General features: G+C 41.3%; 1 protein-coding gene across 3 annotated transcripts; it reads left to right on the top strand.

Moving 5' to 3' along the window:
• Positions 1-14,028: 14,028 nt before the first annotated feature.
• Positions 14,029-64,329, top strand: fsd1 (fibronectin type III and SPRY domain containing 1). Of its 3 annotated transcripts, none has more exons than XM_059991607.1 (13): positions 14,029-14,208; positions 17,914-18,009; positions 28,066-28,197; positions 30,544-30,645; positions 31,802-31,824; positions 37,709-37,830; positions 40,361-40,570; positions 52,070-52,168; positions 52,672-52,831; positions 53,532-53,614; positions 56,133-56,384; positions 60,246-60,334; positions 62,074-64,327. In XM_059991607.1, exons 1-13 carry the CDS (start codon positions 14,191-14,193, stop codon positions 62,182-62,184), a joined length of 1,497 nt encoding a protein of 498 aa, XP_059847590.1. In that variant the 5' UTR covers positions 14,029-14,190; the 3' UTR covers positions 62,185-64,327. The 3 variants fall into 3 exon arrangements, with proteins under 3 accessions (XP_059847590.1, XP_059847592.1, XP_059847591.1); XM_059991608.1 differs by lacking the exon at positions 14,029-14,208 and adding an exon at positions 14,313-14,397 and having other exon boundaries at positions 62,074-64,326; XM_059991609.1 differs by lacking the exon at positions 56,133-56,384 and having other exon boundaries at positions 62,074-64,329.
• The last annotated feature ends 7,760 nt before the right edge of the window (positions 64,330-72,089 follow it).

Genomic DNA, 72,089 nt, shown 5'->3' with positions numbered 1-72,089 from the left:
GTGTTGTGCAATGAACCAGATTTGATCAGGGACCTCAAGGTAAAGGAGCCATTAGGAGGTAGTGACCATAATATGATATGTTTTAACCTACAATTTGAGAAGGAGAAGGGAAAATCGGATGTGTCAGTATTACAGCTGAACAAAGAAAACTATGAAGCTATGAGGGAGGAGCTGGCCAAAGTTCAATGGAACAATACCCTAGCAGGGAAGACAGTGGAACAACAATGGTAGGTATTTCTGGGAATAATGTAGAAGGTGCAGGATCGGTTCATTCCAAAGCGGAAGAAAAATCCTAAGAGAAGGAAGGAGTGGCTGTGGGTGACGAGGGAAGTAAAGGACAGTTTAAAAATAAAAGAGAAGAAGTATAACATAGCAAAGATGAGCAGGAAGCCGGAGGACTGGGAAGCTTTTAAAGAGCAACAGAAGATAACAAAAAAGGCAATACACGGAGAAAAAATGAGGTACAAAGGTAAATTAGCCAAGAATATAAAGGAGGATAGTAAAAGCTTCTTTAGGTATGTGAAAAGCAAAATAATAGTTAAGACCAAAATTGGGCCATTGAAACGGGTGAATTTATTATGGGGAACAAGGAAATGGCAAATGATTTGAACAGGTACTTTGGGTCTGTCTTCACTAGCGAAGACACAAACAATTTCCCAGGTGTAATATTGGCCAAAGGAACTAGGGTAATGGATGAACTGAAGAAAATTTATATTAGGCAAGAAACTGTTTTGGATAGACTGTTGAGTCTGAAGTCCGATAAGTCCCCGGGACCTGATGGTCTGCATCCCAGGGTACTTAAGGAGGTGGCTCTAGAAATCATGGACACATTGGTAATCATTTTCCAATATTCTATAGATTCAGGATCAGTTCCTGGTGATTGGAGGGTGGCTAATGTTGTCCCACTTTTCAAGAAAGGAGGGAGAGAGAAAACAGGAAATTATAGGCAGGTTAGCCTGACGTCAGTGTTGGGAAAGATGCTGGAGTCAATTATAAAAGAGGAAATTACGACACATTTGGATAGCAGTAGAAGGATCAGTCCGAGTCAGCATGGATTTACGAAGGGAAAATCATGCTTGACTAATCTTCTGGAGTTTTTTGAGGATGTAACTATGAAAATGGACAAGGGAGAGCCAGTGGATGTAGTGTACCTGGACTTGCAGAAAGCTTTTGATAAAGTTCCACATAGGAGATTAGTGGGCAAAATTAGGGCACGTGGTATTGGGGGCAGAGTACTGACATGGATTGAAAATTGGCTGGCTGACAGGAAACAAAGAGTAGCGATTAAAGGGTCCCTTTCGGAATGGCAGGCTGTGACCAGTGGGGTACCACAAGGTTCGGTGCTGGGACCATGGTTGTTTACAATATACATTAATGATTTAGATGAAGGGATTAAAAGTAACATTAGCAAATTTGCCGATGACACAAAGCTGGGTGGCAATGTGAAATGTCAGGAGGATGTTATGAGAATGCAGGTTGACTTGGACAGGTTAGGTGAGTGGACAAGTGTATGGCAGACGCAGTTTAATGTTGATAAATGTGAGATTATCCACTTTGGTGGCAAGAACAGAAAGGCAGATTACTATCTAAATGGAGTCAAGTTAGGAAAAGGGGAAGTACGAGATCTAGGTGTCCTTGTTCATCAGTCACTGAAAGTAAGCATGCAGGTACAGCAGGCAGTGAAGAAAGCTAATGGGATGCTGGCCTTTATAACAAGAGGAATTGAGTATAAGAGTAAAGAGGTCCTTCTGCAGCTGTACAGGGCCCTGGTGAGACCCCACCTGGAGTACTGTGTGCAGTTTTGGTCTCCAAATTTGAGGAAGGACATTCTTGCTATTGAGGGAGTGCAGCGTAGGTTCACAAGGTTAATTCCCAGAATGGCGAGACTGTCATATGTTGAAAGATTGGAGCGACTGGGCTTGTATACACTGGAATTTAGAAGGATGAGAGGGGATCTGATTGAAACATATAAGATTATTAAGGGATTCGACACGCTGAAGGCAGGAAGCATGTTCCCGTGATGGGTGAGTCCAGAACTAGAGGCCACAGTTTAAGAATAAGAGGCAGGCCATTTATAAAAGAGATGCAGAAAAACTTTTTCACCCAGAGAGCGGTGGATATGTGGAATGCTCTGCCCCAGAGGGCAGTGGAGGCCAAGTCTCTGGATGCTTTCAAGAGAGAGTTAGGTAGAGCTCTTATAGTTAGCGGGGTCCAGTGATATGGGGAGAGGGCAGGAACAGGGTACTGATTGTGTATGATCAGCCATGATCACAGTGAATGGCAGTGCTGGCTAGAAGGGCTGAATGGCCTACTCCTGCACCTACTGTCTATTGTCTATTGACTGGAAAATTGCAAATGTTACTCCGCTATTTAAGAAGGGTGGGAGGCAGCAGAAAGGAAACTATAGACCTGTTAGCCTGACATCAGTGGTTGGGAAGTTGTTGGAATCGATAGTTTGGGATGAGATTACAGAGAATCTGGAGGCACCTGACAAGATAGGCCAAAGCCAGCATGATTTTCTAAAAGGAAAATCCTGCCTGACTAACCTACTGCAATTTTTTGAGGAAATTACAAGCAGGGTAGACAAAGGAGGTGCAGTAGATGTGGTGTACTTGGATTTTCAGAAGAACCCATGGAATTACAGGGAATTTACTAGCATGGGTGGAGCAATGGCTGATCTGCAGAAAACAGGGAGTGGGAATAAAGGGATCCTATTCTGGCTGGCTGCCAGTTACCAGTCGAGTTCCACAGGGGTCGGTGTTGGGATCATTGCTTTTTACGATGTATGTCAATGATTTGGACTATAGATTAATGGATTTGTGCCTAAATTTGCCGATGATACAAAGATGGGTGAAGAAGCGGGTAGTGTTGATGAAACAGAGAGACTGCAGAGAGAATTGGATAGTTTAGAGGAATGGACAAAGAAGTGACAAGTGAAGTACAATGTTGGAAAGTGTATGGTCATGCACTTTACTGGAAGAAATAAACAGGCAGACTATTATTTAGATGGGGAGAGAATTCAAAATGCAAAGATGCAAAGGGACTTGGGAGTCCTTGTGTAAGATACCCTAAAGGTGAACCTCCAGGTTGAGTCGGTGGTGACGAAGGCAAATACAATGTTAGCATTTATTTCTAGAGGTATAGAATATAAGAGCAGGAATGTGTTTGTTGAGGATCTATAAGGCACCCGTGAGACCACACAGAGTATTGGGTACAGTTTTGGGCTCCATAGTTTAGAAAGAATATACCGACATTGGAGAGAGTTCAGAGAAGCTTCACGAGAATGATTCCAGGAATTAAAGGGTTACCGTATGAGGAACATCTGGCAGCTCTTGGGCTGTATTCCCTGGAGTTCAGGAGAATGAGGGCGGATCTCATAGAAACATTCTGAATTTTTTAAAAGGCTTGAACAGATTAGATATGGCAAAGTTACTTCCCATGGTAGGGGAGTCTAAGACAAGAGGACACGACTTCAGGGTTGAAGGACTTCCATTTAGAACAGAGATACGGAGAAATTACTTTAGTCAGAGGATGGTAAATCTGTGGAATTTGTTGTCATGTGTGACTTTGGAGACCAGGTCATTGGGTGCATTTAAGGCAGAGAAAGATGGGTTCTTGATTTGCCAGGGCGTCAGAGGATATGGGGAGAAGGCAGGGGAGTGGGGATGACTGAAAGAATTGGATCAGACCATGATTGAATGGTGGAGCAGAGTCAAAGGGCCGAATGGCCCGCTTCAGCTCCTGTATCTTATGGTCTTATAAAATGCTCACCCCCTTAGAGTGCTGAGGTCGCTGGCCACACAAAGGGTTAAAATATATTATAGACAAGCTCCCAAATACTGTGAGCAAACTGGAGGATATGAAAGTCTTCACTCATCATTACAAGCAGACATTCTCTTAGAAACCCTCCCAAAACTCAAATACATTAAGATTTTATATTTCTAAAGACAATGGTAGGAGTAGGTGATCCAATGCAATTTCACAAACTACTATGACATCATTCACTTCTCTATTTTATGTTTGACAAAATGTTTGTTTGAAGTATATATTTACAGTGTGAGTACACTCAGTTGATAAGACATATCTGAAGGTTTAAACACCTGTTCGGACAAACTAATGCACTGGTTCTAGGACTGAGAACCAGATGCCCAAGATTACTATTGTGAGGACCGGCTCTCTGAATGTACAAATACCCCAATTATTGATAGAAATATGCCTATGACTATATCTATTAAGCTAGGTTTCAAAATTTATTCTGGTCTGATATCCCTCCTTGATCTTTGGAAGAAGGGTGCAAAGTATGCTGTATGTTTCCTCTTTGATGTAGAGCAATTAACATTGTGTTATGCTTGGCTAATACAATGAGAAAATCCCATGGTCACATCACTTTACAAACCATATCTCTTGAGCAGCTAGACCTTTGATGTGGGTTGGCAGCCTCTGCTTTGTATATGCCTTTTAATTTCAAAACTGATTGCTGCTTTTTCTTTACATTTCAACAGGCTTATTTAGAAGACCGTTTGGTTCTTGCCTGTATTAATACCAGTTACCAAACCGTAAGATATAGGAGCAGAACTAGGCCATTTGATCCATCAAGTTTGCTCCACAATTTCAACACGGCTGATGCATTTCCCTCTCAGCCCCAATATCCTGACTTCTCCTCATATCTGTTCATGCCCTGACCAATGAAGAACCTATCAAACTCTGCCTTAAATATATCCAGGGACTTGGCCTTCACAGCTGCCTGTGGCAATGAATTCCACAAATTCACCACTCTTTGGCAAAAGGAATTCTTCTTCATTGCCATTCTAAATCATAGGGTGAATTCTATCATATTATGATCACTTACCCTAAAGGTTCCTTTACCTTAAGCCCTCTAATCAATTCCAGTTCATTGCACAATACCATATCCAGAATAGCTGATCCTCTAGTGGGATCAACCACAAGCAGCTCTAAAAAGCCATTCATTGGGATTACAGTCACAAGGAAGTTTAAAGATCTCTTGTGAAAATTTTGTCAATCTTTCATATGCTATAAAACAGAGTCTGTTACAATGGTCACCTCTATCTATGTCTTTGGTAGGTCATATTAATGTTGTTAAAATGTATGTTCTCCCTAAACTTTTATATTTATTTCAATCAATCCCAATTTTTATTCCTAAATCTTTTTTTGATTCCTTAGACTCTATTATTTTGTCATATCTGTGGAAGAATAAGCCCTCTAGAATTAATAAAGTTCATCTCCAAAAATCTAAAAAAGAGGGTGGCATGGCTTTACCTAACTTTCATTTATATTATTGGGCAGCCAATATACATTGTGCTACCTTTTGGTCTTTTTTCCATGGCCAACCTGAGCGCCCTAATTGGGTGGCAATGGAGTTGAGTTCCACTAAAGATTTATCTATCTCTGCACTTCTTGGCTCTGTACTCCCTAGTAGCTTGTCCAGATTAATTGTTAATCCTCTTGTTAGACACACTTTGCGTATATGGGCTCAGTTTAGGAAATTTTATGGTTTCCATGGTTTTTCCTTTCCTAGCCCTATCTTACATAATCACCTTTTTTTACCTACTACGTATAATTCAGCATTCCATGATTGGTATAGGAAGGGCATTAGACATTTTGAAGATCTTTTTATTGACAATCGCTTCGCATCTTTTCAACAGCTCTCTGCTGTTCAATCTGCCCAATGCTCATTTTTTTAGATATCTCCAAATTAGACACTTTATTAATCCTTTAATTCCTAACTTCCCTGAAATGCCTGAGAAAAATGTTATGGATTTATTTCTTTCTATTAATCCACTAGGTAAAGGTTTAATATCATTTATTCATGATAAATTAGCATCCTTACGGCGTGCCCCTGTGGATAAAATTAGAATGGCTTGGGAGCATGATTTAAATATCTCCTTATCTGATGAGACTTGGGACTCGATTCTCAAATCAGTTAATTCAACCTCTCTTTGTGCTCGCCATTGCCTTTTACAGTTTAAGATTGTTCATAGAGCCCATCGATTTTACCCTAATATTAGTCCTCTTTGTGATAAATGCAAAAGGGGCGAGGCCTCTCTTATTCATATGTACTAGTTTTGTCCTAGCTTGGAGAAATTTTCGAAAGATGCCTTCACAACGCTATCATATATTCTGAATCACCACCTGGAACCTAACCCTTTAATTGCTTTGTTCAGTTTTTTGGGTGAGACAGATTTACGTCTGAGTTCGACTAAGTGTCGAATATTATCTTTTGCTTCTCTCCTGGCTAGACATTTAATCCTCCTTAGATGGAGAGATGTTGCCCCGCGCACGCATGCTCAATGGCTTAACAATATTATGTCCTGCTTAGACCTTGAAAAAATTCATTATTCAGTTCTTAATTTGGATACAAAGTTCCATAAGGTCTGGGGACCTTTTATTGAGTATTTTCATAACCTTCCTCTTAACTAAGGTTTTTTTTCGGTCCCTTGCTTTCAGCTCCTTTTTTTTTGGTAGTAGGCATCAATATCTTCTGTTGCTAAGTGTATTTACAGCTTTGGGGGTTTGATTGTCCTGATTTATACTCTCTATATTGTGTTGTGGTTGGTCTGGAGTTTTTTTTTTGTTGTGGGGCTTGGGGAGGATACTAATTTTACATGTCTTCAATTTGGGTGCTTTCTCAATTATCTTTTTTTGTATTATATTATTATTGTATGTTTAGTTTTGCACTGTATTAATACTCTTCATTTCAATCTGGGTTTTTTTTTATCTGTAGCGATGTAGAAAATGTATTAAAAAACTAATTTAAAAAAAAATTAAATTTTAAAAAAGCCATTCATTCTAGAATGCTGGCATTCTAGAAATTCCCCTTCTTGGGATTCAGCATCAAACTGATTTTCTGAATCTACCTACATATTGAAACCCTTCATGACTAACATAACATTGCTCTTTTCACATGCCTTTCTATGTCCTGCTGTAATTTGTAGCCCATTTCTTTGCTGCTGTTCGGAGGCCTGTATATAACTCCCATCAGGGTCTTTTTACCCTTGCAGTTTCTTAGCTCTACCCACAACAATTCTATACATTCCAATCCTATGTCATCTCTTTCTAATTATTTGATTTCATTTTTTTTAATCAACAAAGCAACACCACCCCCTCTATCTGCCTGTTATTTTGATACAATGGATGTCAAGCTGCCAGCCATAAACTTCTTTCAGCCATGACTCAGTGATGCCAACAACATCATACCTGGCAATTTCAAACTACGCTGCAAGTTCATCTATCTTATTCCGTAAACTGTGTGCATTCAAATATAACACCTTCATCACTTTTTTTCAAGTTTGTTCCCCTTTTACATTGCAACTCATCCTGTTGACCTCAATTGTGTTCCACCATCAGCCACCCCTTGCTAGCAGTCTCACTAACGCTGCCTCTGTTTGTAAACCAACTGCCCTATCCTCAGGCCTATCACTCTGGTTCCTATCCCCATGACAAACCCTCCTGAAGTGCAAATCATGCTGCAAAGATATTGGTCCCCTTTAGATTCAGGTTTAACCTGTCCCTTTTGTACAGGCCGTACATTCCCCAGAAGAGATCCCAATGACCCAGCAATCTGAAACCCTGCCTCCTGCATCAGTTGTTCAGCCAGACATTTATATGCCAACTGCTCCTATTCTTACCCTCACTGGCGCGTGGCACAGGCAGCAATCCAGAGCTTGAGATCCTGGTGGTCCCACTTTTCAGCTTTCTGCCTAGCTCCCTAAACTCTCTCCCCAGGACCTCCTCACCTTTCCTACCTATGTCATTGGTGCCAATACGTACCGAGATTTACAGGTGCTCACCTTCCTCCTTTAGAATGCTGTGGACCCAATCCAAGACACCCCTCTACACTGGCACTTGGGAGGCAACATACCATATGGGTATCTCTATTGCATCCACAGAACCTCGTCTCTATTCCTCTAACTCTGGAATCTCCTATCACTACTGCAGTCCTCTTCATGCTTCTTCTCTCTTCAGTGCCAGAGGTCCAGTTGCTGTGGCACCCCTGGTAGGTTGACGCCCTCAACAGTAACTCCTACTCTACTTCATCCATAACCCCTAAAAGGTCTCCCATACCTTGCTAACGCATCCTTTCCCTAACACCTCCCTTTTCCAACCAATATGCAACAAACTAGACATATTTATATAAAATACCCCTTCAGCTGGGTCGCCTCCAACCTGATGGCATGAACATTGACTTCTCTAACTTCCGTTAATGCCCCTCCACCCCTTCTTACCCCATCCCTGACATACTTAGTTGTTTGCCTGTTCTCCATCTCCCTCTGGTGCTCCCCCACCTCCTTTCTTTCTCCTGAGGCCTCCCGTCCCATGATCCTTTCCCTTCTCCAGCTCTGTATCACTTTCGCCAATCACCTTTCCAGCTCTTAGCTTCATCCCACCCCCCTCCGGTCTACTCCTATCATTTCACATTTCCCCCTCCCCCCTCTACTTTCAAATCTCTTACTATCTTTCCTTTCGGTTATGATGCACCATCAATAACTCACACTGAGACGTAGGCGAGATATCGGCTGTTATTGACTGGAAGAAGGAACCAGGAGTGAGTGTCTATCATACAAGGTCTTGGAGACTGAGGCCGAGCGTCAGGCCGCAGGTCTCCTTTATACAGGGGCGTGTCCCGACAGGCACATAGTTCACCACAGGTTAGTCCTGACGAAGTGTCTCGACCCGAAACGTCGACATCGCTTCTTCCTATAGATGCTGCCTAGCCTGCTGTGTTTTACCAGCATTTTGTGTGTGTTGATATTTATATAAATATGATTTCTTAATTGACTATCAATTCTGCAATTTTTTTAATATTCTGTCATATTCTTCCAATCAGTAACCCTAGCTATTAACTTGCTGTAATATGCATAGAACCTCAGTAACTTAAGTGGTGGAGTGAATAAAACCTGTGATCTGTAAAGGTCAAACCTTTGAGGAGCACAAAGATTCTCGAAGATTTCTAAGAGTTGTCGGTGGGACAAAGTCGGGTCGCGTGAACACGGGGATAGCTTTGTAAACAAGGATGCAAATTTAAAATCAAGGCCATCAAGATACATCAGAAAAAGCAGACAAAGAAAACTTGGTACAAGTTAGGATACTGATAACTAGTTTGGATCAACTCAAGCTTATGGAGGATGAAAGCTGGAAGTTCATCCAGAGAGAGATGCAACAGTGAACTGCAAGCTTAGAAAAAGTAGTCTGCACATTTGCATAGTGGGGAATTATATATAACACCGTCAATCAAATTTAAAATTTCCACTAAATGAAGACTCCATTGAATTCATTGCAATGCGAAGAGTGGAGAAATTAGGAGGAGAGGAAAGAGACAAGGAAGAGGAAGAGAGAAAGGGCAAAGGAACAGAAGGGGAGTGGAGAGAGGGGAAAAAAGATACGAAGTAGGAGTATGTGAGAAAAGGGGTGGAAAGAGTAAGGAAAGAATAATACTAAGGGAAGAGGGAGGGGGAATGGAGAGTGGGGGTAGAGAAGGAAAAGGGAAGAGCAAGAGGAGAGAGCAGAAAGAGGAAAGAAAGTGTAGAGGGAAAGAGGGGGACCATGGGAGAGAAAGGGAGAACAGGAAGGGAGAAAAGATGACCAGAAAAAATGTAATGGAAAGAGGAAAAAGAGTGGAAGAAGGAGCACAGGAGGAATAGAGGGCAGGGAGGAAGTGAGAGCTGATTAATACTTTTGCAGATGCCACAAAAATAGTTGGTAGTGTAGAGGACAGTCAGGCTACAGAATGATTTTGATAGAACAGCAGTGAGGTCATGGACCATTTATGGTTACAGAGTTGGAGGTACTTGCTCTTGTAAGGCTCTTCTATCACTCTGTGATCAGCTGGGAATTTCACCAGAACAATGTCAGTTGGAAGTGAATCCTGCATGGTCAGTGTTAGGTGGTTCATTTTGGGAGGACAAATAAGGACATATACCATGAATGGGAGTGTCCTAAAGAGTAAGAACCGACTGGACATTGGTATACTTGTCCAAATATCCCAGAATGTGATTGCACAGATGAATAGGATGATGAAAAAGGTGATATGGGATACTGGCCTCCATTAGCCAGGACACAAGATAAGAACAGGAATATCTTGGTACTTAATAAAACATTGGTTAGGCCACCGTTAGAATAGTTCTGATAACCACATTCAGATTGTACTGGAAGGTGTTCAGAGGAGATGCTATCATATTGCCTCGGATGTAATGTTTCAAAGACCAGAAAGCTAGGACTTAGTTTCCTTGGAGCAGCGGAAGCTGAAGGGGGACTAATAGATGTACACAGAATTATTGAATTGAATTGAATTGAACTGAATTGACTTTATTATTTACATCCTTCATATACATGAGTAAAAAATCTTTACATTATGTCTCCATCTAATGTGACATGTGCAATTTATGCTAATTTATAATAAATACTATTTACAACAGGACAGTCAATATAACATAGAAATACAGTTGTGTTAGCATGAATTAATCAGTCTGATGGCTTGGTGGAAGAAGCTGTCCCAGAGCCCGTTGGTCCTGGCTTTTATGCTGCAATACCATTTCCCGAATGGTAGCAGCTAGAACAGTTTGTGGTTGGAGTGACTCGGGTCCCCAATGATCCATCAGGCTCTTTTTACACACCTGTCTTTGTAAACGTCCTGAAGAGTGGGAAATTCACATCTACAGATGCGCTGGGCTGTCTGCACCACTCTCTGTAGAGTCCTGCAATTGAGATACGTTCCCATACAGGCAGTGATGCAGCCAGTCAGGATGCTCTCAATAGTGCCCTGTAGAAAGTTCTTAGGATTTGGGGGCCCATACCAAACTTCTTCAACTGTCTGAGGTGAAAGAGGCACCATTCTGCCTTTCTCGCCAGACAGCCGGTATGTACAGACCACGTGAACTCCTTGGTGATGTGTATGCTGAGGAACTTAAAGCTGTTCACCTTCTCAACCCCAGATCCACTTACGTCTATAGGGGTGAGCCTGTCTCCATCCCTCCTGTAGTCCACAACCAGTTCCTTTGTTATTGCGATATTGAGGGAGAGGTTGTTTTCTTGATACCACTGTGTCAGGGTGATGAATTCTCTGTAGGCTAGATTAGGCCAATCAGTGTAGTGCCGTCAGCAAATTAGCGGATTGGAGCTGTGGGTGGCGACACAGCCCTGGGTATACAGAGAGTAAATTGTAACAAACCATGATTGTATAGGTGGCTAGAAAATTTTCCTGGTGGTAGGGGAATCTCAGACTAGAGGGCGTAGGTTTAGGATGATAAATAAGAAGTTTATTGCCAGTCTTTTCACCAAGAGCTTCATTGCAATGGGGAACAGCATCCCCAAGAATGTTGTGCAAGTGGGCATCCTCACATTTCTGAAGTATCTGGATAAGCAACAGACAATCTGCTGGAGGAACTCAGCAGATCGAGCAGCATCTGTGGAGAGAAAGGAATTGTCAACTGCTCGACCTGCTGATTATCGCCCCAGGTTCCATCACGTACAAACCTCTTGAGTCTGGATGAAGAACTGAATCAAGGAGGTTAGTAAGCTATGGATCAAGTGCTGGTAAATGGGATTAGTGTAAGTATGAACTTGACAGTTGGCATAGAACATCAAATCAAATCAAGTTTAATTATCATTCAAACCATACATGGATACAGCCAAACAAGACAGTGTTCCTTGGTGCAAAACATACATTCAAAATAGCAAGAAAAAAAACACATAGTTACTCTATAAAACACAGGTATAGCCCAAGACCCTGAGCAACATGCAAATTGATGGTGTCGCTCTTAGCAATCCAGCTTGTCATTCCACTGATTCAACACTGGAAGGCAGCACTGACTGGAGAGGCCAGCCCCAGTCTGAGCACGGACACCACGCTATACCACCTCTGGTGTCTCCTCTCCTAGACTGCAGCAGTGGGAAAGCCCAAGGCTTGAGGCCTAGTCCTCACTACAGCTGAGGCCACACAGCTGCCTGTCACCTGTCCAACCACCAAACAAGGGAAACAGGCCTGCGGCATCTTACATTATCAATGTCCAACGGGGCCTTGCAATCGCAAGAGAAACATCCATAATGATTATGCTGCACACTGCTTTCGCGAACCATCTCCAATGCCTTTGAGTAGCAGGCAGCATGGTCCTCAACCAACTCAGCTCCTCCAAACCCAAACAAGAGATAATCTGCAGATGCTGGAAATCCGAGCAACACACACAAAATGCTGGAGGAACTCAGTAGGCCAGGCAGCATCTATGGAAAAAAGCACAGGTAACATTGGCAGGACTGGAGAAAAATAGCTAAGTAATAGATTTGAAAGTTGGGGGAAGCAGAGAGAGAAACACCAGGCGATAGGTGGAACTTGGAGGAGGAGGGATAAAGCAAAGAGCTGGGAAGTTGATTGATGAAAGAAACAGAAGGCCATGGAAGGGAGAGGAGCACCAGAGGAAGGCAATGGGCGGGTGAGGAAATAACATGAGAGAGGGAAAAGGGGGTGGGAAATGGCGAGGGGGAGGAGGGAGGCATTACTGGAAGTTTGAAAAATCAACGTTCATGCCATCAGGTTGGAAGCTACCCAAACGGAATTGTTTTGTTCCTCCAACCTAAGTGTGGCCTCATCATACAGTGGAAGAGTCCATGGATTGTCATATCAGAATGGGAATGGGAAAAGGAATTAAAATGGGTGGCCACTGGGAGAGCACGCTTCTTCTGGCGGATGGAGCATAGATGCATGGCAAAGCGGTCTCGCAAACTACGTCGGTTCTCACCAATATACAGGAGCACCGAAAACAGTATATGACCCCAAAAGACTCACAGTTGAAGTGTTGCCTCACCTGGAAGGATTGTTTGGCCCCCAAAGGGTAGTGAGGGTGGAGGTGTAGGGGTAGGTGTAGCACTTGTTCCACTTGCAAGGATAAGTGCCAGAAGGGAGATCAGTGGGGAAGGACGAATGGACAAGGGAGTTGCATAGGGCGCGATCCCTGCAGAAAGCAGTTTGGGAAGGAGGGAAAGATGTGTTTGGTGATGGGATCCAGTTGGAGGTAGGGGAAGTTTCGGAGAATTACGTGCTGGTCATGAAGGCTGGTGGGGTGGTAGGTGAGGACAAGAGGAACTCTGTCCCTGGTAGAGTGGCAGGAGGATGGGGTAAGAGCAGATGTGCATGACATGGAAGAGAACCCATTCCAGCCCATCCACCAGCTTTATCTTCTCCCGTTCTGTCCGCTGGCTTCTCCTTCTCCAGCCCCACTGCCAGCTTTGCCTTCTCCAACACAACTGTCGGCTTCTCCTTCTCCGACCTGTCCTACGACACCCCGGTTGGCTACTCCAATCAATGAGCAGATCACTGATGTGGTAGACCTGCTGTACCCATTGTTCATGGTGTCCAGTATAGTCTTACGATGATAAAATACACTTTTCAAAGTGCACCACTAGTTGGCCCCGGGAAGGCCACTGCATTGGAACATGCCACCACCTTACCAGAAGAACATGGTGTGCTGAAGGGGCTTGCTTCTATATTGAATATCTTAGTGAGCAACATCATCTTCCCAGGTGTTGATTAACACTCAGTTCATCCACTATATTGGTCAGACTCCTTTCATTAAAGTGGGTGCAACTTCACCTCACATTCCTCTGTAGTGCCTTAAACCATCAATGTCTGTTCTGGTTACAGTAGTGGAGAAGATAATGGGGAGGGAGGGTTGCAGAAAGTGGGGTTGGAAGGCAGAGGGAGAGGAGTGAATCTTGGAATGGGCGTGGAACTGAATCATCACCAGCCGATGTCCACAGAGTGGAAGCTCCCTTCCTCTGCACAATGAGATGTTAACTATGGGTTAGGCACCAAAATTAGTAGTTGCATTGCTGTAATTTTGCTGAAGAGATGGATTGGTAGTTTTTTCCGTGATTATTTTTCCTCCTATCGGTGACGTCCCCAATCCTGGTCCAGCTACAACCCTAGCGGCTGAAGATGTACTCAGTGAAAATCCGCCAAAGCTCCTACAAATCCCACAATCCGCTTTCGGCCGCACTGCTGTTGCGCAGAGCCGGTGCCGTGCTGCTAAGTATTAGGCCCCCTTCTCTCCTCGCTAACAGTCAGTCACTGTGCTTTGTTCGCTCTTTTAGGGGCGAGCTGGTGAAATAACTAAGCCGTTATGTTATTGTAATCAGTGCTATTTTAAAGAGACGGAGAGGACTCCCAGTGGAGATTCCGCTATGGCAGATCACAATAAGGTAACATTTCGACAGGAACAATATTGCACCTGCAATGAATGGTTTAACCTGCAGAGCAGGGGCCGGGCCGGGGAGGGTGGGACGGAGTTGAGTGTGAAATAGACCTGTTCCAAGATGCACCCATTTTTATTCTGTAACACAAACGAATTTCAAAGCATTGACAATTCGTGGGCCTCATTGTAGCTTAACGTAAGAAGGGGGTTTAAATCATTTATTGTAGACACCGACAGACTTTTTAAGTAAGATAACCGGTATTCAAAATGGGAGAGGAGATTATAAATAATTGGTTTAATGGATCGGTAAATTGTTCTTAGCATGGTTGAAATGGAGCAAGTGGTTTGGTGCATTGGTACTTATGAGATAGGATTTTGCACTGTGTATAATTTTAACTATCTTAAATCTGGTCTTTGAATTAAGTACGTAACAAGTTGTACCTCGGCGTCCTGGCTTTTAAACGTACCGGTTTGAAGAGTCTGGCTGAGTTCCCGTGTAACCCCTGAACAGTACACATGAAGACTTTACCGGGCGCCCTTGCAGCCGGTCCGGTTTATAAATAGGATTTGCAAACTAATCAGAATTTCGCGACCAAAATGGTTAATGGCCCATCTGAATTATGGAGACATTGCTCGGATTTATCAGTACTGCTCCCTTCATAACGCTGATACAGTATCTTATAAATGGAGTATTTCTGTCGCGGGAATATCTGAAGGTGCTTGATTTAGTCCTTCCCAGAATTTGGAATTCTGTCAGCTGCCTTGGATGTGTGTGGGGGAAATATTATACGTAAAGAGAGAAAAAATTCCAGTTTTGTAAAAGGCTCATGCCAAGCCTGCATGTAAATAGCAAAATAGGCGCTGGTAGTATTAGTGGGTGAAAGGTGTGAATTATGGTCTGTTACTGCAGGCCCCAGATTAACTAGAGCTATGGGATTTGAGGGTGTGTTTTCTAAGGCAATTTCTAAACTGTTCACTGGCAATGAGAGGAATGGGCCTGAATATCAGGCGGAGAGGGAGAGAGAAGCTATCTGCAGTGGAAACCAGAGAAGGCAAAATGTATGGTGATGAAATACAGAATGGGGAAAACGAAATTGTTGTAATCCCCTTTCAGAATCTGCAGTTAAATTATTTCTTGTGATCAAATATTGATTGGAAGTAAGTACAAGCATTTAATTTTTTTTAATCCCAGATTTTCAGTTTGTGGTTTGTTGTATCTCAAATACAGGGACATCTGGTAACCTAGGTAACATAACATTATGCCTCAATAAGATCATGTGTTCTTCTTTTGCTCAATTGGAGCAAGTAAATAAGGAGAACAATGTTCTCAACATTCAATGCCCATATTACCTGTAGCAGTTCAATCACCCAGTCCCACAAGCCTGCTCTGCCTTTTAATAAAGGCTTGGGTGATATGTATGAAGGGACTGGTATGCAAAGCTTAGTAAAGCTATCCTGTTTTCAGTTTTAATTGTTACATTTGAGCAATGGAGAGAAATCTTACCCAACATGATTTCTCGGTGGTGAGAATTAATACACTTCCTGAGCACGGATGGCTCACCCCACTCTTGACTTCTACATCAAGCGAAGTCGGAGAAACATTTTGTAGGTGATTACTTTAGGGAATACTTGATGAGTTTTGATATCATGTTGTTAAAATGTCGGTGAAGCTAAACTTTTTGATCTTTGAATGGGTCATGTAGTCCTTGTATCTGGTCCACCATTCAATCAGAGAATAGCTGCTTCTCCAACTCGTTCATTTTGTTACCATTTATGTATCATCCTTTTTTCACTCATCTGTTTATCCATATTTTTCCTGTGTCATCTGGGTGGAAGAAAATGTTATGGAGAGCAATGGACTCATATAAGACCTTAACAATGGAAAATGGAGAGGATTGCAATTGTGGAGAAGGGAATGCGTGGCTGGCTTATTCAAATGTTTACATTCAAAGCTGTTGTGAGAGCTTGCAGGCACAGAATTTATTGTTTCTCCTTATTACTTATGTTGACTCTTGTTTTAATAATAATGTAGATAAAAATGTTGCTGTAGAGAACAAGTGAGCCCAATAGAGAAATGTTAACTCGCTTCACCCATAGCATCCACCACAGATGAGATTGTCCAATGTCTGTGACAATAACCACAACTGAAGCATTTGGGATGTTTTTCACCCAGAGGTACATTGTGGATATTATGATTTTATCTTCTCCTGAGATCCTTGTTATTTTACAACCCTTTCTTTAACTTTTTGATTGAGTTACTCATGGTCTCAAGAAATGCCTGGGCACAATGAGTACAGCAGAAGTCTGCAGTACCATCAGCAACTGAGCATCAGTGAATAGGTATTTAGTTTCTGTTGGATGACCAACTGGCCTCTGACCTTCAGGTTTGGCCTATTAAATGGTAATTCATGAACATTTCCAAAAATACCTAACTGCTCATACTTGAACATCTTGAGCAGAATCTTAACCATCCAACAAGTAGTTACGGGTTCAACCCTTTTTATGCCATAGACCCCTATCATGAACCAAGAGGTTCGTGGAATCCAGATTGGGGACCCCTGTGCTGCAACAACATGATACCAATGTATATTGAGTAGTAGAAGTCCTTCTCTTTGATTTTTACCAAAGGGATTTCTCACCACCACCACATATCAGAAAGAGGTATGCCTATTTTTGTGGATACAGTAAGTTCAACAAAGCGTGATGCCTCAATCTTCAATTTAAATAGTTTCTCCCTTGCCACCTGACCTCAATGTGTGCCATCTATAAAATGGTCTGCAGAGATTCATAAGGACTTGTTCCATCAAACTGCCAAATCCCAGAACTCTACCATTTAGAAGGAAAAGATCAGCAGTTGCATCAGCGACTCCAAACTCCTTCAAGTCATCTGTTATCCTGAGTTTGAGATCTGTTCTTGTTCCTTGCCCAGGTCTGCAGACATAGTAAATGTCACCATCCTTGAGCAGTTAGGAACAGACAATAAATGTTGACTTGCCAGTAACATCCCATTAAGCATTTGTTTATTTTCAAAATAAATGTAAACTTGGGTCTTCTAAGGCTTGAGCAATAGTTAAAGAGAAGTAAGTAGAGCACAGAATTAGACATATCAATTCATGACATCCATCAACCACTCATTTAAGTTCAGCACACTTTTCTTTATTCTTCTCACATTTTCATCAACTCTTCCAAAGTTATGGAGGAATCGTCGTTGTTCACTGCTGATTGACATGTGATAGATATTGTGAACATGAACTTCGCTACTGCCTACACACAGTCATTTGAATTTGTAAACTACATCTAGCAAGACAGTATTTGAATTATCAATGCCATTTTTCTCAAAGCCTTTTGCCAACATTAAAGTTAGCTTGGTCATGCAAACGATGGTGTCCTACACAGCTGACAATATCAAAATAAAAACATAATGTCCATAGTTTTCTGACCACATGGAGTATTATATTTGTTATGAAACCAAGGTGATCAAATAAAGTTCATGTGAAGGACATTGGTACTGAGAAGATAAATCAGAAAGTTATGGGTGAGTGAAAAATAGAAATAACAGTTAAAGTAGGGTAAACATTTCTCAGGTTCTAAGACTTTTCATGAAGGTGGTCTCTAATTCTTTGGAGAGATGTGAGCAACGTGAGTTTGAGCAGATTGCAATGTGTTTACAGTATTCATCAGCTCTAATTCAGCTACCTTTCATCTTCCTCAGGAATCTTTAAGAAAGATTATAACTACATTGGCTGTGAAAAATGAAGAGGTCCAGAACTTTATCTACGTGCTAAAGCGAACCCTGAAGAATGTTGAGGTAAAACTGAGCCTTTAAGCTCCATCTATGATTGCCAGCCAATTGAGCTCTTCATAATATTTTTAACTTGTTAAAAAGTTAATGCATGATGGCTTTGTAATGATATATTATTCCTAAATGAGAAAATCGCCAGTAAGAGCTGGTTTTTATTTCAATTCCCCTTCTCTTCCCCCCCCCCCCCCAATTTTGTGCTTTCCACAGGGATCGCTGCCTATGTTAATCCCTTGTCCATTTGTTCCCCCCCTCCACTGATCTCCCTACTAGCAATTATCCTTGCAAGTGGAACAATTGCTACACCTGAGCCTACACCTCCAACCTTAATTTCTTGAACTTCTGGTAATGTCCTCCCTCTCCTTCACCATTCTCCATTCCTATTTCCCTCTCTCACCTAATCGCCTTAGCTGTGCATCACCTCCCTCTGGTGCTCCTCCCCTTTTTCTTCCATGGCCTTCTGTCCTCTCCTATCAGATTCCCCTTCTCCAGCCCTTTATCTCTTTCACCAATCGAATTCCCAACTCTTTACTTGATTCTTTCCCCATCTCCTGGTTTCACCTATCACCTACTACCTTGTAAACACAAAGTAACTCCTCTACGTTGGCGAGACCCGACGCAGATTGGGGCATCGCTTCGTCGAGCACCTCCGCTCCGTCTGCCACAACAGACAAGATCTCCCGGTTGCCACCCACTTCAACTCTGCTTCACATTCCCATTTGGACATGTCCATACATGGCCTCCTCTACTGCCACGATGAGGCCAAACTCAGGTTGGAGGAGCAACACCTCATATACTGCCTGGGTAACCTCCAGCCCCTTGGTGTGAACATCGAATTCTCCAACTTCTGGTAATTCCCTCCCTCTCCCTTCCACCATCCCACTTTCACTGCCTCCTCTTCTAGCTGCCTATCATCTCTCTCGTGATTCTGCCTTCTTCTACTACCCATAGTGCTTTCCCCTTACATTCCTTCTTCACCTCTCCTGCCTCTCCCCTCCGTGCTTCCCTCCCCCCTCCCTGCTTCCCTCCCCCCACCCCTTGATCTTTTCTCTGATTGGTTTTTCACGTGGCACGTTCCATCCTCCCCCCACCTTCTTCATAGGGCCCCTGGCCCCTCCTTCAGTCCTGATGAAGAGTCTCAGCCCGAAACGTTGACTTCTCATTTCAACAGATGCTGCCTGACCTGCTGAGTTCATCCAGCTTGTTTGTACCTACTACCTTGTATTTCTTCCTATCCTCCCTCCAGCTTCTTACTCTGATTTCTCATTGTTTTTTCTCCAGTCCTGATGAAGGGTCTTGGCCTGAAGTGTCAACTTTTACTCTTTTTCATAGATGCTGCCTGGCCTTTTGAGTTCCTCCAGCATTTTGCATATGTTACTTGGACTTCCCGCATCTGTTTTCCATTTCCATGTGTTTATTAGCACATCATACTTTTTCCCACCCCCTACATAACTATCATCCCTTGTGCTTTAAGGGATTCAGCTATACAGAATGGGTCAAAGATGAGTTTATTGTCACATACACAGGTGCAATGCAAAACTTGCAGCATAGCATGAGGTGTACAACATACTCGAGAAAAACAACAGTGAACAACATAAATGATTCAGACTGGAGGTTGACCATTTGCATTCTTGGAGAATAGAGACTATGTAAATGAAGTTAGTCAGTTTAGAAATTGTCATTTTCGCCTGCTCACAGAATCTGAAATTATATCTGTTTAAACATTCACACTATAAATATCCTGAAACTGTTTTAAATTGTGTGGGAGAAATTCTACATGAATGATGTCCAAAACTAGTGATCATAAATGTAAGTGCTGATCATAAGTAAAGAATTTGGAAGAAATTTTATTACCCTGAGAATATAGTGTGGAGTTTATTGCTGCACATAGTACTTGAACACTTTGGGTGTGTACTAAGAAGCAGTATTATAATTACTCATTGTACAAATGATTAATTTAGTACTTTTCACCTTAATGACATTGCCACTTTGGCTTTGATTAATAATGTGATTTTTCTACTAGTACGACTAGCCTACCATTTTTCATTCATGGAAGCACACTGTATTGAAATAACCCAAGATATATTTTCCTCAGTGGTTTTTGAGTTCCAAAATTTTGCTTAACGAAGCATGTTCCAGGAATGCATCCCTTAATGAATTGAGGAAGAAAGGAATCAAAAGGACATGCTGACACAATAGACAATGGAAAGTACAAGGGGCCCGTGACACAGTTGTGCAGGAGGCTATGATTCAAAAGCAAAACTCCCAGCTTTCACAAAACCCGACACGTTCGCTTTTAGGTTACAGCCAACTACGAGGGAAGCCACATGACATGTTATAACATAAAAGCAGCTTTTTATTTTTCCATTCCACAAATATCAACAGGGAGATGAGTAAGAAATAGCCCTTGTAATTAATTTCTAAACAGTACACATTGTGTCCAGAACCATATGAACAAGACATACATAATTTGATCCCTCTGTTGCTAATCCTTGTGTTCCTGAGCTTGAAACAGTTTGGAAAGGAAAACTGATTTGATCTCTTGCTCATTAATGTGGCCAGTGGTTGAAGACATGATGGGACTTTGTTGTTATGCTCATTTGATATCTGGGTGCATATACAGTATGTAGAAAATCGTGAAAATGAGTAATGAATCAGATTTGATATAGTGATAACTTTGTGGGATTTGCTGTGTGCTCGGACTGCCTCTTCCCATCATTCAGAATGAAAGTATCTGAAAGAAACAAGGTTAGGCTTGTTAATATTCAGCTTTTTAATATACACAGTTCATGAGTTTAGAAATGATCATTTCAATGCCAGAAGTGAAAATAATTTGTTAAAGTACACTTTCCTGAAAGTGTATTTGCATGTTTAATCAACCGAGATGAGTAAATTAATTTTGATGGTGGTCTCAAGCAGAAAGAGCAGAGTGCTAGCATTGCTGATGTTCAGCTGCCATGTACATTCTGGTGTAAAAGCCCACTGGTACAGGTCTTTGCAAATAAAACGGCAGAGGCATTGTATGTTTCAGAAAAGCCGTAGAAACTCATTTATTGAACACAAAAAAAACCCTTTACATAAATACATCATCACATCAGACCAGTCTCTTAAACTGAAACCGCAACTCAATGTCATGATTGTGAATTATGTACATTTCCACCAATTACCTTACCCCGCACTGGCAGTGTCCAGCAATATTCAATGTCAAGGTAGTAAATGGGCAGCTTTAGCAGTAGACTCCTTGAATCAGGATACAACAACAAAGGTCCTTTTAACTTTATCTCTTAATCTACAGTAATCATAGAATCATGGCATAATATAAGAACAGATTTTACTCTTCCATTCCACAAATATTATCAGGAATAGAAGCTACAAATAGTCCTTGTGGTTAATGAATATATTTTCCCTACAATCTTTGTGGTTTGTCTTCCCCAAAGTCTCGCTCCGAGCAGCAGTGGGTGTGCTGCAATATTTTGCTTTGTGTCCAGTCTTGGCATAGTGACTCTTCTGAAAAATGAGAAACAATGCCTACAACTATGAATAAAGCTACCACATAAAACTATTGGCTATTATGTGCCAAGGTCTGTGAGGCTTTTGATATGATGGTAGCCATCTAGTCCAGTTTTAAACATCTCTGCCTGACTATCTTAGGCAATTGACACTATGCCACCCATCAGAACAGTTATTACATCTATACCTCTGTACTTTCTGTGCATTTCCGTTTCTGATGCTCATCCCCAATTTTTTGTTTGTGTAAAAAATTTTCAAGCCAAAGAGCCTCTTAGAATAATTCTGAGATCTTTAACATCCACCTGGACTATATATACCTCTAAATTTTCCTCCTGCTCTGGATACCTTGAGAGGCAAATCAGTTTGCATCTCTACTTTCAACAATACTTAGCTACAGTCAGATGTACATTAGGTTCTAGGTGAGGCCATGACAGTGTTTCATGCTGACTTAATAGCAACCATAATTTATGCTCTTTTCCTTTACCTATAGATCTAGTTGTCATGAATTGGATCATTTAAAAAAAACTAATACAATAAAGCAGTATCAACATGGTTTTATGACGGAATTATTTACTTGAGATGTTATGAGAATGTATTATAGGCAAAGTGTATTGGACTTTACAAAAACGTGAAAAGTTTGCATGTAAAGGTTACTTGATAAGGTCAGAACTTGTTGAATGAAGGTGTGAATGATTGCTTTTACTTAATCAGTCAGAGTTGGGATAAATGGGGCATTTTCAGGTTGACAAGCTAAAACTAGTGGGATATCACAGGGAGCCTTCAATACTTTTCATATTAATTTTTTTTTCCAATTTAGAGATGCAGCACATTAACTGGCCCTTCTGGCCCAATGAGACTGTGTTGCCCATTTACACTCACATGAGTAATTAATCTACTTAACCCTCGCATCCTTGGAATGTGGGAGGAAATCCACACACTCACAGTCTTTATTATGACTTAATGGAAATCTGTTGTACATTATTGTAGCCTGCTTACTTACAGTTAGATTTTCTGATTCTGAGAGGATGGTGTAAAGCTGAGAGCAAAATGCAAAGATTCTTCATTTCCAAATCGCAACCATCTCTCTGTCTATAAACCTTCCGCACAGTGAACATTTGTACCCCAGTGCTTTGAAGATTCTGGTTCCTACATCATAGGAGCACCACTTCAAAAAAAAATTGTACTTGACGGATTTGGTTGAAAAGGGAATGTTGCCATGGATACAAGAGAACCCAGCAGATGGAATAATAACAGCCCTTGAAATATGCATGTTTCACAACATAAGATGCTGGAGTGCGTCGTTACTTTAATTGATATCTAAATGATAACATCTTGGAGGAACCATCACAAACTCCTATAGCCCCTGATAATACTGTAATTTCAGTCTCTGAGGTGAACATATAAGCAGCCTTCAGGACAGTAAACCCACGAAAAGCAGTTGGCCCAGACGGGGTACCTGGCCAGGTATTAAAGACCAGTGCTGATCAACTGGCTGGAATGTTCACAGAGATCTTTAACCTCACACTTTGGTCATCTGAGGTACCCACCTGCTTCAAGCAGACTTCACATACCAATGCTTAAGAAGAACATGGTAACCTGCCTCAATGACTATCGTCTACTAACACTTACATCCACAGTGATGCAGTGTTTTGAGGGATTAGTGATGAACCATATCAATTACTGCTTGAGGAGCAAACGGATCGACTCCAATATGCCTGCTGGCAAACAGGTCCACAGCAGATGCCAACTTATTGGCTCTTCACTCAACACTGGAATCTCTTTTGGGGGAAGTATGACCTGTTCCAAAAGGACGGGTTACACCTGAACCCGAAGGGGACCAATATCTTGGCGGGAAGGTTTAATAGAGCTGTTAGGGAGGGTTTGAGCTAATTTGGCAGGGGGATGGGAACCAGAATGATAGAGCAGAGGAGGGGGAAAACAGAAGTAAATCTAAGATAGTGAGCAGTAAAGATGTCAGGAAGGACAGGCAGGTGATGGGGCAAATTTGCAGCCATTGGGATGAGTTGCAATGCAATAAAGTTGCAGTGCAATCAAAGCAAAAAGTACCAAATACTGGACTTAAGGTATTATGCTTAAATGCATGCAGCATAAGGAATAAGGTGGATGATCTTGTCGTACAGCTACAGATTGGCAGGTATGATGTTGTGGCCTTCACTGAGATGTGGCTAAAGGATGCATGTCTCTGGAAGCTGAATGTCCAAGGATACACCGTGTATCAGAAGGATAGGCAGGTAGACAGAGGGGGTGGCGTGGCTTTATTGGTAAGAAATGATATTAAATCATTAGAAAGAGGTGACATAGGATCGGAAGGTGCAGAATCTTAATGGATTGAGCTAAGAAATCGCAGGGGTAAAAGGACCCTGATGGCAGTTATATACAGTCCTCCCTACAGTGATGTGGACTACAAATTACAGCAGGAAATACTAAAGGCTTGCCATAAGGGCAGTGTTATGATAATTGTGGGAGATTTTAACATGCGGATGGATTGGGAAAATCAGATTGGCACTGGATCTCGAGAGAGAATTTGCAGAATGTCTACGAGATGGCTTTTTAAAACAGCTTGTTGTTGAGCCCACTAGGGGATCGGCTGTACTGGATTGGGTATTGTGTAATGAACCAGAGGTGATTAGAGAGATTGTGGTGAAGGAACTCTTAGGAGGCAGTAATCATAACATAATTGAGTTCACTGTGAAATTTGAGAAACAGAATCTGAAATCCGATGTGTCAGTATTTCAGTGGAGTAAAGGAAATTACAATGGCATGAGAGGGGATCTGGCCAAAGCTGACTGGAAAGGGACACTAGCAGGAAGGACGGCAGAGCAGCAGTGTTCTGGAGTTTATGTGAGAAGTGAGGAAGGTGAAAGACATATATTTCAAAAAAGAAGAAATTTTTGAATGGAAAAAGGATGCAACTGTGGCTGACAAGAGAAGTCAAAGCCAAAGTAAAAGCAAAGGAGAGGGCATACAAGGAAGTAAAAATTAGTGGGAAGACAGAGGATTGGGAAGTTTTTAAAAGCTTACAAAAGGAAACTAAGAAGGTCATTAAGAGGGAGAAGATGAACTATGAAACGAAGCTAGCAAATAATATCAAAGAGGATACTAAAAGCTTTTTCAGGTATATAAAGAGTAAAAGACAGGTGAGAGTAGATATAGGACCGATAGAGAAATTGTAATGGGACGTAAGGAGATGGCGGAGGAACTGAATGAGTATTTTGCATCAGTCTTCACTGAGGACGACAGCAGTGTATTCTGGATACTCAAGGGTGTCAAAGAAGAGAAATGTGTGCAGTCGCAATTACGACAGAGAAGGTACTCAGGAAGCTTAATAGTCTAAGGGTAGATAAATCTCCCAGAACAGATGGAATGCACCCTTGTGTTCTGAAGGAAGTAGCAGTGGAGATTGCGGAGGCATTAACAATGATCTTTCAAAAGTCAATAGATTCTGGTGTCGTTCCGGAGGACTGGAAGATTGCAAATGTCACTCCGCTATTTAAGAAGGGGGCAAGGAAGCAAAAAGGAAATTATAGATCTGTTGGCTTGACATCAGTGGTTGGGAAATTGTTGGAGTCAATTGTCAAGGATAGGTTACAGAGTACCTGGAGGCATATGACAAGATAGGCAGAACTCAGCATGTTTTCTTTAGAGGAAAATCCTGCCTGACAAACCTATTGCAGTTTTTTGAGGAAATTACAAGTAGGCTAGACAAGAGAGATGCAGTGGATGTTGTGTATTTGGATTTTTAGAAGGCCTTTCACAAGGTGCCACACATGAGGCTGCTGAACAAGATAAGAGCCCATGGAATTATGGGAAAGTTATGTGGATAGAGCATTGGCTGATTGGCAGGAAACCGAGTCGGAATAAAGGGATCCCATTCTGGATGGCTGCCAGTTACCAGTGGTGTTCCACAGGGGTCCGTGTTGGGGCTGCTTCTTTTTATGTTGTATATCAATGATTTGGATTATGGAATAGATGGCTTTGTGGCTAAGTTTGCTGATGATACAAAGGTAGGTGGAGGGGCCGGTAGTGCTGAGGAAACAGAGTCTGCAGAGGGACTTGGATAGATTGGGAGTTTAGGCAAAGAAGTGGCAAATGAAATACAATGTTGGAAAGTGTATGGTCATGCACTTTGGTAGAAGAAATAAACGGGCAGACTATTATTTAAATGAGGAGAGAATTCAAAGTTCTGAGATGCAATAGGACTTGGGAGTCTTCGTGCAGGATACCCTTAAGGTTAACCTCCAGGTTGAGTCAGTGGTAACGAAGGCGAATGCAATGTTGGCATTCATTTCTAGAGGGATAGAGTATGGGAGCAGGGATGTGATGTTAAAGCTCTATAAGGCTCTGGTAAGACCTCACTTGGAGTACTGTGTGCAGTTTTGCGCTCCTTATTTAAAAAAGGATGTGCTGACGTTGAAGAGAATTCAGAGAAGATTCACTGGAATGATTTCTGGAATGAGAGGGTTAACATATGAGGAACGTTTGACTGCTCTTGGACTGTACTCCTTGGAGTTTAGAAGAATGAGGGGGGACCTCATAGAAACATTTCAAAAGTTGAAACTCATGGACAGAGTGGATGTGGCAAAGGTGTTTCCCATGGTGGGGGAGTCTAGTACGAGAGGGCATGACTTAAGGATTGAAGGGTGCCCATTCAGAATAGAGATGCGAAGAAATTTTTTTAGCCAGAGGGTGGTGAATCTATGGAATTTGTTGCCACGGGCAGCAGTGGAGGCCAAGTCATTGTCTGTATTTAAGGCAGAGATTAATAGGTATCTGAATAGCCATGGCGTCGAGGGTTATGGTGAGAAGGCGGGTGAGTGGGACAAAATGGGAGAATGGATCAGCTCATGATAAAATGGTGGAGCAGACTCGATGGGCTGAATGTCTGACTTCTGCTCCTTTGTCTTATGGAATGTCTAGACAGCAAAAATGTATATGTTACGATTCACATTTATCGACTACAGCTCAGCATTCAATACCATCATCTCTTCAAAACTAATCAATAAGCATCAGGACCTTAGTCTCACTACTTTCTTGTGCAGTAGTATCTTCTATCTTCTTAGTTGCAGACCCATGTCCACGATCTCCATCAGCGCTGGTGCACCACAAGGCTGTGTGCCTAGCCCCATGCTCTACTTGCTTTACATTTATGACTGTGTGGCTAAGCACAGCTCCAATGCCATATTCAAGTTTGCTGGCAACACAACTGTTAAAGGCTGAATCAAAGGATTCAAGAACTGCTTCTTCCCCTCTGCCATCCGATTCCTAAATGGATATTGAATCCTTGGACACTACCTCACTTTTTTAAATATACAGTATTTCTGTTTTCAGCATATAGGAGTGAGATTGAAAATCTGGTTGAGTAGTGCCACAATAACAACCTCTCAGTCAATGTCAGCAAGACCAAGGAGCTGATTATTGATTTCAGAGGAAGGAATCTAGAGGTCCATGAGCCGGTCCTCATCAGAGGATCAGGTGGAGGTGGTCAGCAACTTTAAATTCCTTTCTGTTATTATTTCAGAGGATCTGTCCTGGGCCCAGCACATAAGTGCAATTATGAAGAAAGCACAGCAACACCTCTACTTTCTCTGAAGTTTGTGAAGATTCTGCATAACATTCGAAACTTTGACCAGCTTCTGTAAATGTATTGTGGGGAATATACTGATTAACTACATCACGGCCTGGCATGGAAACACCAATGCCCTTGAATGGAAAATCCTACAAAAAGTAGTGGATATACCGCAAACCATCATAAGTAAAGCCCTCAATATCATTGATCTACATGAAACATTGTCATAAGAAAGCAACATCCATCAACAGGGACCCCCACCAGACAGGACATGCTCCCTTCTTGCAGTTGACTTCAAGAAGAAGATACAGGAGCCTCAAGACTCTCTCCACCAGGTTCAGGAATAGTTATTATCCCTCAACCATCAGGCTCTTGAACCAAAGGAGATAACTTCACTCAGCTTCATCACTGAACTGTTCCCATAACCTATGAATATTCTTTCAAGGTCTCTTCATCTTCTCAATATTACTGCATATTTGTTTTTTATTACCACTTGCTTTTTGTATTTGTACCATTTATGTCTTCTGCACACTGGTTACACACCCAAGTTGGTGCAGTCTTTCATAGATTCTGTTATAGATTTATTAAGTATGTCCACAAAAAGAAGGGTGACATATATGTACTTTGATAATAAATTTACTTTGAACTTTAAGATACCTCTGTTAGTACTGTCCTATAAGAAAGATACTTGCCTGAATGATAGGGACAAGGGTGGGGTGGGGGATGATAGCTCATGGGGAGACTGTGATGTCATTGGTAACTTTGTGTAAGGTAATGATTGTGCTTTCCACATTCAATTCACCTGAACTGTATGTATGGCAGCAATGGTAATCTGAATTAATTCCATCCTTCTCAACTTAGACTCTGAGGAGATATTTAAAAGAAAAAGACTTGTGTCTAAACTTGCAGGCCAATATATCATGCCTTCTGATTTGCTTTCCTTTTTCATGCCACCTTTTGTTTCACAGGATAATTCTGAACGAGCTCTCAGAGACCTGGAGGCAGAATATAGCTCACTGTATACTATTCTTGATGAGCTGAAGGAAGACATGGTGACAAAGATCAAACAAGAACGAGCCAGCAAGACCTATGAACTGCAGGTAGGTCTGTCATCTTGATGATAAATGGTTCAGCTAGGTAAGCAGGATCAGACAGCAAAACAGTTTGTAGTATAGCCTCGTGATTAGACAAACCACAGCAAGCTAATAGAATGGTCACTTGCACCATTTGGGTATCTAGACCTGACACAGCCACACCAGCACTGCACAATGCAACATTAAATGACAAAAAAGTTCTGGGTTTGGATTCTGCAGTCTGCAGGGATCACCATTAGGTTAGGAACCAATTCATGGACTGAACCTGTACCTTAAGTACCAGGCTGCCATCTCGTTCAAATGTGAAAAACCTTTGATTAGAATGCAACACTGTCCATGCAGTGTTTCTTTATCTCAGGGCGCTGGGAAAATAATTATTGGGGGTGGGAAAGAGAGAATTTGATCATGTTTGACCTGAGCCACAGTTTACAAGAAGAGCTTGTATTTCTACTGCACTCTGGACAGGCTAGGCTTGTATCTCCTGTAGTTTAGAAGAATGAGATGGAACTTAACTGGTGCTTATAAAACCCTGAAAGGTCTCAACAAGGTGGATGTTGTGAAAAGACTGCCCCTTTTGAAAGAATCTAGAATGAGGGGTCGTTCCTTGAAAATAATGGGTTGTCCATTTAAGATGATGGTGAGGCATTATTTTTCACTCTGGTTTTTGAGATCTTCCTCAAAAAGTAATGGAAGATAGGGATTGTAGTCCAGCATTGGAAACCTCCTCGTGATATTTCAAGTACTCACTAGCTTCAGAGCTTTTTGGAATTATCATCAGCAAGAGTAAATGATGCACGGCCAAACACAATCTTAATGTGGACAATTTTGATATCTAACTTAAAAGATCTCCTGTTAAAATAGGAATGCTCTGTCTGTGTATGCGCTTCTATTCGGTTGGTTGGTGGAGAAAGGGGTGGGGATGAGGATGAGGGGTGGAGCTGGGGTGGCAATGAGGGTTGGCGGGTGGCTGGGTTAAACAGTCAAAATGTAATTGGCAACTGGTTGTATTGAATGTATTTTGTTGTTGCAATAAAAATTGGTGATTTTTTTTTAAAAGGTAATGGAAGATGTGTCTTTGGGTATTTTTTTTAAATAGTGGAGGTAAATAGAGCTTGATTAAAGAGCGGAACGAATGCCTAAGGTTGGAACACAAGGCTGAGGTAGCAATCAGATCAGCTGTCATCTTGCTGAATAGCTGAGCAGCCAAATCCAACCCCTGATTCATAAACTACTCCTGAAATTAGGAGTATTTGGCCAATTTTAAAAAAAAAACACAAATGAGGCAAATGAGCATTCGATTGGTTTGGTGTTAGTAGGACACTAGAAGTATTTCCTGATGCAAGGGATTTTTTTAACAGCCTCTTATCTCTGTGCAAACTTCACTTTAAAAGCTGCCACAAGCAGCAGTGTGGGGGAACCTTTCAGATACAGTACAGTTTTGTTTTGCAACTTTAACCTCTAAAGAAAAAATGCATACGCTGAGCCAAACTAATGCCAAATAAAGAACTCTGTATTGATTGTAGACAATGGAAATTCAAACACACTTTGTCTCAATATTGTTGATTCCTTGGTGTGGTTTGAGTTCACAACAAGTAATGTTTTTTTTTCTGGAACAATTAGAATTCAGTAATAATAATGTCTTAACCTAAGAGGGGAAAAAGGAGAAAATATAATGCAAATGTCTGGGACTGCAGCAATATGTCTGTAACCCACAGCTGTACGGTATTACTGAATCATTAGCACACACAACTTAGAAATTACCTGACCACTACCTAGTTTACAAATAGAGACCTATACATGTACCTGTATTTCTTTAATCCAGAACACAGTGGTAAAATAAGCAGCACTGAACAATATCGTGTGGTTTTTTAGCAGTACTTGTGTGTAATATCAGTTCAATAGTTCAACCAGTGGTTCAGGCTGACTTGAACCAACAGCGATAGAAATTGATGCGATTTCTTTTGAACTGTCAACTAATGATGATGAATCATGTTTCGTTTGTACCAGACTTCCAGAATCTGCAGTGTTTTTGATTATTTTTTGACCACTTTTCTACATTATTTTGCTCCTGTACTTCCAAGCTAAGTTGACTGAGTTTCATTAATCTGACACACTGGAATTCAATTACAAGATATGAAGACCATGTGGAACTCTGCTTAAAGGTCTATAATTCAGTAAAATGGCAGAATAAGATCTAAGAAACCTTTATTCTGAGCACTCCTTTTGTCTTTTCGACTGTGCATTGATGGCCTTGTCAGTTCACTTAAATCCTGACCAGTGGGTTTGTTTGATATTCTGAATTAAACTTCATTGCTGATGCCACACTGATTATTTCACCTCTTTCCTTATCAGAACCAACTGACAGTCTGTGCCAAGGCTTTGGAAAGTTCAGAAGAACTTCTGGAGTTTGCAAACCAGACATTGGACAACACAAACTCTGATGGGTTAAACCAGGTATTTGCCCCACTTACTTTTTTGCATAATTGATATGAACATCCCACATCAGAAGTTTGTAAATAACATAAAAGCACGTGGTTTAGAGTAAATTCTCTTAGTGGTGCAAGTTAGGTGTTCTTTATCTTAAAATGGAAAAATAACTGGGCTTCAGAGCTATTTGTTTACTTTCTCAAGAATTAAATAATTTAGCAGGGGCTTTTTTTTCAATTGACTAGCCATGGTTCATTAAATCTTCTACTTGGTGCTCCTGTCCTCTGCTTTTCCTGATTATTGTTAGTGAGATGGATGCCTAATATACCTGCCCAACTAACTAGATGTAGTGTTGAAATCATTGCATCATGTGGGATGTATCAGTGCCTTTTTAAAGATTTGCTTTATGGCCCTGAATTACCACGTTAATAGAATTAATTGACATAGCCAAGATTAGTCAACCCAAACACGAAACCTTCCTTGTCTGGTTAATTTTATTTCTCACTAAGAACTGCATTTAACACTGAGTCATCTGAATACTATTTCAACTAAGATTACTCAAAGTAAAATGTGGTGTTTCTCCCTCTTTCCACTAATTGCTTCTCCATTGTAATATAGGTTTCTTAGCTGTCAAACAATTGGCATTCAAGGAATCTGAGAGCAATTATTTTTTGTTTTTAAATACGTCTCCAAAGGGGTGCCGAAAACCTTGAACTCTTTCACAAATTACACAGTTTTAACATGCTTAAATTATCAATTCAAGGAAGTTTAGAGTTGAGTGGGAAAGCAGAGAAAAGGAATGAGTTAAAGGGCAAGGAGAGGTAGTATTGTGAGCATTAGTATATCTATTTCTGGTGTTTAAGTAGATTTGTTAAGGTTTATGAACCAATGACAGTTGATGCATTAATCAAAGATAGAGCAAGCCTTATCATTTGTGGATACAGTTGTGTGTGCACCCACAATTTTACAATTGGAAAATGATTTTACAGTGCGATATATTTGAGTGCTTTAAGTGTTTTTTTTTAATTTTTAGATCTTGCTCCTGCAATATCATTGGCTGCTTGGTTGTGGTTTGTGGCTGGTTTATCTGACTGCAACATACACTTTTGCTTAACTGTGTTTGAATAATTGTGCCTATTTGCATGTTTGACCTTTTCTCTCTTCTCTTTTTTCTGCTTTGAAGGCTGCCAAACAGATTAAAGATAGGTATTGTAAAATACTTTTGCTTATGATCCATTTTTATATTAATCTAACTTAAATTGAGAACTGCACATATCTTTTGCTTGCTTCAAGTACTTAATAAGCCACCAATGGTTTTGCTTGTTCTGGAAGTTGGGACTGCTTAGTGTTGAGGGATTCTATTTTACAGCTTTAGTCCTGACTTTAGGATCAACAATTTATGTGCTTTCTTTGTTTAAGGAAAGAATAATTTTCCTGCATTTCAGTGCATCATATAAGGAAGTAAAACTTTGCTGAATACACCTGACAATCAGGAACTTTAAGGGCATTTTCCGGACCTAAAAATTTCAAACTTTCTGTCCTCTATTTTAATTAAATAATTATACACGGGGAGGGTTATTTCCAGTATATTACCCAGATTTTACATAAAACCTTGCCTTCCTGTGACCAGTTATGAATAAATTAATTTCATTTTCAAAATATTGTGGCCTCAAGACATGTTGAGCAAAACTTTAGGTTAAAGCATCTGCATTTTACTTATAATACTAGCTAAATAACCCAAATAGTGTTGAGCTGCTACAACCAAGCTTAAAATGCATCTTCTAATTCTTGCTTCGCTCACTTGTAAAATAATTAAAGGCTCTTCACTTGTGTTGGAAGCTGTTGAATGTCTAAGGATTGCACTGTGTGGTGTATTCAGAAGTATTCTTCCCAACCCTATCATTTGTGAATACAACATAATTGAATAGGGTTATTAACTTTCACTACCATTTAAGATTACCATTTCTGTGACATTGCTAATGAAAAGGAACTGTCCACACAAATCCCATTTGCTAGAAAGGGAAATTTGGCAAGTGAGGGGTGTTCCTGTATTCATCTTCCATTTATACATGTAGGTGCACTATCTCAGAAAGATTCCTGGGCCCTTAACATACACAGGTCACAATTGCATTCATAAAATCTAACGTAGCCAAAGAACCCATTTTTTTTAAGGCCGGCATATTTAATAAATGACTAGCAAGGACAATGTAGGCCATTCAACCCGCAAGAACTTTAACATCATTCAAATAGATCATGACTGTTAATTACATTGATCTATAACCCTTAACATCCTTACCTAATAAGTTCTCAGTTGATCCCATGTTCAACAACTATATGTAGACGAGGATTTTGAATTTCTCACCAACTATTGTCTGTTCCCCCCCCCCCCCCGCCACCCCCAGGACAAATACTAACTTTAAATTATGTAAGAAATAAAAGTAGGTTATTGGGTCATTTTGTACTTTGCCATTCAGTAAATTATGACTGATATTTACCTGAGCATGACTTTTCTGCATGAGCTCTGTCTCTTCATCCGCAAACTATCCTGATATTTCTCAATCTGTGCCTTGGATAGACTTGATGAGTGAGCCTCCACAGCCATTTTGGCTGGAGCATACTAGGACTGAATAGCTAACACCACCTTTTAAAATTGTAATCCTTGGTTCTAGATTCCACAGTCAATGGAAACCTCAACTTTCCAGTTAACCTGTCAAAATCCTAGAGAATTTTTCAATGAGATCTTATTTTTCTAACCTTGGAAGTTTGCCAATCGTCTCATTGTGGAACAATCCAGAATATGGTTTAATATCACTGGCTCATATTATGAAAATTGTTTTGTGGCAGCAGTACATTGTAGTACGTAATAAAAACTATAAATTAAAATAAGAAATATATGTAAAAAAAAGTAGTGCAAAAAGAGAAAGAATAGTGTTGTAGTGTTCATGGGTTCATTGTCCATTCAGAAATCTAATGGTAGAGGGGAAAAAAGCTGTTCCTGAATGTGTGTCTTCTCAGTGCTACCTCCCTGATGGTAGCAATGAGAAGAGGGCACATCCTGGGTGATGGGGATCCTTAATGTCAGATGCATCACTTTTTGAAGGTATCCTCAAGTTTGTGGAGACTGCTTCAAAGGTCCAATTTAATGTCAGAGAAATGTATACAATATGCGTCCTGAAATGCTTTTGCTTCGTAAACATCCATGTTTACGGCCAGAGTACTGCCCCTAAGAATGAACAACAGTTAAATATAACCACCCCAAAGTCCCCCCAGCTCCCCGCTTCCACGCGTAAGTGGCAGCAAGCAATATTCCCCTCCCCCCCACCCCCCCCCCCCCCCCCGCCACCGGCAAAAAAAAGCAATCATCAGCACTGCCACGGAGCACTCAAGCATGAGTAAAGCAATAGCAAAGACCCAGACTTGCAGTTACCCCAAAGACTTCACGTCTCACCCGGTATTCGACATACCTGATGCACCATCAATAACTCACTCTGAGACATGAAGGTGAGATATCGGCTTTTATTGACTGGAAGAAGGAACAAGCAGTGAGTGACCACCATACTACATCCTGGAGACTAAGAGGTCGGGCTCAGGCCTTGATCGCCTTTATACAGGGGTCTGTGGGAGGAGCCACAGGAGCAGTCAGCAGGGGGTGTGTCCAGACAGGTGTATGTAGTTCACCACAATACCACAGGCTCTCTCTCTCCCTAATAAGGGAGAAGGAGTTGTATCCATTTTCCCAGCAAGCGGGGAGATGTAAAAAACAACTTGCTGGTTTACAATGTTAAAAGTCCATTATGTCGATTTTTCTGAGCTCCGTTCCCTAAGATCTCAAAGATCCCGTGTCTTTGGGCACACAGCTGTAGATTTTCTGACTTCCTCAATGTATCACGGGTCGTCTGCCATGTCACCAACCCTCAATCTGCCCATCTCCAGAGCACTGAGATCTTAGGCTTCCAAATCCGAACTGGACTCTCAGGCCAAACCCTTGGCGTGCCAAACAACGGCCAGTCCTGAAACACTGAGAACAGGTCCCATTCCCACAAAGAACAAAGTCAGTGTGTAACTCCAGGTCATGGTCTTCAAAAGAACCCTGAAAGAGACAAAGTGAAGATATTAAAAGATGCAAATAGTGCTGTTTCCTAAGATGCAAGCAAAGGAGTCGCTGTTAATGCCATCTTAACTTCGCTCCGCCTCTGCCTCACATGAGCTTACAACTTTCTGCAGTTTCTTCAATCCTGAGCAGTGGCCCCTCCATGCCAGACAGTGATGCAACCATTTAGAATGCTCTCCATGGTACATCTCTAGAAATTTGTGAATGTCTTTGATAACATACCAATTCTCCTCAAACTCCTAAAGTTGTGCTTTCTTTGTAATTGCATCAATGTGCTGGGCCAGGATAGATCTTCAGAGATGTTGACACCCAGGAACTTGAAACTGCTCACCCTTTCCACTGCTGTGTGTTCCCCCGACTTCCTCTTCCTGAAGTTCACAATAAATTCCATGGTCTTAATGACATTGAGCACAAGGTGGTTGTTCCATTACCATGCAAATAGCTCATCTATCTCACTCCTGTGTCATCAGCAAGTTGGTGTCCCAACTTTTCTCATGCTCTAGCTGCAGTATCATCAGGGCCCTTGGTAGTGGCAATAGATGTACTTGCACTTGCACTCAAGGCCTTCAACAGTAATTGCCATTGAATCATTTGCCTTCCTAAATTGCTGTTTCTGTAGATCAACTTACAGTGGTTTGTGTATAAAGATATCCAGATCACTTCGGACATCCTCAGCGCCATAGTGAAAGGAGTGAACATTGTGGGAGGGCGAGCAAATTCAGCCCAACACTCGCCTCCGATCCTGAGGCCCTGCTTTTCCGGTCTATCTGGGCTAGTGTTTTAAATCATCCAAACTCTGGGTGGTACCACGCATTAGGTCCAGGCCCCTGTGGAACATTCAAGGATCTATTGAGTTTTGGAGAATGACAAACTGTGCATCATTTGCACTTACAAGTTTTTCAAAGCCTTGTTTTGGACCTCAACAGAGGAAATGATTCTTCTCAATATACTTGAATCAAATCCTTCATTATCAAAGGCCTCGACATCCTTTGATGTCTACATTTAAAAGAAAATGAACTTGATCTCCACAACCCATTTGTCCTCTTAACTCATTAACCTGAATGTCATTTCTATAGCACACTAAGAAAAATCTATAAAGTTGATTCCTATTAAAGCTTTATTTAAGAAACAGTTTATTTTGTTTTTCAACTTCATAAAAACAATTGAGAATTTCAATTAAATCACCTCTTAAATGTTCTAATTCTAAGGAATACAGTGCTTCTTAGAATAATCTGTCCTCACTAATTTAACGTTTGTATTCCAGATTAATATTTCAATAAATCCAAACAACACTTGTATACCTTTTATAATATGTCACAGCCAGAGATTTTCTGTAGTCCACGTATAGTTTTGTGGACCTACAAAGCAACTTCTACTCCATTGTTATGAATATAAATAGGCCAAGATTCAAGTAGTCTTTGGAATTTTTAAAACTTCATCTTCCAAGTGAAAAACTGAAACATATTCTATTCTATCCTTTCTAATATGGGAGACTTCCCATTCACTGACAGTATAAAAAAAATCTATTTTCTGCAATGTGTCCTCTCTCCCTCTCTCCCTCTCTCCCTCTCTCCCTCTCTCCCTCTCTCCCTCTCTCTCCCTCTCTCTCCCTCTCTCTCCCTCTCTCTCCCTCTCTCTCCCTCTCTCTCCCTCTCTCTCCCTCTCTCTCCCTCTCCCTCCCTCTCCCTCCCTCTCCCTCCCTCTCCCTCCCTCTCCCTCCCTCTCCCTCCCTCTCCCTCCCTCTCCCTCCCTCTCCCTCCCTCTCCCTCCCTCTCCCTCCCTCTCCCTCCCTCTCCCCCCCTCTCCCCCCCTCTCCCCCCCTCTCCCCCCCTCTCCCCCCCTCTCCCCCCCTCTCCCCCCCTCTCCCCCCCTCTCCCCCCCTCTCCCCCCCTCTCCCCCCCTCTCCCCCCCTCTCCCCCCCTCTCCCCCCCTCTCCCCCCCTCTCCCCCCCTCTCCCCCCCTCTCCCCCCCTCTCCCCCCCTCTCCCCCCCTCTCCCCCCCTCTCCCCCCCTCTCCCCCCCTCCCCCTCCCTCCCCCCCTCCAAACACACACACCCCTTACTTAAATCATTAACGTGGGCTAGATTGGTATTCAAGAAAATCAGTGACCAACCCAGTCGTCAGTCTAATTTTTGCCATCTTTATTTTGATTTTAAGGCAGAGAGCGGAATTTTAAAGCTCAATATGTTTTAACAGAACTTTTATCACAGAGAATAGAACTATACTTGCTTCATTGTCTCCTTGTCCATTTGTTTTTCTGTTTCCAGCCTTTATACCCTTTACAGTTTCTAAGAGATTGCTTGGTCCACTTTGAAACCTGTCTTCTACCAAATTATAAGAACATTGTAGAATTCCAAATGACAGAGAATCATTAAATGCCAACTATTCTTATTTGATCAATTTTACCTTCCATTTTTATCAGTATTTATACTTGCAGTAAACTTTTCATATTCCATATCTGCACATTATCCCAAATGAGGCAATTTCAGAAATTGCTGTGGCAATTCAAATTAACAGTTTTTAGATTTGCAGCTGTTTTTCTTTGGTCATCTGTCATTAACAGGTGTTCATAGATATCTGACAATGTTAATAATATGTAAATTTAGTCAACCAAATAATACTCAACATCCAGTGTTGCAAGTATTCATGAGGGGTAAAAGGATATGGTGAAGTTGCAACAGTATTTGCAGAGTTTTGCATAATGGTTTGAATGGTAGAGAGTGCATGATATATTGAACATGGGCTGTGGAAGCCAGGTACATAATGTACCAAGTGTCCTATTCTCATACCTTGCACCCTGTCACCTCACTTTGAACTGTCTTTGAAGGCCTGTGGCTTTACGCAGAGCTAACAGATAACATTGAACTCAGAAACAATGCTTTTCAAAATAGTTTGGTCAGCAAATTGATTGTTGGATTGTCTACAGACGGGACTGCTGAATACGTCGTGTGTAATGTTAGTTCTTGGACTTGTTCCCTAGTGTTACTATGGCACCAGCTTTCAGGCTATCCTTAAAGGCCAAAGCCAGTGACAACATGAGTCATCTAATGGTCGACTTCTCCCAAGAACAAAAAGTCCTTCGTTCACTGAAGTTCTTGCCAGGTGAGAATGAGGGTGACGCTTGTAGATTGCTGTGAAATGATGAGGTCAATAGTCTGAACAATTTGCTTGAATCATATTTATTTCTGATTTTTTTTTGTAAGCAAGTTTAAGTTGGGGGAAGGGGTGGAAGAGATTTAATAGGAACTTGAGGTGTAACTTTTTTCGGCGGTCAGTATATAGAATGAGTTGCCCGAGGTAGGAAGTGAGGCAGCTATGTTATTAATGATATTGAAAGGGTCTTGGGCAGGTACATGGACAGGGAATGTTTAGAAGGATCCGAGCCACATGCTACAAATGGGACTAGGTTGGATGGAAATCTCGGTTGGCATGCACCTGTTGAGCTGAAGGGTCTGTTTCCTGTCCCTGTGCAAAGTGAGGTCAGAATGTTAGACAGTGACCCCAACCCAAACCCAAGCTGCCACTGCTTTCTATTGAGCAACTTTAGAAATGACACAGGAATGGGGTCTTAGACAACAAAACTAAATTACCCCAGCATATTTCTTACCAGATTTGCACATGATAAGGAGGAAGGAAATGAATCCTTAACCATGGGTTCATCTACAGGGTTCTTAACTGCATCTGTTCCATTTTGTGCACCCTCTTGTCATACTGAGAGCAGTAATAACTACTGGGTCTCTACCCACATAAGCAACATATTGGGTATCAGTACTCCTTGTGACTGCGCGGTTTCCTTCTCCCCAGTGCATTGGTTTCCTCCCACACCCCGAAAACAGAGTGGTTGATAAGTTAATCGGCTGTTGCAAATTACCCCCGGTGTAAGTTACTGGCAGAAAAATCGAGGTGGAGTTGGCAGCAGAGAGACAGTGTTGCAGGGAAATAAAGTGGGCAAATGAGAATGTTGTGACTGTTCTAAGAGCTGGAATAGACTTGATGGACCAAATGGTAGCCTCCTAAGAAACGAGATGTGTAACAAGATGGGAGATGTTTGTTGGATCAAGTCCATAATTTCTGCCACCTCCAGTATAAAGCCCTTGAAATACATCCTTTCCACTTTCAAAGAGACTGTTCCCTCCATAATTCCCTGACCCCCCTCCACAACACTGCCTCCTCTTTGCTGTAGCAGCTTCGTATGTAACTGAGAGAATGCAAAAGTTGCCTTTTTAAACCTCTTCCATTCCCACCACAGATAGATCTAAATAGGCCTTCCAGATGAAGCAATGATTCATTTGAATCTATAGCTTGGTATGTGACATTCCCAGCTCAAATCAAGGAAGATTATATAACCACTCCATGGAATGCCTCGGCCCTTCAGTAAGGGTAACCTGTACTTTAATTTCCCATCCCATTCACACTCCTCTCTTGCCATCCTACACTGTTTCAGTGACCCAAAATGAGCTCAGAAGAACACATTGTAGCCCTCAGGACTGAACATTTATTTACCTCACCAGCCTTTCCAGACTCTATCAGAACTGGCTACTACCAATGAAAGATTCTCAGACTTTCAACATTAATCCCATTCATCTCTCCCTACATATGCTGCTTGACCACTTGAATATTTTGTGTCTTATTTTGATTTTCAGTCAGGTAATTGTTACCCACACAATTTGGATTGACTTGTAAACTTGGGTCTACATACTGATTGAGTTGTGGAAAAAATCATAAACTGAATTGTAAATGAGTTATCACCATAGAGTCAATGCACACAAAATGCAGCAGGCCAGGCAGCATCTATAGGAAGAAGTACAGTCTACATTTCGGGTTGACACCCTCCATTTCTCCCTATAGATGCTGCCTGGCCTGCTGCATTCCACCTGCATTTTGTGTGTGTTGTTGCTTGAATTTCCAGCATCTGCAGATTTCCTCGTGATCGCCATAGAGTTGACTAGTTAATGTACTCAAATGTCTTGGGAGAGTTTAGTTGTGAGCATGCCCAGTGAGGAATTGAAACCAAATGGATTCTAGGTAGAATTGTTGACCCTGCAACCAGGTCATCAGAGGTCTTCAGTTGCCTTCCATATAGTTGGAGCTTGGAAATTTCCTGCAATCCATCACCGCCCAGTGAACTGCACTACATCTGCTCGTCCATTCGTGAAGGAGTTGTGGAGGTGATGGTCATGCGTGAGTTAGGATGGGCTAATGACTCTGCCTCAGCCCCACCAAGCTGTTTGATGGAGTTTGAGCATTCTTGCTGTGATTGTTGGATTTCCATTAAGTGAACCACTCCGCATCTACATCCTAGAGATAGCTGGACTGGTAGGTTAGTGATGCTCATAATGTGCAGGTGAGTGGTAAAATTAGTACATGGGAGGAGGGGGGAGTGATGGTAATATTGGGAGAGTAAGATGGGCTTAGTGTAACTAGGTGCTTGCTCGGACTTAGTGAGCTAAAGTCTATGACTTAACAGTGAAGTGCAGTGCTGATCAAGAATTCTTTTATTGATAATATCAGTGCATTCAGAGGAATGGTGGGGAAAACATATTTCTAGCTTCTAGTTGTATCTTTATTCTCCAACATCTCTCAATGAAACTAAAATTTGGTTTATCTTCCATTTTGCCATTTTTATTACCAGTGCCAAGTATTCCAGAAATTGATACGGCAGAGTGCCTAGTAGCAGACAACTGTGTGACTGTGGTCTGGCGAATGCCTGAGGAGGACACAAAAATCGATCATTACGTATTGGAATATCGCAAGACCAACTATGAAGGGGCCCCACGACTGAAGGAAGAGCACCCCTGGATGGTGAGGGAAGGCATTAAGGAGATGGAATTCACATTGTCAGGTAAGTGCAATCAAGAGTGATATTGTAACTTCTCCTGTGCACATCATTGAATTTTCAGTCTAGATTGTGAACTCAAGTTCTGAATGGAGCCTATACGCGGACTGAAGTTCTGGTGAAATCTTTCTTGGTGAAGGACAAGCCCTCTAACTTTTTTTTTATAACTCTCATATTATGACTAGGTTTTGAAGTAGCCATTTGTAGATTTAACCCAGATTAAGAATTCAAGAACAAATTAAGGTGAGAGCAGGAACAGGTTATTATCACTGATGTATATTGTGAAATTTGTTGTTTTGTAGTAGTAGTACAATGCAATACATAAAAATTACAATTGGAATGTATGAAAGATAAATAGTTCAAAACAAGACAGCCAGATGAAGGGTCTTGGCCAGATATGTTGACTGTACATTTTCCATAGATGCTTGCATTGCCTGCGGAGCTCCCCCAACATTTTGTGTGTGTGGCAAAATAGTGAGGTAGTGTTCATGGATTCAAAGGCCATTCAGAAATCTGATGGAAGAGGGGAAGAAGCTATTCCTAAGTCATTGAATGTGTATCTTCAGGCTTCTGTACCTCCTGCTTGATGGTAGTATTGAGAAGAAAGCATATCCTTTATGGTAAGGGTCCTTCATGAGCAATGCTGCCTTAAGGTATTGCCTTTTGATGTCCTTTTGATGGTGGGTAGGTTAGTGCCCTTGATAGAGACGGCTGAGTCTACAACCCTCTACAGCTTTTTCTGATCCTGTGCATTGGGGCCTCCATACTAGGCAGTGATAAAACCGGTCAGAATGCTCTCCATGGTAAATCTGTAGAAATTTGTTAGTCTGTGGTGCATATCAAATCCCCTCAAACTCATAATGTAATCTAGCTGCTATTGATGTAGGTCAGGGCAAGCATTGCTGTGCTATGCTTCAAATGAAATAGCCTTGTTTATCAGTTTTGTTAAATATTTAAAAGGTAGGAATTTATTGAATTGATTTTATTTCTTACATCTTTCACAAACATGAGTAAAAATCTTAACATCACATCTCCATCTAAATGTGCAGTCATAGTAATTTATAATAAATAGAACAGACAATGTAACAGAAATACACTCAGATCAGCGTGAGTTAATCAGTCTGATGGCCTGATGGAAGAAGCTGTCCTGGAGCCTGTTGGTCCTGGCTTTTCTGCTGCGGTACCGTTTCACAGATGATAGCAGCTGGAATGGGGTGACTCAGGTCCCCAATGATCCTACGGGCCCTTTTTTCACACCTGTCTTTGTAAATGTCCTGAATCATGGGAAGTTCACAACTACAGTTGCACTGAGCTGTCTGCACCACTCTCTGCAGAGTCCTGCGATTAAGGGAGGTACAGTTCCCATAACAGACAGTGATGCAGCTAGTTAGGATGCTCGCAGGATGTGCCCTGTAGAAAGTTCTTAGGATTTGGAGGCCCCTACCAAACTTCCTCAACTGTCTTGAGGTGAAAGAGGTGCTGTTGTGCCTTTTTCACCAAACAGCTGGTGTGTACAGACAACATGAGGTCCTCGGTGATAAGGATGCTGAGGAACTTAAAACTATTTACCCTCTCAACCCCAGATCCATTGATGTCAATAGGGGTTAGCCTGTCTCCATTTCTCCTGTAGTCCACAACCAGCTCCTTTGTTTTTGCAACATTGAGGAAGAGGTTGTTTTCTTGACATCACTGTGTCAGGGTGATGACTTCTTCCCTGCAGATTACCTTGTTATTGTTTGAGATTAGGCCAATCAATGTAGTGTCGTCGGCAAATTTAGTTAGCAGATTAGAGTTATGGGTGGCGATACAGTCATGGGTATACAGGGAGTAAAGGAGGGAACTTGGTACACAGCCCTGAGGGGCTCCCCTGTTGAGAGACAGAGGGGTGAAGGTGAGGGAGCCTATGCTTAACACCTGCCAGTGATCTGACACGAAGTCTAGGATCCATCTACACAGGCGGGGTCAAGGCCGAGGTCTCTGATCTTCCTGTTGAACCTAGATGGAATGATAGTGTTGAATGTTGAATTGTCATCCAAGAACAGCATTCTCACTTCTGCAACCTTTTTCTCCAGGTGTGTAAGGACGGTATGTAGAGCAGTGGCTATTGCGTCGTCTGTCAGTTGGGTGTTTTGGTAGGCGAATTGTAGGGGGTCCACTTTGGGTGGTAACATGCTAGTCCTTGATGTAGTCTTTGACCAGCCTCTCAAATCATTTGAGGCTCAAAGGCTCTCAATTCATCAAATAGTGCTCTTGTGCTTGAAATAAAACTCTCATCCCTTTGTGTCACTTGACCCAGATTAACCTGTCATTCACGGTTGAGCCATAAAGTGTACATACTAATTACTCATAAATTTATAAACATTAGGACCACACATTAGAAACAAGGTATTTTGATGTGATCATAGAAATTTAATATAGACTTGAAAATAGCTTTATACTTCAACACTATCATCTGCTCAAAACTAGTCAATAAGCTGTAAGAACTAGGCCTCAGTACTATCTTGTGCATTGGATCCTTGATTTCCTCACGTGCAGACCTCAGTCAATTCACATTGGCAACGACATCTGCCCAATCACCATCAGTAAAGGTGCACCACAAGGCTGTGTGCTTGGCCCCCTGTTCTACCCACTTTATACTTATAACTGTGTGTCTAAGCATAAATCCAATGCCATATTTAAGTTTGCTGATGACGCCATTGTTGAGCAGATCAAATGTGGTGATGCGTCAGCATATAGGAGGGAGATATAACATTTCAGAATCAGTGTTATTACCACCACATTAATCATGAAATTTGTTAACTTAGCAGAGCAGTTCAATGTAATACATAATATAGAAGAAAAATCAATCAATCAATTACAGCAAATGTATATTGAATAGAATAAAAATCATGCAATAAACAGAAATAATATATATTTAAAAAGTGAGGTAGCGCCCACTGGTTCAATGTCCATTTAGGAATCTGATGGCAGAGAGGAAGAAGCTGTTCCTGAATCGCTGAGTGTGTGCCTTCAGGCTTCTGTACCTCCTACCTGATGGTGACAGTGAGAAAAGGCCTTAGTAATGGATGCTGCCTTTCTGAGTCAACAACTCCTTGAAGATGTCCTGGGTACTTTATAGGCTAGTACCAAAGATGGAGACAACTAAATTTAAAACCCTCTGCAGCTTCTTTCGGTCCTGTGCAGTAGTCCCTCCATACCAGACAGTGATGCAACCTGTCAGACTGCTCTCTATGGTACATCTATAGAAGTCTTTGAGTGTATTTGTTGACACGCCAGATCGCTTCAAACTACTAATGGAGTATAGTCGCTGTCTTACCTCCTTTATAACTGCATTAACATGCTCGGACCAGGTTAGTTCCTCAGAGATCTTGACACCCATGAGCTTGAAACTGCTCACTCTCTCCACTTCTGATCCCTCTATGAGGATTGGTATGTGTTCCTTCGTTTTACCCTTCCTGAAGTCCACAATCAGCTCTTTCGTCTTAGTTGACCTATATAGGAGGAGGAAGCTGGAGGTCCATGAGCCTCTCTTCTATTCCCCATTCTGGCCTCTTACCTTTTCTTTCTGCCTATCACTGGACCCAAGTCCCTTCCTCCTCCTCTTTCTCCTATGGTCCTATCAGATTCCTTCCTCTCCAACCCTTTACTTTTCCTAACTAACTGGTTTCACCTATCCCCTTCTAGTTCTCCTACTTCCCCTCCCCACATCTTTTTATTCTGACATTTTCCCCCATTCTTTCCGGTCCTGATAAAGGGCCTCTGCCCAAAACATCGACTGTGTATTCGTTTTCATAGATACTGCCTAACCTGCTGAGTTCCTTCAGCATTTTGTGTGTTACTTTAGCTCTCAGCTTGGATGTTACATCTCAATCCTGACATAAAGCTACCTCCGTCAAGGGCAAGTTCATCTCAGTGCTGGGGTAGGTCATTTAGGACAGAATTAAGGAAAAGCTACTTCTCCCAGAGAGTTGTGGGGGTCTGGAATGCACTGCCTCGGAAGGCAGTGGAGGCCAATTCTCTGGATGCTTTCAAGAAGGGGCTAGATAGGTATCTTATGGATAGGGGAATCAAGGGATATGGGGACAAGGCAGGAACTGGGTATTGATAGTAGATGATCGGCCATGATCTCAAAATGGCGGTGCAGGCTCGAAGGGCCAAATGGTCTACTTCTGCACCTATCATCTATTGTCTATAAAATGGAGTGTCTGCTGCACATTCCAGCTATTTTGGGTGACTATGTAGACCTGCGACGCTGTGCAGTACTTGTTTCATCTCTGCTGTATTAGGGACACTTCTATTTTGCATTAGGGAGAGTACGTCAGGAGGAGTATCCTCTTTTGTAAATTTTGCAGTTATTTCCTTTTCCAAGGGTGAATGAGACAATCCATCAGCATTTCCATGCTCAGCCATCCTCTTGAATTCAGTCTTGTAATTATGTCTTCCAAGAAATAGAGCCCATTTCTGAAATCATGCTGCTGTTAGTGGGACACTCTTCTGTGGTTTGAAATTGGATACTAGTGATTGATGATCAGTAACCAGGATAAACACTCTCCCATACAGATACTGGTTAAAATGTTTTACACTCTAACTGGACTCAAAGCCTCACTGTCAAACTGTGCAGAATTTTTCTCTGTAGCATTAAGGACTATGGATAATGTTCCCTCTAATTTTTAGTAGTCAGTGTGCGCAGAAATCTTATGTTGTGCAAATTTTTTCCTGTGACTAAAGTATGTGCGCAGTGAATGCACACATGGCACAGTTTATGTAGGTTTACAAAATATTTGACATAAGACTGCACAGAATAACAACAAAATAACATACATATTCTGTTAACTAGCTAACAGAAACATTTAGCTAAAAGATTATTTTCAATAAGTATAATTATTAATTACTACATTATTTTAGATAACTAACCTTTTGTGCGCACATTTATTTCCTTTGTGCGCTAGTTGAAAAACGTGTGTGTACGCGCACAGCTTAGCGGAACATAGGTTGTGGGGCATTCACTTCCACCACTCATAACATGTGACATGACTGCAGCTTTACCATAAGCTGAGACATCACAGGCAAGCTTCACTGGACAATGTGGATTGTAATGTGTGAGTACAGTGTCAGACCTCACCACTTCCTTTACCTTTTTGATAGCCACCTCGTGCTGCTTTATCCATTGCCACTTCTGCCAGATCTGTTGTTCTGAGCTCAAAGGGTGGAGCACGGTAGCTACGTTTGGCAAGAAACTGTTATAGAATTGACAAATCCTGAAATAGACTGCAACTGTGACACAACCTTTGGTCTTGCAGCATCCTCCACTGTTTGAATATTCTTGTGTAATCATTGTGCATTGATGGTGTGACCACAGTAAGTGGTGCCTGGTTTAAAAAAAAATCTTGCTTGTTGCATTGTGCACCAAGCCCATAATCTTCTAATCTTTTTAATACTGCTGTGAGAGTTTGGAGATGTGCCTTATCTCAATGATGTCATCCAGGTAACACTGAGTGCCTCAGCAGCCTTGCAGTACCTGGTCCATACCTTTCTTCTGGAGTGCTGATGCAGATGCTCCACCAAAATTAAGCTGATTATTGGCGATAATCCCTGTCATGAGTGTTTGTGGTGAAAAACACTTCATATTTTTCTTCCATCTCTATCATAGGTCAGCCTCAGCTAAGACCACTTTGCTGAGGTGTTTCCCTCCAGAAAGGTTTGCGAAGTTATCCTCAATCTGGACAGAGGGTATAGATCAACTTTCAGTACTGGGTTGATGGTGACCTTAAATTCAGCACAGATCCTAACAGACCCTTTCTTCTTGGCTACTGGGACCACTGGCATTGTCTATGCACTCCACTCAACCTTAGAAAGAATTCCTTCAGCTTCCATGTGACCTAGCTCACTGGCTACTTTATCACAAATTGTATGAGGAAGTGGGCAGCATTGCAAAACTTGGGTGTGGCATTTTCATTTGACACTATTTTACTTTTGCTAATATTTGCTTTCCAGTGCCATCCTTGAACACTGCTGTGGCATCCATCATCCAGTACCTTTCTTAATTTGCATTCAGTTGGCTTTATTGACAGGGATATAGCATGCAAATGGTGGATGGATCTCTAGTTAAGTTGTAGTTGTCTCGGCCATTCACATCCCCACAATGCTAGTCCTCCTGTTTCACCACGTACAAGCCCAATGTGGTTTGTTGATTATTGTATCTCACTGCTACAAATCTTATTACCGTAGGAGTTACCTCTTCTCCATTATAGGCTTTTAGTTGAATATCTGCAGGCTTCAGTTTAGTATCTTTGAAATGCTGTTCAAACTCATTTTGTGGAACAACTGAAACAGCCGAACCGGTGTCCATTTTAATTAAATTGCCACTTACTTGTGGTGTAAGCTGTATTGCTTCTCTCTTGTTAGTTTTCACATTGTAAATCTCAAGGCTACATAGTCCTGTGCCATTCTCATCATTATCATATTTTACATCAACAACGTGCAGATTAGTGCACTTCTTGAAACTACGACTGGCTTTTTATCTTTTTCTGTTCCTTCTACAGTATATTCATTCTTGTCTGCTCTTTGTATCAGTCCGACTATATTGCTTTTTTGTCCCAAGTTTCACCTTTAAATCTGCATTCACCTTTTGTACTGCACCCATGCTACAACAGTAACACAATCAGTTTGGTCAGGCCAGTTTCTGTATAGATATTACAATTTTGTTCATGCTCACCTTCATTCCTGACTGCAACTTTATTGGATTTCTGTTTGCTGTTTTCATTGATACAGCTATTCCAACTGCTCTTTTTAATTAGGAGCCATTTTCAGTTAGGAGCCATTTTGGAATGCTTTCTTCTAAAATTCCACAAAGTCAACAATCTCTCAGTGCATCATTAAGCCCATTACCAAATGGACAATGCTCAGTCAGTCTCTTCAATTTAGTCACATACATTGAAATGGACTCCCCATCTTTTTGATTCCACTTAGGAAACCTAAGGTGTTCAGCAATCAACAGTGGCTGTGGTTCTAAATGTTCCTGCAATAGTTTCATGATATCAACACAGCTTATTTTGGCTGGTTTGGTTTCAGAAGTTAAATTTCAAAGCAAACTGCATACCTTTAAACCCAATTTACTTGTTTCTCATTGGCTATTTCTTTTGCTTTAAAAATGTTGCTCAGTTTGCTCCGTATATAAAATAGTTATCTCTTTTGCAACCAAACGCATTTATCTTTCCGATGTATCTAGCCATTTCTGCTCTTTTTATTTCTGATCATTATCACTCAGTACTCACTGTTTATGAACCTCTGAATCTGTCAATTTTAAAACTCAACCATGTCTATCCCTTTTGTGAAGACATGCTGCTCTGAGAAACGGAAACGTGCTTTTTAACTCTACTGTTTCTCGCTGAGTTAGTTTTTAGCTCTAACGTCTTGTTGCACTTCAGGTAGGTAGTCATCTCAGGTTCTTTTTTTTTAAACTACAAAACATTAAAAACTAATCCAATGGAAAATAAGGGAGCTGGAGGATAAGTCATGTACTTCAATTCATTTTTCTTTAAGTGAGGTGCACATATATATGATGGCAGCATTATGACATATGCAGTTCATTTATTTTTATATATAAACCCACAATGGATTATTTAAACAAATGAATGTTTGATCAACCTATATATTTACAATATTACTCTTAAACTACTAAAATATTAAATATACAGCAATAACTACTAGGTAATGCATTTTGGGGTCAGTAAACAAGATTTTGGTACATGTCAGTAGGTCCCTGAAAATAGCTGCACTGGCGAATAAGGTGGTGAAGAATGAAATGCTTGCTTTCATTATATTGCTTATTGATTAGAGCTCAGATTTCAGTGGTATAATTCCAAACAAATTTATCACCAAACTCCTAATCTTGGGACCCAACACCTCCCTTTGCAGCTGGATCCTTAACTTTCTGACCAACAGACTAGAAACAACGAGGACAGGTTACAATATCTACACAACAATTATTCTCAACGTTGTTGCCCTTTGAGGCTGCCTCCTCAGCCCTATACTCCTTAAGCACTCATGAGACAGGTTCTGCTCTAACTCCATCTACAAGTTTGCAGATGATCCCACTGAGGTGGGCCGTATCTCAAATAACAATATGTTAGAGCACAGGAATGAAAAGGGAGCTTAGTAGATGCTATCATGACACGAACCTTTCTGTTGATGTCAGCAAAGCAGAAGAGTTGGTCATTGACCTGTGGGTTGGTGGGCGGGGGAAATTGCCAAGAGCTATGGACACAGCTCAGCATTTCAGGGAAACTGCCTTCCCTCCATGGAGATCTCTTGCTGCCTTGGTGAAGTAACCAGCAAAACGAATGACCCCACCTTCCACAGACATTCTCTCTTCTCCCCCCCCCCCCCCCAATCAGGCAATCGATACAAAAACCTTACACACAAAAAAGTGCTGGAGGGACTCGTCAGGTCAGTCAGCATCTATGAAGGTGAAATAAACAGTTGCTATTTCGAGGTGAGGGCAGGTCAGGGCATTTGTCTCGACCTGAGACATAGTATGTTTATTTGACTGGATAGGTATTGCCTGACCTGCTGAGCTACTCCAGCATTTTATGCACATTGCTCGAGTTTTCCTGTATCTGCAGAATCTCTTGCATTTTGAATACAAAAGCCCAAAAGCACCTACCACCAGCCTCGAGAACAGCTTTTATCTCTCTGTTGTAAGTCTAGTATGATGAGATGGACTTGTGACCTCACAATCTACCTTATTATGACTTTGCACCACCTTGTCTGCACTTTCTCTGCAGCTGTAACACTTTATTCTGCACTCTATTTACCTCAATGTACTGTTTCAATGAATTGACCGATATGAATGTTATAAAAGACAAGTTGTTCACTGTACCTCTACACATGGCAATAATAGAAACATAGAAAACTTACAGCACAATACAGGCCCTTTGGGCCACAATGCTGTGCCAAACATGTACTTACTTTAGAAGTTAGCTAGGGTTACCCTTAGCTCTCCATTTTTCTAAGCTGCATGTACCTATCCAGGAATCTCTTAAAAGACCCTATTGTATCCGCCTCCACCACCGTCACAGGCAGCCCATTCCACACACTCACCACTCTCTGAATTTTTTTTTAAAAAAATTACCCCTGACATCCCCTCTGTACCTGCTTCCAATCAGCTTAAAATGGTGACCTCTCATGTTAGTCATTTCAGCCCTGGGAAAAAGCCTCTGATGATCCCACACAATCAATGCCTCTCATCATTTTAAACACCTCTGTCAGGTCACCTCTCATCCTCTGTCACACCAAGGAGAAAGGGCCAAGTTCACTCAACCTTTTCTCATAAGGCATGCTCCCTAATCTGGGCAACATCCTTGTAAATCTCCTCTGCACCCTTTCTATGGCTTCTACATCCTTCCTGTAGTGAGGCGACCAGAACTGACCAGGGTCCTATATAGCTGTAACATTACTGCTCTGCTCTGAAACTCAGTCCTACAGTTGACGAAGCCCGCCTTAACCACACAGTCAACCTGCACCGCAGCTTTGAATGTCCAGTGGACACAGAATTATAAATTAATATATCTCATGTTTGATTTCATCTAAATCAGGCACACGTCCATGCGTAATGCTCCACCTCTGACGAACGCATCCTCCACGTTAACCAGGGTCTGAGTGTATAGTTATGTAGTGGTTAAAAATAGTTATGCAAACACTTGTACAGAATCCAATATGAGAAGCGTCTTTGCCCTTCCTATTTCCACTCCGTGCTGCCTACAATCATGGCTGATTTTTAAGGTGGAGAGGAGAGTGTGAAATCAACAATTTAGATCACAAATCATCTTCAACCCCTGATCGTGTGATAGGCAGTGGCTGGTGTTCTGAAGTATTACCCAGTGTGTATGTGGATGTGTAAAAGGAATTAACCTCCTCTCAGATCCTGGTGTCCCTGGGCTTACCTCATGAATCACTGATCCTAAAGTGAAGCCCAGGCAGGCAGAGCTCTCCCAGCTCTGACAACAGGCTACAATTCAATTCAAAGGTACAATTTAATGTCAGAGAAATGTATACAATATATATCCTGAAATGCTTTTTCTTTGCAACCATCCACAAAAACAGAGGAGTGCCCCAAAGAATGAACGACTGTTAAATGTTAGAGCCCCAAAGTCCCCCCTCCCACGCATAAGCAGCAGTGAGCAGCAATCTCTCTCCCCCCCCCCCCAACGGGCAAAAAAAACACCACCACCGAGCACTTGAGTGTCAGCGAAGACACAGATTTGCAGTTACTCCAAAGACTATGTGTTCACCCGGTATTCGGCATACCACAGGTTCTCTCTCTCTCTCCCTAATAAGGGAGAAGGACTTGTCTCCATTTTCCCAGCGAGTGAGGTGACATAACAAACAACTCGCTGGTTTACGATGTTAAAAGTCCGTTACGTTGGTTTTTTTCAAGCTTTGTGCCTGAAGATCGCGAAGATCCCAGGTCTCCAGGCACAAAGTCGCAGATAACCCGACTCCCCCCAACAACACGCAGGTCTCCTGTCGTGTCACCAACCCTCGATCCACCCGTCCGCAGGGCCCCAAGATACCAGGCTTCCGAATTCGAGCCGGACTCTTTGGCCGAGCCTTTGGTGTGCCGAGCAACGTTGGCCGATCGTGGAACCGTGAGAGCCGGTCCCATTCCCGCAAAGTACCGAAGTCAGCATGTAAATCCAGGTCAGATTCTTCAAAAGAACCCTGAAAGGGGAAAATAGAGACATTAACGATGGAAGTAGAGCTGTTTCCATAGATGTGAGCAAAGGAGTCGCCCTTAGGCATCATTAACCCTCCTAAGATTTGCCACTTTAGAATGAAAGCCAGGATCAACAGGCTCCAGGACAGCTTCTTCCTCCAGGCCATCAGACTGATTAACTTGTGCTGATTTGAGTGTATTCTATGTTACACTGACTGTTCTGTTTATTATAAATTACTATGATTGCACATTTAGACAGAGACCGTAACATAAAGCTTTTTACTCCTCATGAACGTGAAGGATGTAAGAAATAAAGTCAATTCAATTCAAAAGGTTTAATATGAGCAATGAGCTTGGAGCATATTCGAGAGGCACTTTTCTCCCCACACCCTCTGAAGAAATAGTCTCACAACACTTCAAGAAACATTTAGATAATAGTCAAACCACCAAGGCGTGGAACCCTAATGGGAAATTAGGATTAATGTAGATGGGTACAATGGGTGCATGTACGTAGTGGGCTGAAATGTGTGTGTGAACAAGGAATTACTTTTATTTATTGGGTTATTCACCATGCTTGGCTTCCCTGCTAATAAAAATTACACGTAACCCACATAACTACTTTGTGTAGCTGTGGAGAATACAGTTGTGGAAAACTCTTTCTATTCAAAATGGCAGATGAGGAAATAAAACTGTACAGTATCCTAAAAAGCTTTCAGATACAGATTTTAAATAGTGGACTATGTCAAGTGTATTTATCACCTGTAGTTTTACAATGTTTTCTCTTCCAGGTTTGAAATTTGACACAAAATTCATCAACTTCCGGGTGAAAGCCTGTAACAAAGCTGTTGCTGGAGAGTTCTCGGAGCCAGTCACACTGGAGACCAGTGGTTTGTGCAACTACTCATTATTACTTGCACTAATAAATGGGTTTTAATATTTGTAAAGGAATTGCTATCCTTGTCTTACTCTGGTGTTAGAGAGGCATTGCTTCCAGCTTTACCAAAGCTGAGTTAGTTAAATGGAGCATTATTCCTGAAGGAACGTGCCAAAATTCAGATTGCTGAAACTCCTCAAGTGATTGCCACTTTGCTTATCTCTTCCCTGTTGCAGAGCAGACATTTCTTTAAGTCTGTTATAGAATTTAATCATACTGTGAGGCTGAACTGTGCACACACAAAAGGGAAGATGGAGCCACGCTATGGAAAAGGAAGATATTGTAGAGAATGCAGATATGGAGGGAGAGAAAAATTACTTAATTCAAAATACCAGCCGAGAAAATGTATGATAAGATGTCCTATTGAGTTTGCAGATACAGGTTTTGAATTGTGGGATGATTTTGGCACTAATTGCTTCTGAGAATTAAAACCTTTTTTTTCATCTTTCTGTACAGCATTTAATTTTAATTTGGATGCTGCCACTGCTCATCAGAATTTGAAAGTGGAAGATCACAAAGTGGAATGGGATGCGTCGGGGGGGAAGGTGCAAGAAATAAAAGTTCGAGGAAAGGAAAATCGAAGTAGGACAGCTTCACCTGCCCATTCCCCTGCGAGGTACAAATCTCTATCAAAGGCAAATATTGCTGGGGAGTCTATCTATAATATTCAAACAGAGGAAAAACCATGTAATCAAATGAATCATGATGCACTGTGGCAAAAGAAAATTTAGATATTGTGATGTACAATACTGTACAAATATCTTATGTGTGTGTATAATATAAAATACTTTTGTACAGTACTGTGGCTATGAAGGTTATTTGTCCCTATACCTTTAATCTAGTATTTTTTTTAATGGACCAACATTCTAGTACTGCCATCACAATAATTCTTTAATTTGCAAAAGGCTTTGTTTGATCAATTGGAATAGCTTAATTATGTGTCTAGATATTATACTCAAGGGTGAGAATTCTTGAATGCAGGAAGTTTTTTTATTTCCCGTAAAACTTCCCAAGTTGCACTGATGTGGAAATGTGGAGCTGCTGCATGAAATTCCTTAAGTTTCGAAAGCCCTTATTTACAGTAGGTCGTCCTCACTTAAGACTTGTGTAAATTACTAGGAATAATTGGCCCACGAAGTGGTGGCAAGCTTGGTTTTCTATGTTTTGTCACATACCAAAATTATATCAAATTCAATATATTTTGTCCCTCCTTTAGAAGTGTTTCCACTTTTGTCACCCTTACGTCTGCTGCAGTTATTAGCTAACAAAAGTTGGTTTATTTCGGCTGTAATGTTGTTCTTTATTTTTTTATTAAGAAGCATCATTCAGTCACCAAAGAGATTACCATCTGGACGGAGCAGCAGGGATCGATTCACTGCAGAATCGTACACCGTTTTAGGTCAGTACTTGAAATATTACTCTTGATATTTTGTAGGACTAGATGGCTCTATTACTTAAGTGAAAACCAGCCTTGTCTATTCTTTTAAGCATGAGGACTGTTTCAAAAACCCAGTGAGAAAACCTAGTAAATATAATGAGAAATGTACTGTGGAAATAGAAATCAAACTTTGGATTTTCTCCATGTGAATTAGATTCCTTTAAATAAATTGGCCCTAAAAGAAAAATACACAATTGAAAGAAATCTGCTTCCAGTTTGCATTTGGAAAAATTGCATTGATCTATGGAACATTTGAGAAGAAGAGTTTTGGCCGTACGTGTCTGATCAATGCAATCCACAAATCTTTCTCTGCGTGCCATTGCACTTGAAAGGAAAATGTGTATTAACATTTGATGCAATATTTTATTTAAAGCTATTCCACTGGAATGAGTTCCACGTAGCTCCATATTTAAACTACGGAGTCACTTACGACTTGCGGACTGGGTTCTGCAGTATACCATTGTTTTTCCTGCTGGTTATTTATTTGTACCAAATACTCTCAGGATATTACAATTCCTGGACAGTTGCAAGAAAAAGTTTGTGAATCCTTGGCAATTGCCTCATTTTCTGCATTAATTACTATAAAATGAGGCCCGATTTTTCATCTAAGTCACAATAATAGACAAATGCAGTCTGCCTCAACTAATAACACACAAGCAATCGTACTTCCTCTTGTAAATACTGAGTGCAGTCTAGGTTCAAAGTATTTGAACCTCTGGGGTAATGCCTTCGACAAAAACTATTTGGAGTCAAGTGTTCCAACCAATGAGAGGAGACTGGAGATGTGGTTTGTAGAGGTACCCTGCCCTACAAAGAAGACACACAAAGTCAGTTTACTGACAGAGCATGCCCTTCTCTTTTTTTTTTGAAAACTTTTTTAATTGCGTTTTTAAGTGATTACAGAGTAAAGTATGGAAAAAAGTGTATATAACCCGAGCATGCCCTTCTCAAGAAAGATCTGTCTATGTGCACTTTGCCTCAATCAGAACAACTTACCTTAGAAGAAGACCTTAGAAGAAGAATTGCAGAGATGCATGAAGCTGGAAAAGGCTACAAAAGCACTGCTAAAGACCTGAGTGTTCGGCAGTCCACAGTATGAGAAATCGAGTGCAATGAAGGAAACTCCGTACTGTTGCTACTCTTTCTAGGACTGGGCATTCTGCAAAGGTCATACCAAGACCACAACATGCAATGCTGAAGGAGGTGAAAAGGAACCGAAGGATAACAAAAAGACATGCAGAAATCTCTAGAACTTGCTAAAGTCTCTGTTCATGTGTCCGCTATAAGAAAAACACTGAAGAAGAATGGTGTTCATGGAAGGACACCATGGAGGAAACCACTGTTCTCCCAAAACAAACACTGCTGCGTGTCTCAACTTTGCAAAAGACCACCTGGATGTTCTACAGTGTTTGTGGGACAACGATCTGTGGGCAGATAAGACAAAAGTTGAACTTTTTGGCAGAAATGCACGCCACTATGTTTGGAGGAAAAAGGGCACGGCACACCAACACCAAAACCTCATCCCAGCTGTGAAGCACGGTGGAAGGAGCATCACAGTTTGGGGCTGTTTTGCTGCCTCAGGGCCTGGACAGCTTGCAGGTGTTGCAGGAGCATTGAATTTCTAGTTTGGCTTTCTGTGCTCCAACAACTCCTACTGCAGGATCATGTATTTTGAATCTGTAGTACAGATCTGTAAATAACTAAATTCTAATTAAGATCCAAGATCTGTAGCTTATTAACCTATTAGTACAACTTGTGCCGTCTCAGACAACAGTGTTTCCAGCTTGTGGAAACTTTGCATTACAAACTGTTCTTGGAACCCTTGCATGGCCCCCCCCCCCCCCCCCCGGGTGTATACTTAACAATTCTCCCACAAACAGAAAGATAACCAGGGGGAATTTCTATAGTATAGATTTTTTTTTTGTGGTACGGCACCAGTCTGTAGTTGCTCATAATACAATGAAAATGCCTGAAAAAAAACCCTTAAAAATAACCCCTCTCTTCTACTTTCTAATCTCTTTACCTATAACCCTCACTGAGATTAAAAGGCTTTCAGAATGGAATCAGTTTCTTTCCACCATCCTCAACCATGCCCAATAGTGGATTTGTGTTTTACATCTTCAGGGCAAGTGGCCCACGTTATTGTGCTTGGAACTACCACAATTCGGGCATCTTGTGATGGTCTATGTTGAAATGCTGTTTTAAATTAAAATTATTCACTTTTATTTCAATAGCAAGTGGCTATAATGTGGAGAGAAGTGGAACATGAAGTTAAATATGATGTTCAGCATTTGATATTGTAATGGGAACTTTACAGAAGTAAACCTTTTTCTGATGTGATTTGTAATGGCAAACTGTTCTGCTTGCTTAGAGAATGTATGCCATTAAACTTCAGATGATATGAGATGTGGCAGCTGATTTTTTTAAAATGGGTCAATAAGGATCGTTTAGTCATTATTCTCCTCCTTGTTTCTCACAGGAGATACTCTGATCGATGGTGGACAGCATTACTGGGAGGTTGTCTTTGAAAGGGACAGCAAGGCTTTTTTTGTAGGTGTAGCCTACAGGACTTTGGGCAAATTTGATCAATTGGGAAAGACGAATGCTTCCTGGTGCCTTCACCTCAATAACTGGTTGCAAGTCAGCTTCACTGCCAAGCACAACAACAAGGCCAAAGTCCTGGATATCTCAGTACCGGACAGAATTGGAGTTTATTGTAACTACAGTGAAGGTATTGGGAGTCCTCAATCTCCTGTACATTACTGCATAGTTATGTTAAAGCAAAGCAAACATTTCTATCTTGCCCATTACTTTGACAAATAAGGAATTTGTGTATTCAGCCTTGATTAAATAAAGTAAGTTCCAATGTTATATTTACTCTGAATAAACTACTCAATCTGAGTTAAATATTGCTAGCAAGTTGTTAAGTATCTCCTAAAGAAGAACTTTGACCATTGTTAACAGAGCTAGAAATTGCCACTCTTCCTTGTTGGGATAGGAAAGCCTCCTTTGCAAACTGAAATGATAGTATATATTATAAATCTTATACCTTCTATGGTTTTTCAGAATAGTTGCACGAATCAGCAAATGTTAATGTTAAGGTATTTGCTTTTTGCAAAGTGTTATAAACTAAAATTCAAAAGGTTCATGTTTAACTGCTGAATAACTTCTTATTAATATCCACCAATCATTTTGAAGTTTTTGAAGGAACTGCATTCATTAAGAAACTTACTTTGTCACCCCTAACTCTTACTCTTCCTTTCTAGCTCTTTCCCTTGTCTAACTTCATAAATGCCTCTATGCCATTCTATCATCCACTGGTGGTGAAGTATTAATCATATTTCGTAACTGTCATTTTGTGGTTTAACGTGGACACTGATTTATGTCCCATGAGTTGATTAGGAGAGGATGGTTCAGGAATGGCATGGGGCTAGATGGTTTCTATAAACTTAAAAGGGCAAACAAGGTATAACATCATTACAACACCAAAGGATGTTCTTCCATCCATCAAGTGCATTTGTATTTTAGCAAGGCACAAGAGACTGCAATGCTGGAATGTGGAGCAACAAACAATGTGCTGCATGAACTCAGTGGTTTGAGCAGCATGCGGGGGTGGGGGGGGTGTGAATGGGGAAGGAGTTTTTGACCTAGTAATTCAAAACTCAATGAGGGCCAAGTGTGGAGAAAAGAGATGGCCAGTATGAAGAGGAGTGTGTGAATAGGAACACAGGGATTGGTGGACTGAGGTGGAAAGGGAGGAGGAGGATGATAGGTTGTCAGGTGGGGGAGTGAAATTGGGAGACAGACAGGAAAAGGCTGATGGTGCTGGGTGGGAGAAGTGTGAAGGTAGAGACGGGTACATATAGGTTGTCAGTGTTGGAATCTGATAAGCAAGGAAGGTGATAATGGGAACCATTGGGAAAAAGTAAAGAACAGATGGAATCAGATCTGGATTTGGGGGTGGGGAAGCAGGGTGCAAGCCACAGGTGAGGATATGCTGATGAAAATGAGGGTGAGTTGAGAAAGGGATAAAAATAAGGGGTTTGGGTAGGGAACACCAAAGATGAGAGAGATCTGAAATTGGTAAATTCAATTTTCGTACCTTTTGGATTGTAAGCTACCCAGGCAAAATATGAGATGTTCCTCTTGTGAATTCTAACTCCCCAAGATCATGACCATAAGAGCAGAATTAAGTAATCTTATAGATCAGTTGTCAGTCGACTCTTGGTACTTGGCACTACCAAGTTCATTTCCCTTGTGCATATCCAATATCCCTTCGAAAATAATTATTCATTACTGCTTCCAATGTCCTTGTAGGCAGCAAGATTCTGATCATTATTTGATGAACTTTTTATAACATTAAGTTCTTTGTACATCCCTAATCCTTAATATTACTTCATAGAAAGGCAGTGCAACATTCCCTTAGTATCTACTATAATCCTAGAAAGAGATCTTGACTTGTGTCACTAACAAAGCTAAACTGATCTAGATCTATGTCAATGATCTGTGTTCAGAGATTTATCTTTCCATTGGGTGTCACAGCTCTGTGTTTTGAGTTAATTACATCTTAGTCAACAATGAGCATTCAAACTTAATGCTTAAGTAACTGCAAGGGTGGCCAAGTGTACTGTATGTTATTAAAGTGAGTTAATGAATAAAATGCACTCCAGATTTGCTAAGACTAGTCTTTCTCTAGATTAGAGGCCAGGAATCGCTCTAGTATATTCTGTAACACATCCCATTTCCTCAGCTTTCTACTCCTGAATCTCAAATATTTCCTTTTTTGTACAAAGCTTAGTTCTTCCAAGACTTCTTTAGTCTTTGCTACAGAAGTCCTTAAATATGAGACTCACTGCAATTTATGTCATTTAATCCTTAATTGTGTGTTGTTGTTGTTGTAGCAGTTTACTTTGGTGAAACACCGGGTGGGATTAAAGGTGATGGCATTTCCCTCTTGTCCAACTTCAAATGATCTGGCTCTTCTTGCTGATTCTCTTTCTCCATAGCTAGACCTACAGCTGGAACTAACAGTGCTGTAGTTTCTATTTGAGTATATGGTATTGCTGCTTATTGAATTTTTGCAGAATGGAAGTGTACAATCACACCAAAGTAAAAGTACACCATTGTTGTCAAGTTTTAAAAATGAGCCAGGCTTGAAATCTGGCAGATATTCAATTACTCCTGCCATATGTTCATACTTGGGGCTTTGTGGACTGCCACACTTACTTGTAGTGTAAAACCCTCTATTCCCCACTTATCTGGATATGAAATGGCCTGTTTTGCTTTCTAGGCAATGAAACATGATCTAGTCCCCTCTTGATGAGAAATCTAAATGCTAAATATTGGAACAGTTTCCAATTGCCAATATTGTCCAAATCAGAGGTAACATGGTCTGATCCAGTATACAGTCAGTGAAATATGCCCTTTCCCTTTCTACATCTGTTCTGCACATATTTCCCTCTTCCAGAGCTTATTTCTTTATACGAGGGGTGATTGTTAAGTTTGTGGCCTAAGGTAGAAGGAGTCAATTTTAGAAAACCTAGCTCATTTATTTTTCAACATAGTCCCCTCCTACATTTACACTCTTAGTCCAGCGGTCGTGGAGCATACGGATCTTGGACCTCCAGAAAGTGTCCACAGATGGGTGATTGATGTTTGTGGCCTAAGGTAGAAGGAAATGAGTTATACAGCTCTCATTACATGCACATGCAGTTCAACTCTTTGTGCAGAAAGCTTGCAGTTATTAACTCATCAGGGGTGATTGGTAAGTTTGTGGCCTAAGGTAGAAAGAGATGTTATTAACTTCAAATGTATGTGCATGTAAAGAGAGCTATATCTCATCTCCTTCTTCCTTAGGCCACGAACTTATCAATTACCCGTGCTGTGGACACTTTCTGGAGGTCACAGATCCGTATGCTCCACGACCGCTGGACTAAGTGTATAAATGTAGGAGGGGACTATGCTGAAAAATAAATGTGCTACGTTTTCTAAAATTGACTCCTTCTGCCTTAAGGCCACAAACTTATCAATCACTCCTCATCTAATGTCCCTGGGAGGAGTAAAGACCGGCATAGATCTGCCATAATCATGTTAAATGGCAGGACAGGATTAGGGAGCCTGATGACCCTTTCCTGCTCCTATTGGGTTCTTGGTTGGAAGATGCTTTACTTGCCCATTCAACAGATGGGTAACTTGCATAAACCCTTGTTGCATTTTGTTTAATTTTAATTGGAGGGAATAAAATCACACTGCAGTCTTATGTTGGCAAGTACACCAACTTCAATGAGTATTTTAGAAGTATGTTAATTGCTGCATTCTTTGCCTCTTCTCAAAGTTGACTGATCCCAAGGGTGAAGGTGGTAAAAATATGAGATTGAATTTGGTATCCTTTTCCTGGTATTGAGAAAGTACAAGAAAGAAGATGTGTCAATAGAGGAGAGAAAAGATAAAGCCTCAAACAATGAAGAGAAAATTGCGGATCTGGTGTCAGGTTTTTGGAGGAGTAACATCAGTAATTTGAAATGAGGTACAAGGTTGTTGGTTTAAATGCTCCTTCGGCAATCTGTAACCCTTTTCATTCTCATTGTTTCAGGTCATCTGTCATTCTACAATGCCAAAACTAAGCAGTTGATTCATTCTTTCAGGACAAAGTTCACACAGCCTGTCCTCCCTGCCTTCATGGTATGTGTGCTTTCCTGTCTTTCAATGTTTTTCTGTAGTAAATGTTTCTTTAATTCCTCCTGACTATTTGCTCAAGCAAGCACACTAATTTGTGTATTTTGTACCTAACCTATTGCTGTATGGGAGTTGATGTTGTTGATCTGAAGACATGACCCAAATTAGAATCAAGAGACAAACTTTCCTGTAACTGAGGTCACTGCCACAGCTTTACAAAGAGCCCTGCAACAGCACTGCAGAAAATCGATCCACTTCAACTTGGTGACTATTACAGCAATGTTTTGAAAGAAAAGGAGTGCACCAGTTTGGATGCATTAAATGTGAATCTGTACAAATGAAGTACTTCCAAGTTTTGGCCTGAAATTCTCTGAACTGTCTTCTATTGCTGATCTACTCAGATTACCCTGACAAATTATTTCAAGCACTGGTGCTGGTATTGGAGCTGCTGCTTCTCAGTAGCAGAGACCCAGATTCACTCGTGACCTCTGGTGCTGTCTGTGTGGTGTTTGAATATTCTCCCATGGCAGTGGGGGGTTTCCTCCTGCATCCCAAAGCTGTGAGAGTCAAAAGGTTATTGGCCACTACAGATTGCCCCCGGTGATTGTCAGAATCTCAGAGGAGCTGATAGAATTGTGGAGAATGGGATTAGTGTAAATAGGTTTTTGATGGTTAGTGCAGGCCCGGTGGGCTAGAAGGCCAGCTTTCATGCTGTATCTCCCTCATTCTTTGTGTTTCTCTATTTTTGTATGTCTTTTCTGCTTGGTAGCTTGATGTTACCTATCTTCTGCCTATCCCATCCTATTGAGTCATGCCATCTGCAAAAATTCACTGATTACACAGTGAATAGTTGGGTGTATAAAGGGAGGATGAATACAGGGTCCTGGTGGAGGACTTTGTCAAATAGTGCAAGCTGAATCATCTGCAGCTCAACATCAGTAAGACAGGAGATGGTGATGGACTTTAGGAAGACTAAGCCTGTGTTGCTCCCTGTTACTATTGATGGTGAGGATGTGGATGTGGTGAGGACCTACAAGTACCTGGGGGTGCACCTGGATGACAGACTGGAATGGAGCACCAACACAGAGGCTGTGTACAAGAAGGGCCAGAGTTACCTCTACTTCCTGAGGGGACTGAGGTTCTTTGGAGTGTGCAGGCCTCCCCTTCACATGTTCTACCAGTCTGTTATCTCCAGTACAATCTTCTCTGCGGTGATGTGCTGGGGCAATGGCATCAACACAGGTGAAGCCAACAGGCTCAATAAATTGATTAGAAAGACTGGCTCTGTTAGGAGTCAAACTGAGCACATTGGAGGCTGTGGTAGAACAAAAGACCCTGTGGAAAATGCTGGCAATTCTGGATGATGTTTCTCACCCTCTGCTTGCTACCTTGGCAAAACAGAGGAGACTTTTAAAAATAGACTAAGACAACTGCACTGCTCCAAAGAGTGCTATATAAGGTCATTACTCTTAGCCATTAGGCTCTGTAATGAGTCAACCTATAGCCAAGGAAATGATGGTCCCCTCCTTTCAGACTGTTTGAGGTAACTTTGTTACTTCTCTTCTAACGTTTGTGTATCTATACACTTGTAATGCTACTGTGACACTGTCATTTCCTTTGGGATCAATAAAGTATCTACTTATTTCTTACACTGTCTTGCACATGCAGAAACTTTAATGTGCATGCTCAGCATCCTATTGCATTTTTGTACTAACTGTGCCCATGTATTTTTCTCCTCTCCTCAGGTCTGGTGTGGTAGCTTTATTGTGCAAACTGGACTTCAGGTACCAAGTGCTGTCAAATCGCTGCAGAAACGCAACAGTGGTACCAGTAGCTCCAACGCTAGCTTAACCTAGAAATCTTCATTTAACTCCACCATACCTGTGCGAATCAAAGGCTGAATGTATGGTGAAACTTGCCTTGGTGGAAAATAAAGACTGGATTTGGATTCTGTAAACCTATGTAGGAAGTTGGCCTTCTTATATTTGGAGTTATTAAGTTTGGCACTCTTTGTAGGAATGGAAAATTGTGATTGGTCTTCCATTTCTAATGAGGATTATTACTGGGAAATTGATGCAAGATCTAAATTTTGAAATGTTTTTTAAAACATGACAAACTGGAGGTGCTTGTAACAATAATCATTGTGCAGAGTGCTAGAGTTACATATAAATCTTCCTCTCAAAGGTAGCAATATGTTAATATCTTCTGACCATAGGAAGCATCTTGTATGAACAAATTGTCAATTGGCCTAAATTTCTCTATACTCGGAAAAAGGGGAAGAGATCTTCACAGCTGGCACCCAAAATAAAATTATTTCAGCAAGTTCTGTAATGGTGCCTTTTGTTCATTTTAAAGTCAAGGTACTGAGAATGGCCACCTGGAAAAAGGGTTAAATTATTTTGTCAATGAGAAGTAATGAGTGTCACAGAAAAGCACCTTAAAGGAGTAAATTAAAGGCATTTTCCGCTTCTCCCAGCTGAATGTTACCTTACCTACATTAAGTTATATGTAACACATGAGTAGCTGCCTAGGATAAGTAACAAATCTTTTCTGTTTTGATCACTAAGGAAATTTTAGATCATTTTATCTCCTTGTTGCTTTATAGCTGGGAAAGCAAGATAGTTTACCCTTGAATGTCCTTCTGGCTATTGCTAATACACAGAACCAAACAGTGGATTGTATTGATTGTATAAAATGGAAGCTTCACAGTCAGTAGTTTAGTTAAAATACCTTACAAACTTGGCCATTATTGGTCATTATTCTCAGTCAAGATGAGCAGTAATGAGGCCTACTGAGGATTACTCTGCTCCTTCCTGTCCTCTTCTGTGCAAGATAATGACTGCTTCATCCTTGGAAACTTTAAGCTCAGTTGCTGCTGGCTGCTTTTCACAACTGAAGCAAAATGTATTGCATTCTGTAAAATAGTTGGTTCGAGGTTAAAACGTAATATATGAATGGAGTAAGGGATACTTCCCGGGTTGTGGATCGTACACTACACATCACAGACCAGGAAACTTTATCTGATGAAATGCGTCCTACCCCCATGACAGCTGTTAAACATGCATAATAGTATCAAGGTCTTTTGGTCTTTTCATTTATGAACAAAAGATGGTCTCTGAATATGGAGCTCTATTCTGGCAATGTAAAAATCTAATTGGGTTTTAACTTTTATTTCTAATTATATAATGTCACTTGTTGAATGCTGTAGTGATTTGAACTCTTGGCATATGCTTCTGGGTACCAGGTCTCTGCAGATGGCCGAGTTGAGCCCCAGTTAGAGAAATGCACTTATTGGCTGTCTCAATACCTTTCATGAGCCCTCTGCATTTTACTACCTCTTTTGTTGGAACGGATGTTAGTGATGCACCTGTACTGTGTGATTATGAATAGAAATCAGATTATGTTGGGCCTGAACCCTTTGTCAGATCTATGCTCATATTGCTGTGCGTTTTCCCATTGATTCTTTAGTTGGGTTAACACGTGCACAGGGGTGAACTTGCTTTGAATGTGAAACAGATGACGATAGGCAATTCATGGCCCCTCTAGCTAATGGTAGTAAATGTATAAACAGAGGGCAATTGAGAGATGAAAAACCTCGTTTTGAGGATTTTAATGACTCTGCAAGTGATTTACAGGATTAAATTTAAGTGGCTAAATCTTCTAGAGGGAAGTGGAAACCAGGCATAGAGATTTGAGTCTGGTCATCAGTATTATTTTTACTTGTAAAAACTCCATTTTGGATTTTGCTTCGCGTAATACATGGCTTTGAATGATTAATAGAGTGTATATAAAAAGTTGGCATTTCACATGTTAAATGTTTCCTATTAAAAATAATTGCAGCAGGGTTTTTTTTTTGTGGCTTATGTTTCTTTGAGATGTAGCACATAATAAATAATTATTCACAATGGTAACCAGCCTTGACTCCTGGTATAAGGTTCTTGGTGCGCTTGCTGATTTGACCTGAGTGTTGGGGACAAGAGTCTGCTTTGATCCCTCAGCAATTAAATACATAATGTGCATTGCATGAATAAAAGCTTGTTGGCTTTTTTTTTAAACTTACGGAGGATTATTCTTGCCTGAATCAGCACATTTTTTTACACAAATAAGTTTCTGTACATGGCAACACACAAGAAGCTGGAGGAACTCAGCAGGCCAGATAGCATTTATGGAAAAGAGTAAACGTTGAGGGTCAGGACACTTCATCAGGACTGGAAAGAAAGAGAAGTCAGAGTAAAAAGGTGTCGGGGGGAGGGGGAAAAAGAAGTAGAAGGTGATGGGTGTAACTGAGGGATGGGTAAAGTAAAGAGCTGGAAACTTGATAGGTGAAAGAGATAAATGGCTGGAGAAGGGAGAATCTGATAGGAGACCATGGAAGAAAGGGGAGGAGCAGCAGAACCAGAGGGAGATGATGGGTAGGTAAGGAGATAAGGTGAGAGAGAAACAGGAATGATGAAGAGGAGGGAAATTACCAGAAGTTTCTGTACATTATTTTTCTGGAATGTATATGTTGATTAATTGCCTTCCATGGTACAACTGTAGACTGCAGTACATCTTCATACTTGTATAACACGGATACCCTTAGTACATTCTCCCACTTATTTTCTTGCATTCTCTCACTTGCATTAACTTTCCTGATTCACTGGCCACTACACTGGGAACAATTACAATAGCCAATTAAGCTATCAGTACCTCATTGAAATGGAAGAGGATACCAAAGCATCTGGAGGAAACATATGTGATCATAGAGGGAAGGAGTATACTCTGCATAGACAGAGGCTAAGGTCAGGATTGGAGCTGTGGGACAGCAACATTATGTACTGCATCACCTCGATACACAACTTAACTCTAGGGTTTACCTCAAGGAGGAAACTGATCAATGTTGAGTGTAAATATTTACGATTCTCCCTCACGGTCTCTCATCCAAATTGCTAAAATCTATTTGAAGTTCCTTCTTTTGGACATTCTGAAAGCCTCTTTCCTGTTGGTATCATTGCAAAGAGCTAATATTGGTATAAAATACATTTTTGTTGCTGCTGTGTTGTGGCCTAATACAGTTTATAGTTTATTCTATTGGATCCATGAGTTTCTATCTAAAAATCGGTAGACCTGAAGAAAGTTTATTCATTGACTCTTTGACTTGTTTCAGTTAAGTGAGAAATTGACAATACTTTGCAACTTCATTTTTGTTGCTTTGTCAGTCTGGTATGTTTACAAAATGCCCTCAGTTCAGTCTATATTTTTGAACAGGCTTCTTGATTGCAGTTGTGAATCCTAAATCATAGTTACATCAGGAGGCTCTCAGATGAGTTTCTGAAAAACTGACACTTGGGTAGATCGTTAACTTGTGTAGCTGCAGCTGGGAGCAATGGTTGTAATGCACTGGTGCCGCTCTAATACGGGAAAAGAAGTGTAATCCAATCTGATGTCTCAATGCCTGAATGATTAGTTGACTTTAAAATGTAGAAGAAAAGGTGTTGCCTACTTTAATTGAGTAGTTATGGGCACAAACACTTGTCGTTATCTAGCCTGACCTGAGTCACCTCAGCTGATAAGAACTGATCAGATGTTGATAAATCAGGATTGGGCAGCAAGGCACACATCTACACTTCAGTTTGTCAATGGGACTTGAGAGAAGCAACATTCTAGTGCTTTCAAATTAGTTTTCCTATTTGAAGGTCCTACTCCCCCACCACAACCTCCCAAGAGCCATGGCTCTACTTCCATTCGTATAGGTGAGTTATTTATTAGCTTCTGAATCAACATCCCTATGCCTCCCAATCCTATTGTTACCCTAAGAGACTATTCAGAGTAGGTTGGGAGAACTGGCCAAAAAAAAACACCAGGCTTGTCATTCCTTCTGTTTGGGCAAATTCATATCTTGCTTTCTGAGGCTTTTTTTTTTGCAAATAGTCATAGTTGTACTGGATGAAACGCAGGCCTTTAGGCCTAAATTGTCCACACTGACCAAGTAGCCTTCCTGATCTAGACCTATTTGCCTGCATTTGGCCCAAACCCCTCTCTTTTTTCTCCCCCTGTCCAAATGTCTTTTAAATATCATAACTATACCTGCCTCCACTGCTTTGGTATAGAAACATAGAAAATATACAGCATAATACAGGCCCTTTGGCCCACGAAGCTGTGCCTAACATGTCCCTACCTTTGAACTACCTAGGCTTTACCCACAGTCCTCTATTTTTCTAAGCTCCATGTACCCATGCAGGAGTCTCTTAAAAGACTCTATCATATCCGCCTCCACCACCGCCGCCAGCAGCCCATTCCACATAGTCACCACTCTCTGTGTAAAAAAAAACTTACCCCTGATATCCCCTCTGTACCTACTTCCAAGCACCTTAAAACTGTGCCCTCTCATGCTAGCCATTTCAGCTCTGGGGAAAAGCCTCTGACTATCCACACGATCAATGCCTCTCATTATCTTGCACTCCTCTATCAAGTCACCTCTCATCCTCTGTCGCTCCAAGGAGAAAAGGCTGAGTTCACTCAACCTATTCTCATAAGGCATGCTCCCCAATCCAGGCAACATCCTTGTAAATCTCCCCTGCACCCTTTCTATGTTTCCACATCCTTTCTATAGCGATGCAACCAGAAATGAGCACAGTACTCCAATTGGGGTCTGACCAGGGTCCTATATAGCTGCAACATTACCTCTTGGCTCTTAAACTCAATCCCACGATTGATGAAGGCCAATGCACCGTATGCCGCCTTAACAACAGTCAACCTGCGTAGCAGCTTTGAGTGTCCTATGGACTCAGACCCCAAGATCCCTCTGATCCTCCACACTGCCAAGAGTCTTACTATTAATACCATATTCTGCCATCATATTTGACCTACCAAAATGAACCACCTCACACTTATCTAGGTTGAACTCCATCTGCCACTTCTCAGCGCAGTTTTGCATCCTAGCAATGTCTCGTTGTAACCTCTGACAGCCCTCCACACTATCCACAACACACCCAACCTTTGTCCTCAGCAAATTTACTAACCCATCCCTCCACTTCCTCATCCAGGTCATTTATAAAAATCACAAAGAGTAGGGGTCCCAGAACAGATCCCTGAGGCACACCACTGGTCACCGACCTCCATGCAGAATATGACCTGTCTACAACCACTCTTTGCCTTCTGTGGGCAAGCCAGTTCTAGATCCACAAAGCAATGTCCCCTTGGATCCCATACCTCTGTACTTTCTCAATAAGCCTTGCATGGGGTACCTTGTCAAATGCCTTGCTGAAATCCATATGCACTACTTCGATGGCTCTACCTTCATCAATGTGCGTAGTCACATCCACAAAAAACTCAATCAGGCTCATAAGGCTTGACCTGCCTTTCACAAAGCCATGCTGACTATTCCTAATCATATTATGCCTCTTCAAATGTTCATAAATCCTGCCTCTCAGGATCTTCTCCATAGTACGTTGTTCAATATACTCACTACCCTTCCACAAAGAAAATTGTTGCCTGTCAGGTGCCTTTTTAAATCATTCTCTCGCATTAAACCTATGACCACTAGTTTTGGTCTCCCCTACCATGGGGGAAAGAATATGGTTACTACCTTTATCTCTGCCTCTGCCCCTCATGATTTTATAAACCTCTAAGATCAGACTAGCATCCTATGGTTTGGGGGAGGGGGGATTTCTCAGCCTATACAGCCTCTCCTTAAAACTCAACCCCCCCCCCGTCTTGGCAACATCATAAATCCTTTTTGCACCCTTTCCAGTTTAATGACATCCTCATCAATTTAATTACATTCTAACATTTTTTTCAGTCACTTTGGAATACTCCAGCTAAGATTTGTCTTGTGTCCATATACTTGTGTTTTTCCTTGTCTTAAATGTCTGTTTGAAGGAAAGTTGCAATAAAAAGATGATAAGTTTTTAATGCCTGTCAACCACACCTGAATATACTGTCATTTTAATTCAGAAGGTTGTTTTGTGAACAAAATCTCCAGTCATTTTTTTTACTGAAGTGCAAATCAAATCCTGAAATCTATCTTTAGTTTACTTGCAGAAGGTATTAGGAGAGAGGGGAAGAAAAGATTTGCTTTAAAATTAAAGGAGATCATGAACTCTATTGTTTTATGTAAATGTTAGTCATTTTCCAATTACTGGATGAGTAAATACAAATGGAGGATGCAAGGCAAGATAAGTAGGGCTTTCAGAGAGTTGGAAGCAGCTGGAGTACCCTGACTCTTTGCCAAGTCCTTGTAATTACCATTCATATTGTCTGTTTATGTCATTCTCTTGGAGGGAGTCAGGCTGCCTCTTCTATTATGTAATTTAGGCATTAAAGGGTAGTACTATATTTTTAACAACAGTATAATTTAATAGTCAATCTGCAAACACATTTCTTTGCCAAGCATTGAACCACATGCTGTTGCACTTTAAGGAAATACAATTTTCCCACCAGCAGGACTAATATCCCAGCAGTACAATACATTTTTCAAAGCACAATCATTGTTAGAGCTGATTCTTCCCCCACAGCCCGATAGTAAGCCATTTTGGAGAATTCTGCTATGCCTATAAAATTTTTAGCCATAATTTTTCTTTTTTTCATTCTGTTCTTGTCGATGTTAAGTGCTCAGAGATGTTAGTGTATCTAAACAAAACTCCAGAAACTCCATGACTTTTATTGGAATTGTGTTGCTGATAGCTCTCAGTAAGTCACCCAAATCACAACTCTTTGCAAAATAATGTATAGCAAGTATCAAAAGCATTGTGGTATAGTCTTAAAATTATCAGAGGCAGTTTTCACCACTTGCTTTCCTTTAGTTTTTGAGACATTGGTCCTCCCCTACTACTATTCTGTCTTGCACACCAGATTGCAAATATGTGGTGGTTCTAATATACCGAAGTGAAAGAATGATAATCTGGGCCCTTCCACAGTTTGAATGTGTTTTCATTGATAGCAGGACACGTTGCAGGGAGGAATGGTTCCAACCTGTGTTATCCTCTTTACAAATAGTCTGTGCCAGATTCATTATGGACATACTTCTGTGCTGAATCATCCCACCAGAGTAAACGATCCAGCATTTGGATTAAATCTGCTACACAGCAATGGATTTGCCAACAAGCATGTGGCACATGATTTGCTGTCCACTGTGGTCAGGTTCCAGAGGTGAAACATGAGATCTGTTATTTAATTCCTCAAACCATCATTTGCCCCATTTTTTTTTTTTTGCTTCTCTAGCAAGCATGATTTGTTTTTTTTTAAAATGGCAAGTAGATCCGGGAGGCTAATCCACCACAGAGCTGAGGTATTCCTGGATTGGAAGTGCTACCCTCACTCGAGGGGGATACGAAAGGGCTCTTCAAGCACCTCAAGGCAGGGGTCTGGCAGATAGCTCTCAGCCTAAGGAAAAAATGGTAACTAGAAAGAATACTGAAGACTCAACAATGCACTGAGAGTCAGAGGTTCTTTGGCATCTATTGTGGTCCAAACACAAGGGCTTCTCATGTGCCAAAGAACCCCTGATTAGAACCAAAGGAAGGAATACTTCAAAACAACCTCCACTCTGACTCTATCCATGGCCCTTGAGTTCATCCCACTGCAGTCCAACCAGTCAGACTTGCCACCACTCCTGACTGACAAGTTGGAAAGGCCACATCAGAACTCAAAAATTACAATGCCTTAGAAGGAGACCATACCAGTCTGAAATCTTAGCTGATTTTCGATCACATCACAAATGGCATTGCCCACATCTGGGAAGAGGAGATCACAGGAAATCATGATTATCTTCAAGAAAGAGACAGTCTTAATTGTGGTAACTGCAGATAGTTCTCAGTTTTGTCTGCTAAGGATAAAGTGATTGGGAGAATCTTACTCACTTGCTTCATCTCAGAGGCTAAGGAACTGCTCTCCAAAATATCATGTGGATTCCACCCAGCTGGAGGCATAGTGGACGTGATCATAGTGGACAACTCCATGAAAAATGCAGGGAGAAATTGTAACCATAAATGGCCTTCAGCCTCTCTAACATTCAACTAGCTTTAGAAGTTCACCTCTGGTGAATTTGGTCAATGCAAAAACACCATGATACTGATAAACAATAGAACTAATCTTAATGAAAATTTAAACACCTGCATCTTGACAAGTACTATACATCTAATCCCACTTCATGGTTGGCTTTCTTTGACCTATTGCTAGAGATTGATGTTGGTCAAATGTACTGAGCTACAGTGGAAAAACTTTTTTTTGTGTCATCCATACAGATAATTTCATCAAATCAGAGTATTTGAGGCAGTACAGGGGAAATGCAAGAACAGAATGCAGACAAAGTGTTACAGTTGCTGAGAAAGTTCAGTGCTGGCAGACAATAAGGTGCATGGTCTTAAAGTAGAATGAGGTCAATAATCTATTCTATTGTGCTAGGAGATTCTATGATAGTCTTTTTACATCAATAAAAGCTGTCCTTAAGCTTTGCAGTATATGCTTTCAGGTTTATGTATCTTCTGCCTCATTGGAAACTGGAGTGGGGAAGAAGCCTCCCTCCCCTTTCCTGATCTCACTGTCTCTATCTCTAGAGACAGCTATCTATTGATGTCTATTACAAACCCATGGACTCACAGCTACCTGGACTATACCTCATCCCATCCTGATACTTGTAAAAATGCCATCCCCATCTCTCAAATCCTCTGTCTCTGCCCCATCTGCTCTCAGGATGAGGCTTTTCACTCCAGAACGAAGGAGATGTCCTCCTTTTTCAAAGAAAGGGGTTTTCCTTCCTCCACCATCATTGCTGCCCTCAACTGCATCTCTTCCATTTCATGCACGTCTGCTCTTACCCTATCCTCCCACTACCCTATCAGGGATAGGGTTTATCTTGTCCTCACCTATCACCACACCAGCCTTCGCATCCAGCACAGCATGATTTACCGAAACTTCCACCACCTCCAACAGGATCCCTCCACCAAGCACATCTTTCCCTCCCAACCCCTTCCCCCACACTTCCTGCTTTCTGCCGGGATCTCTGTAACTCCCTTTTCCATTCGTTCCTCAATACTGATTTCCCTCTCGGCACTTGTCCTTGCAAGCCGAACAAATGCTACACCTGCCCCTACACCTCCTCCCTCACTGCCATTCTGGACCCCAAACAGTCCTTCTAGGTGAGGTGACACTTCACCTGTGAGTCTGTTTGGGTCATATACCATGTCTAGTGTTCCCAACGTGGCCTCCTGTATATTGGTGAGACCCAACATAGACTGGGAGTCCTCTTCACTGAGCACAAACATTCTATCTGCTAGAAGAAGCAAGATCTCCCAGTGTCCACCTATTTTAATTCCACTTCCCATTCTGATATGTCAATCCATGCCCCCCCCCCTACTGTCACAAGGAGGTCACACTCAGGTTGGAGGAACAACACCTTGTATTCTGTCTGGCTAGCCTCCAACCTGATGGCATGAACATCGATTTCTCGAACCTCTGATAATCCCACCTCTTCACTGTTCGCCATCTCCTTTTCCTTCTCTCACCTTATCTCCTTGTCTGCCCATTGCCTCTCTCTGGTGCTCCTCCCCTCTTTTCTTTCTTCCAGGGCCTTCTGTCCTCTCCTATCAGATTTCCCCATCTCTAGCCCTGAATCTCTTTCACCAATCAACCTCCCAGCTCTTTACTTCATTTCTCCCCCTCCCAGTTTCACCTATCACCTTGTGTTTCTCTCTCCCCTCTCCCCACCTTTTAAATCTACTGCTCATCTTTTTTTTCTCCAGCCTTTCTGAAGGTCTCGGCCTGAAACACTGACTGTACTTTT

This window comes from Hypanus sabinus, chromosome 16, assembly GCF_030144855.1.
Source record: "Hypanus sabinus isolate sHypSab1 chromosome 16, sHypSab1.hap1, whole genome shotgun sequence".
Lineage (NCBI taxonomy): Eukaryota > Metazoa > Chordata > Chondrichthyes > Myliobatiformes > Dasyatidae > Hypanus > Hypanus sabinus.
The sequence above is the reverse complement of the archived record's forward strand: the minus strand, read 5'-3'. Positions and strand labels throughout refer to the sequence as shown.

Excerpts from the sequence above, each read along its gene's own strand:
- fsd1 (XM_059991607.1), top strand. Across the intron at positions 28,198-30,543 it reads GCAAGACCTATGAACTGCAG|AACCAACTGACAGTCTGTGC; the intron begins GTAGGTCTGTCA and ends TTTCCTTATCAG. Across the intron at positions 30,646-31,801 it reads ACTCTGATGGGTTAAACCAG|GCTGCCAAACAGATTAAAGA; the intron begins GTATTTGCCCCA and ends TCTGCTTTGAAG.